Source organism: Oreochromis niloticus, linkage group LG23 (assembly GCF_001858045.2).
Source record: "Oreochromis niloticus isolate F11D_XX linkage group LG23, O_niloticus_UMD_NMBU, whole genome shotgun sequence".
In the NCBI taxonomy this organism is placed as follows: Eukaryota; Metazoa; Chordata; class Actinopteri; order Cichliformes; family Cichlidae; genus Oreochromis; species Oreochromis niloticus.
Genome location: NC_031986.2, coordinates 28405137 through 28466084, shown reverse-complemented (window position 1 = coordinate 28466084; position 60948 = coordinate 28405137). Strand labels below are relative to the sequence as shown.

General features: G+C 38.8%; 3 protein-coding genes and 1 long non-coding RNA gene across 6 annotated transcripts in view; 1 reads left to right on the top strand and 3 right to left on the bottom strand.

Moving 5' to 3' along the window:
* The first annotated feature begins 6875 nt into the window (after positions 1–6875).
* Positions 6876–12735, top strand: LOC109197079 (uncharacterized). Its single transcript, XR_002058375.2, has 3 exons — positions 6876–7078; positions 7556–7685; positions 7787–12735. It is a non-coding gene; the product is annotated as an uncharacterized LOC109197079 (long non-coding RNA).
* A 1483-nt stretch (positions 12736–14218) lies between these two features.
* Positions 14219–19006, bottom strand: dph3 (diphthamide biosynthesis 3). The gene is made up of 3 exons (XM_003444232.5): positions 18787–19006; positions 15401–15475; positions 14219–14890 (listed from the first exon to the last, which is right to left on the bottom strand). The coding sequence occupies exons 1-3, from the start codon at positions 18892–18894 to the stop codon at positions 14822–14824; spliced, it is 252 nt and encodes an 83-aa protein (XP_003444280.1). The 5' UTR covers positions 18895–19006; the 3' UTR covers positions 14219–14821.
* A 789-nt stretch (positions 19007–19795) lies between these two features.
* On the bottom strand, positions 19796–35367 carry LOC102075602 (adhesion G-protein coupled receptor G7-like). 2 transcript variants are annotated; one of them, XM_013270715.3, is made up of 15 exons: positions 35176–35367; positions 33506–33700; positions 33012–33116; positions 32807–32916; positions 32557–32697; positions 32312–32400; positions 31469–31617; positions 30390–30503; positions 30114–30298; positions 27473–27625; positions 27237–27349; positions 23396–23739; positions 23197–23278; positions 22637–22925; positions 19796–21551 (listed from the first exon to the last, which is right to left on the bottom strand). In XM_013270715.3, the coding sequence occupies exons 1-15, from the start codon at positions 35207–35209 to the stop codon at positions 21432–21434; spliced, it is 2223 nt and encodes a 740-aa protein (XP_013126169.1). In that variant the 5' UTR covers positions 35210–35367; the 3' UTR covers positions 19796–21431. The 2 variants fall into 2 exon arrangements, with proteins under 2 accessions (XP_013126169.1, XP_013126168.1); XM_013270714.3 differs by having other exon boundaries at positions 30114–30304; positions 35176–35362.
* Positions 35368–50576: 15209 nt separating this feature from the next.
* LOC102080577 (adhesion G-protein coupled receptor G7) overlaps positions 50577–60948 on the bottom strand; it is an 11765-nt gene continuing 1393 nt past the window's right edge. Inside the window, exons 2-15 of one of the 2 annotated variants that reach the window (XM_005451095.4) lie at positions 58136–58915; positions 57771–57875; positions 57566–57675; positions 57251–57391; positions 57084–57172; positions 56447–56595; positions 55207–55320; positions 54931–55121; positions 54277–54429; positions 54041–54153; positions 52516–52850; positions 52341–52422; positions 51764–52052; positions 50577–51386 (exon numbers count right to left, since the gene is read on the bottom strand). In XM_005451095.4, coding sequence (XP_005451152.3) covers positions 51222–51386; positions 51764–52052; positions 52341–52422; positions 52516–52850; positions 54041–54153; positions 54277–54429; positions 54931–55121; positions 55207–55320; positions 56447–56595; positions 57084–57172; positions 57251–57391; positions 57566–57675; positions 57771–57875; positions 58136–58915 — 2816 coding nt within the window. In that variant the 3' untranslated portion in view covers positions 50577–51221. Of the gene's footprint in view, positions 51387–51763; positions 52053–52336; positions 52423–52515; positions 52851–54040; positions 54154–54276; positions 54430–54930; positions 55122–55206; positions 55321–56446; positions 56596–57083; positions 57173–57250; positions 57392–57565; positions 57676–57770; positions 57876–58135; positions 58916–60948 lie in introns of those variants that run through there. The other variant, XM_025902889.1, reaches the window with a different exon arrangement.

The following is a 60948-nucleotide window of genomic DNA, read 5'->3' as shown; positions in this document are numbered from 1 at the left end:
TAGTAACCAAAAAGTAAAATACAAATCCTCAGCAGTCTCAGCACTGCCAAAAGCTTTTTCAACAGCTTCTAGACATTGTTCTGGGCTAACATCAGGGTCAGCTGTCCTCACGGCTTTCACCACAGCTGAGGCTGGACCCTTAAGACTCTCTGTGATTCTGCGCCTCTTTTCTTTAGCTGAACTGTAACTCTTCTCCACCATTAGATGTGCTTGTTCAACCCACTGTTCAAATGTCTCTTCTCCAACCAGACTTGGTACTGTGCCTGAGAACATTCTAAGTCTACGATAACTACTGCTTTTGCTGCAGGGTCTTTCCATTTTTGCCAACGGATTGGTAATCCCAGCAGTGCCTCCATTTATGTAGCGACCCTGGCTTCAACTCTCTGAAATAGCCAGGTACGCCCCAAGTTCATTTTTGCTTTATCTTACCCGTTTGTTATCAGTTCCTGTTCCCCTGGTATTCAGAAAATTCCTTGCAGTTTAACTCTTCACTGGTAACTTCAGTGTCCCACCTTTTCCCACGATTACCACGCAAATAACTATTTACTAGCTGGAAATAGGAAACATTGCAATGCCACAAGCTCTTCAAATTGAACCTAAAGTGTTTACTGAGTGGTGTGAAAAAACCCCAAATGAAATCATTAAATCTGTCACTTGCAGTATCAAAATTCAATAAACTACAGTCCTAAAGTACTTTATGATATGCTTCACTACTTTACCTTAATGAGCCCCACTCAACCGTGGGAACCAACGGTCCTGAAAATAAAGTAAAGTTCTTGTCCACTTTGGGCAAGAACTCGTCCCCAAGGATGCCTACTGGGCGCCTCCTGGGTGAGGTGTTCCTGGCATGTCCCACCGGGAGGAGGCCTCGGGGCAGACCCAGGACACGCTGGAGAGATTATCTCTCGGCTGGCTTGGGAACGCCTTGGTGTTCCCCCGGACAAGCTGGAGGTGGTGGCTGGGAGAGGGAGGTCTGGGCTTCTCTGCTTGGGCTGCTGCCCCCATGACCCATCCCCAGAAAAGCGGAAAAAGATGGATGGATGGTTTTCTGGGCAGAACTACAAGGGTAGTCCGAGCTGCACTAACTCACATTCTTCCTTGCTACGTTCCTTGGCCGTAGACGCTTGATGTGTTATCCTCGCCATCCCTCACAAGTGTCCTAGTTGATGCTAGCTGCATCAAACCACACGTTCTTCCATCTCACTCGGGTCCCTCGTGGCTCCACTCTTCCCTCTCTCTCTCCTTGCGGCCCGCTCTCTCTGCTTCTTCCACTTGACCTCTTACTCCCAAATAAAAGCACCTTAACAAATGTAATTTCCACTAATATGGAAATGCAAAAATGAACAAATAGAACTATTCATATATACATGTACATTAGAAATAAAACTTAGGCCCTCTAAATATATCCGGGATACACTTAAGTGAAGACTCCCTTCTTTATATGAGGCTAAAAATCATAGCACAGTATGACCAAGTTTATATTTCTTAGTTTTTCGATCAATGCATTCTTATCTGTTCTCACTACAGCAAAGAACCCCTAATAGCTACAGCAATAAAGCCAAATATATTTAAGCTCTGATCTCATAAATTTTGTATCCACATAACAGGAATATTCAAGAGCTGCAAAGTTACAGTAATGACCATCTTTAGAACTATGACAAAGGAGAGGAGTCACTTAAATGTAAACATTCACTTTCTCTGCACTATTTGTGGAGTGTAGAAAATCATATCCCAATTAAAATTGACTTTTTTCCGTAAATTCTTGAGAATAGTCAAAATCATTTTTTGCTACCTCCTTGTTCTCAGCTGTCCATGACTCAGGTGTTTATAGTTCCACTCTGTCTTTAACTTGTGCCTCGTTTTTGAACAAGTTGCTCAAACATTGAGCTTCAGCACAGTTGCCAGAGGGCCATCCCTGATTTTCAGTTGTTTCCAAGGAAAACAAAGTGGCACATGACTTATGAGGAGGCGTTTCTTTTCCATCCATGACACTAAATGCTCGACACTTCACGTTTCCTGGTAGTCTAATGGTTCGATCAGTTTTCTTGTCATGGCTTTTCTTTTTGTTTGGTAAATGTGTCATTACTGCACCAGCTACATATTCATCCCATTCATGACCGCATGAGACAGCAGCCATGATTCTCCCAGCATCCTTATTAGAAGTGGACATGGAGATTCCATAGTGCTTGACTGAGCCCTGACCTGCCTGAGAGATGCAGATTGCAGAGGAGAATAAACTTTTGGTAGGATTTGGCATCGTCCCTCAGGTACAAGATGAGTTGTTGTAGTGTGGATTTTATGTCCTCTTCATCGTCATGTCCAGTTAGATGAACAATCTACAGGCAAGAAAAGATTAAGTTGTTATTATCCCCACAAATCCAAATATTTACTGAGTCATAAATGTCATTCTCACAAACCATTACTGTTGAATAGATACATTTTTCCCGAAAACTTTTTTTTTTTTTTTCTTTTTTTTCTTAAAAATATAGTCAGGGGACAGGAATCTGCTTTGGATGTTATCACTCCATAAATGTTGGACTTTTAACTGTATTTTCATAAGTTTTACAGCTTTGCCTACTGATAAAAAACCTCCCTTATGGCTATTTATACTACGCAAAGTAATTAAGCAATAAAGAATTAAATTAAGGAAAAGTTTGTTTTTCATGTATTTGTGAGTGTGTAGTTCTGTGTTTATGTCTATCTGTAAATATGTATATTTCTTTTCTTCACTTCATCTGCCTGAAGAAATTACAAATAAAACGACACCTAAGAAAATTACACATCTCAGTGACAACAAACGGTAATGTAGAAATTCAATATGAAGATATACATTTAAAAACAAAATGAAAAGGGAAACTGCTCAAATGCTGCTACTCACCATTTTTAATGGTGAAACTTACTACCAACTAAAGGCCCTCCTCTTTAGTCAAAGCACTCTAACTGGCTTCTTTGTCGTGAAAGCACTCTTTCATTCAAAGAGATTATTTCAGGGCATAATAAAAATCTAGTCCTGTTAAAAATAGTTCATTACAACCTCAAATGAACCACAACACAACGTAGTATACTGTTATTATTTGATCAACAAAAACAAAACCAAATGCAAAAGCAGTGTGCAGAAAACTAACCACACTAAACAGCTTGTAGATCAGCTAGCACAAATAACTTGAAGTAATGTTTTCTGTATGACTTTAAGTCTCTCACATTGTTGGGGAGGAATTATGGCCCAGATGTCTTTACAGCATCATCAACTGGATTGACACCTGGACTTTAACTGGGCCATTGCAGGATGATTGTCTTGTTGTTGCCATGTCCTATGTAAAAGAAAGAGGCTTTCAGAATCAGAATCGTGTTTATTGGCCAAGTATATGTGCAGACAAATACAAGGAATTTGGTTCCGGTAGATGGTGGCTCTCAAGCACAGCAATGTAAAAAACACACACACACACACACACACACACACACACACACACACACACACACACACACACACACACACACACACACACACACACACACACACACACACACACACACACGTACGTCTATATGTACATTACACATGCATACACATACATACACAAAGCTGTGTAAACCAACTATAAATAACTAAACTTATGTACATAAAATACAGAAATGAAATGAGGTGGAATGAATACTACAGAATGTACATAAGGTGCAGTTGCAGTCTGGCAGTGGGAGCAGTGTGACAGGTCAACTGTTTAGGAGAGAGATGGCGAGGGGAAAGAAACTGTTCCTGTGTCGGGTGGTCTTGGTTTGCAGGCTTCTGTACTGTCTGCCAGAGGGCAGCAGGTCAAAAAGTCTGTGTCCAGGGTGTGAGGGGTCTGTGATGATTTTCCCTGCCCGTTTCCTGGTTCTTGAGAGGTACAGATCCTGGATGGAGGGCAGGGGGGCGCCGATGATCCTTTCTGCTGCCCGTACAGTCCGCTGCAGTCTGCTCCTGTCCTGTTTAGTGGCTGCACCATACCAGACTGTGATGGAGGAGCACAGGACAGACTCAATGACTGCAGTGTAGAACTGGGTCAGCAGCTCCTGTGGAAGACTGTACTTCCCCAGTTGTCTCAGGAAGTACATCCTCTGCTGGGTCTTTTTGAGGATGGAGTTGATGTTGGTCTCCCACTTCAGGTCCTGGGAGATGGTGGTACCCAGGAACTTGAAGATCTTCACAGTCGACACAGGGCTGTCTGACATGATGAGGGGGGGGCAGAGTTGGGGGATGTCTCCTGAAGTCCACTGTCATCTCTACAGTTTTAAGAGTGTTCAGCTCCAGATTGTGCTGACTGCACCAGAGTACCAGCCGCTCAACTTCCTGCCGGTATGCAGACTCGTCACCATCCTGAATGAGGCCAATGACGGTGGTGTCATCTGCAAACTTTAGGAGTTTAACAGCCGAGTTCTTGGAGGTGCAGTCATTAGTGTAGAGGGAGAACAGTAGTGGTGAGAGGACACATCCTTGAGGGGCACCAGTACTGAGGGACCGAGTTTCAGAGGTGATCTCCCCCCAGCCTCACTTGTTGCTTTCTGTCTGTCAGGAAGCTGGTGATCCACTGACAGGTAGCTTTCTCTTGTTGACTCATGTGTGCCAGATTGCTGGTACCCCCTGCCCCATTGTGTCCTATTCCTGTAGTGGATCAGCTATTTGACCACTACCGAGAACAAAGCCAGGAAATCAATATTTGCTCAATGTCATGTGTGCTGCTACACGTTTCTGAGGCCATTCCTTTACATAAGATTACAGCAAGGTTGGTTGTTACGGCACTGACGACATATTATTTTTTTTATTTTTTTTTTCCCTGTTTGGCCTGTCGAAGGTCATACAAACTGATCAAAGTTCAAACTTCTAGTCAAAGCTGTTTAAACAGGTAACCTAATTCCTTAATATTAAGGATGTTGTGTCCTCTGCTTACCATCGAGAGTCCCAAGGTGCAGTGGAACGATGGCATCAGACCCTAAAGGCAATGCTACGCAAGTACTGCCTAGAGGATGAAAGGAGTTGGGATGAGAGGATCCCATTTGTGCGGTTTGCTGCTCATCAAGCTGTTCAGGAGTCACTTGCTTTTAGTCCAGCTGAACTAGTATTTGGCCACACGCCTCGGGGGGCCACTTAAAGTTCAGAAAGAGAAATTTTTGATTCCTGAAGAGAGCACCAAAACAAATGTGACAAAGTATGTGCAAAGCTTTCGTGAAAGTTTAAGTCAGGCCAACACTCTGGTAAAAAGCAACTCGCAACTCCACAGCGGAATATGAAACACAATTATGATAAAACTTCTGTTAAGAGAGATTTTTCAAGTAGATGACCAAGTGCTTGCTCTCTTACCTGTTTCAGGCTCAGCCTTGTCTGCAAAGTATGATGGGCCTTTTGAGGTCCGTGATAAAATAGGAGAAAATGATTATGTAATCTGTACCCCTAATCGTAGACGCAAGTTGCGTGTCTGCCATATAAACATGCTAAAGTTGTACCACTGTCGACCTGCACTAGAACTGAATGGTATGTGTTCTACTATTGCAGCATTGAGTCAACTAGAGGTGGAGTGTGTGGACAATGCTGATTGTTTCAAGATAATTTAACCCATCTGTTCTAGCCTGCATCTTGCAAACTCAGAGAACTGAAAAATAATAGTGGCATTTACTACAAACGACTAATAGAAAAAACAACTTAGAACAAATCAAAATTAGCCTCACGGGCTGTAGCACAACTAATATTACTTCAGAATATCACAGTTTAGACAAGGTTTTGCAAAAAGCTCACAGACAGAAGCATACAGGGTAATCTGCACAGTCAGTCCAAAACAGCAGCCCCTGAATGAATGTTCTTCAGCCTTTTAAAGACGCAGGTGTGCCCAATCAGTCGCTGGTCCAATAGACTTTCACTGGAGGTAACCATAGGTTCAAACAGCCAGTTGTTTGTCTGGGTTGCCACGCTCGAATCTGCTTGAAAGAAGGGAATTGCAAACATGTCCACTCAGCTGGACCCCATGAATTTGAATTTTGTGTGAAAACTGCAAAATAAAATAAACTGGACTTTCTAGGACGAAGACCTGCCATTGCTGTAAGAGCCAAAGTCAATGTCTATGTTTTGTTTATTTGTTATGGTGGCACAGGTGTTTAGATTTTCCTACACCTCAGGTGATTGCATGGGGGTGTGGTCGCATGTTATTTACCTAACGCTGGCGTTCTCAACAGAGGGTTGGGTGACTGCTTTTTGGCAAACGTTTCTGTTGACCGTCGCCTTTCAGTACTCTCAAACGATATAAGTTAATACATGCGTTATTTGTCTTGATTGAAACTTATTCTAATACCCTTCAGAAAAATGAACCAGCTCCTGACCTGTGACCTGTGGACTTTCTAGGATGAAGACCTGCCTGTGATGACCAGCACATTCTTGATCATGGATGTCTGACATGTGACATGACCATATCCCAGGAAAATTTTAAGTTCTTCTGTTTTCTGGTTTAGTTTTTCTTTTCCATTTTGGAACGTATACAGGTTTCTGGCAGTCCTTCATCAGCACTGACTCACTTGACTTAGATTGTAAATGCTCCACTATCCTGAAGGCCATCACATTCTAAAGCAGAGTTGCTGTTCTGTGTAGGAACCCCTAATCATGACAGGGTTAAATAAAACAAAATCAACAGCCTTTAAGTATCTGATTGCGTTTCAATGAGGTCCAGTAATCTGGGCTTTCTTGTTGCCAGGGCTCTTCCACACTTGTTCCCAGTCCTCCTCCTTCTAAACACAGACAAAAAAACAAAGAAACCAAAGACAAGAAAGTTTAAAGAGTAATGCGGATAATCAACCATGAAAGCTTGTTTATTGCCAGCAAACAAATGTAATTTCTGACCATATTTTTAAAAGCCTCCCCCTTGTAGTAGGTTTTGGATGCTGGATACTCCATTCCCTCATCGAATAGCTGTTTGAAGCTTGAAGCCACCAGATGAAGCTCCTCTTCATCACAGGCGTACACCTGTTGGTCCTCAAAGGTCATCAGAACGAGCTGGTCACATGGACATGAGATGCCCTCCACCACGCCAACAACTTGCATGGTTACAGTCTTTGGAAGGTAAAAGTTATCCCAGCCATTCACATCAGCAGTGTAATCTTTGTAAATGGTGTCCTCAAGCCCTGCTTTCCTCAAATTGCACCAGCTGGCTTCTTTAAGCGGAAATGCTTGCCTTTATTTGCAGATTCAAAATGTGAAACATCTCCCAGGGAGTCCTCATCCCCAAAACAAGGCAGACATTTGAAAGGTGTTTGAAAGATGGAAAATGCATTATGACTTGTTTTTAATGAAACAAAGATGATTGTAGCATACCTTTCCTTCTTTTGGGTGGAGGGAAATGAGACACATTAGACTGGCCCAAACTAAGACAGAAAAGATAATGATTTTAACAGAGTTTATGACAACAGCTTTCCCTTTACCAAAGTCCTCAGTCAGTCTGTGAGCCTCACTATACAGAGCTTAATGCCAAAGTAATGACATTTCATGTATGTCCTCCTGAAGTCATGGCACGACAGTAATTTGGTATGTGTTAAACAGCTTTGAGCTTGGGTGTAGAAGCTGCTGCCTCTGCACTGAAACATCAACCATCCTGGGTGGGTACATCCTGTGTGGCAGTTTGGTTTAAGGCTTCAGTCTGCAGTCATTCACACATCTGAGAGTGAGTCAGGTGCTTATCCTCGGCCACACCATGTTCATTACTGTGTGTAAATATTATTGCGTTATACAGATGTGATGTTGAGAATTACTCATTTCATTCTACCTCTTCAGCCTACTTCATGTCTGCTTGCTCCTTTGGATTTTCTTCCTGTGGACACACATGTGGGCCGTCTTCAACTCCTTCCAGCTCTTTGTGGTATACAAGAGGGTTTATTGTCCAAATCCAACAAGTCCCTGGCAGCCGCTGAAAACTGCTCAGCATCTTTGATTTATGTCCTTCAAATCCAAAACCTTCACCTCTCTCTAAAACTTTCTTATCATCTTTTCTTTATTTAACCTGTTAGTGCCAAATCTTCTTTTAACAAGTGTTTAAGAAGAGTTTTTCATGACCCTGATCTCTCATTTTACTCAGATTTGAAACCCCAACATTTCTAATCTGTAATTTATCAAAATAAAAGCCTAAAAAATGTTTACACTTTCAGCAGCAGAGACAAATAAAAACTTCCTCTCACTTAAACTGTGCTGAGCGGTGCCGAACTGAGGTGTAAAACTATTTACACGACTCACTAGAACAAAACTTAGTAAGAATACAGCGGGTAAGAAACTGGTTCTTACCCGCTGTCGAGCAATTTGTCTGTTGCCATTCTAATTCTCCGTCACCTACAAAATAAAGTTTGAATCATTAGAATGAACTTTCGATTAATATATCAAACCTTTATTGATTCACTGACACATGAATAAAATACAATAGGATAAAATAATTTTTCACATTTTGCTCACAGCAGTGAAAATAACAGCCACTAAACTGGAGCTCATTACTTTTTTTGTGAGTGTGACTGCACCGCACTGGCACAAAGCCTTCAGATTAAAAAACTAAAACAAACCGTAAACTGAGTTTAACAGTGGAAACAGCAAAATCCTACATTAATAATAATCAAGTCATCTTTTCTGAGAACATTTGCGAAGCATATAAGCCGAAGATAAATCTGGGTGTCGTCAGCATAAGAGTGAAAGCAGCTGTTATGCTTCTTAAAAATTAGGCCTAAGGGTAGCATATAGATTGAAAAGAGAATTGGGCCTAATACGGAACTCTACAGGACACCACAAGTAAATGGAGCTGTGGAGGAAGTAAAATCATCAAGGCTCACGGGAAAAAGTCCTCTCGGAGAGGTAGGACCTAAGCCATTACAAAAGGGATACCTTTGATACCACATTGCTCCAATTGCGAGATCAGAATGCTGTGGTCGACGTTATCAAAGGCTGCAGTTAAGTCTAAAAGCAGGAGCACAGCTGAATCACCTGAATCGGTGATTAATAAAATATTAAGAATTTTTAGGAGGGCAGTTTCTGTACTGTGGTAGGATTTGAAGCCCCACTGGAATTTCTCTAGAATATTATGACAATTTAGAAAGGATTGTAACTGCTCAAATACAATTCTTTCCAAAACTTTTGACAGAAATGGAAGCTTGGAAATAGGTCTGAAATTAGCAAGAACAGAGGAGTCAAGGTTGGGTTTTTAAAGTACTGGCTGTACTACGGCATGTTTGAAACCAGTTGGTACCACTCCAGAGCTAAGACTACTATTAAAAATGGTTACCATTTCGGAGCCGACAACCTAAATCTTTTTTAGAAAATGTGTTGGGACTCCATCTGTGGGGCAGGATGATGTCTTTATACTATTACAAAGATCTTCCATTTGGTTAAAACATACAGACTCAAACTGGTCAAAAGCAGTAGAGAAGGTATATGTTATAAAGACATCATACGGGGACAGAATAGGCACGGGTCGAAGCATTTCTATCCAATTAATAAAAAAACTGCAAGAATCTCTTGCAAGTTTCAGCAGAGCTATACATATGAGAGGCGGGAGAGGTTTTCAGGGCCAAATCAATAATTGAAAAGAGTTTGGGGATTATTAGAGTTGTTCTCAATAGTGTTTGCGAGAAAGTTAGATTTTTCAGCTTTCACAATGTCCTGATATCTATATTGACTCTCTCTCAGCAGCAGAAAATAAACTTGACCTTAAACGTAACCTGTCTTTTTTTTCCATTTTCGTTCGGCCTTCCTGCACTGTCATCTAGCTGATCGGGTCGTCTCGTTTATCTGCGGGTCAAATTTAGTTGTTGGTCGCGCTAGTTTAAACGGGGCAATCTCATCAAGAATAGCCTTGCATTTACTAGTAAAGTTCGATTCGATCTGCTCAGTGCCGTCGCCAAGGGAAGAACCCGACCATTTTTGAAAGGCAATGGAGAAGTGTTCTATAGCCGATGGTTTAAAAACACGATAACGGTGTGTTTGGGATTGATTTAAAATGGCAGTGGGATAAAAGTATGTTAAACACAATGGTCAGAGAAAATCACATCACATATTTCCAAGTTAGAAATTGGTAATCCAGAAGACAACAGAAGGTCCAACGTATGGCCCTGTACATGTGTTGGATCCAGTACATGCTGGGTGAGACTGAAAGAGTCTATCACATTTAAAGTCCTTAGCCCCTACGATTCAGATTTGATCATAACTTAGGATGAGGTTTAGGTTTTGAATTAGTTGTCTTCTTTCTTTCTAATACTGACAGTGTAATATAACATGCTCTACTGTCTCATCATCCCCACAGTGCTCACATTTCCCGTTACAGTGTTTCCCCTAAAATGAACTGTGCTGTTTAGACCAGTGAGCCCAAATCTGAGCCATAAAATGATTGTTTCTTCTCTTTTCTTCTGTCTCCTTCTCATTTCTCCAGTTTTCCTTTGGATTTTATAAAACCATCGCCTTTTTCTTTCTTTCTCCCATTGATTTTGCCATCTTTCCTTCATTTTCTGTTTTAATATTTTATTTCTGTTTTACTAAAGCTGATCCTTGGTTCCACTAATCTTTTTCCAGTGGCCTCCTTTGCAGACTTATCTGCCATTTCATTTCCCTTAACACCGTAATATGCTGGTACCCATAAAAAGTTAACCATTAGTCCTAACCCTAACCTTAACTTCCATCATGTTTAGTTTATGTAGCGTTTGTTGAATTTCTATTAAGATGTCTGATCTACTTTCTGAATGGTTGCATTGTAAACTTACTAATGATGAACTGGAATTTGAACAAATGACTGATCTTAATGGTCTTGTGTCTTTTAACTCTCTGGACGGCTGATAACACCACAAGCACTTCTCCTGTGTATCCATCATTTATCCTTTTCCCTACTTTGTTATTAAACTCTAATATGATCAAAGCTACTCCAACTCTAATAGATACACTCTTAGATGCATCTGTATAATTTTTTAAATAATTGTAAAATTAACTAATATACTTCTATACTGTATGCACATTTAAAATAAATTCCTGTATCCTTTATCCATCTGTACGGTCACCCTGTGATGCCCATCTTCTTCACTTTAATTAATAACCCTCCCTCCACATCATATCATTTTAATATCAACAAACACTGCTACAATACTTTCTTTATTTACTCAGGCTTTCCTAATTTCAAATTCCAAACTTGAAACACGCTGGATGCAGTTTTTACCTCACCTAAAACCACTTTGATATTGTAATATCTACACCTTTTTTCTATATAGTATATCAGTCTTTCATTAATTGTTTTCTCCATTATTTTGCATACATTAGAAGTTAGACCAATTGGTCTGTAATGTTCTGATTTTGTATCATCTTTACCTGGCTTGCATATCGGTAGTATTATTGCTTCTTTCCAGCTTTGTGGTAATTTCGTATCTTCCCAAAGCTTGTAAAGCTCCAATAATATGACTTTAGATGACTCACTAAGATCACTCATCATTATATAACAGATTTCATCTTTCCCTGGTGTTGTTAACCTTTATTTCTGAAGTCTTGATTTAACTGATTTTGAAAAAGGTGCATTTAGTAAATCATTTACATCCTCTTCATGTTTTAATAACTCTCTATTCTCTGACACTATCCTTTCTTTTTCCTTCTACAGAAATATTATCTTAACTATGTCTTTTAACAAATGTTTTAGCTGTCACATCTGCTTTTTCTTCATCTTTTACTGCTGTAACTTCACCATCACCTAAGATTGGATACCCATATTCTGTTTTAATCCCACCCATTCTTCTTATCATTGTCCATACTTGTCCTGTAAAATATCACAACACACAGAGAAATTTAAATGATCAACTTCTGTATTCCAATTAATTTCATCCAATTCCTGGTTTGGGAAGCATTTAGGCTTCTTACAATCTTCACTACCGAAACACCATTTCTGAAAACCACCTGCGTCAGACTTTTCAACACCCACATTTATTTCAGTTATTATATGATAGTGGTCACTTCCTAGTGTTTTATCTTTAAGTACCTGCCATGTTCTCAGTCCTGCTAGTAAATCTTAAAGTATTGTGTGATCAGTTACTGATTTCATACCTGTTCTCATGTTAACTCTTGTACCCCCCTTCCAACATTTAAACAAATAAAATTTCCATTGTCCATTAATTTCTCAATTACTGTTTCATTGTGGTCATTAGTACCCCATAATGAACTGTGTGCATTAAAATCGCCACACCAACATACTTTTCTATTTAAATGGATATCAAAGTTATCCATTCATTCAGGTGAAAGCCTTTTGCATGGGTTTTAAAAATGTACAGTTTTGATGCTGTTCTTATTCCAAACTTCAACTATATATTCTGTGTTCCTTTTGCTATAATAAAGTTGCACAACCTCCTCCATGAACCTCACTTCTGCCTCTGTGTACACCACTATATCGTCTGATTACAAAATCTAAAGTCTGTTTTAGCCAAGTTTCCTGAATACAGATTATGTCTGGTTTCTTATTTAGAGTCTTAAAGTCATTTCAGCCTCATCTTGACTCAATTATTTACATCATCTCCAAGATCCAAATGTGACACATTATCCTTTTAAAGATATAAATAAGTTTCTAGAGGTCATCCACCGTCAACCAGCCCCTTTCTTTACCGTGAAAAGGTACATAAACCAGTACTGGAAATTTTTTAGGATGATCACACTCTTAAAAGTAAAAAAGTAGATTGACTTATAATAGTTAAAATCAACTATGCACTCTGTCAGAGAAAAAACGTTATTTGCAAAATAAAAAACTATCAGAACAATGTAGGCATGTTTCCTGTTAGAAAAGGTAAATACATCGAACTGTCCGAGTCTCTCACGTTTAGTACAGTAACTCCAAAAATAATAGCTAGCGTTTGACCTCCCATACTCCTCAGCAGATGTGGCGTCAGGATTCCCATACTGGACAGACCACAGTAATTCAGACTGGGCCTTAAATTACCGATTTCATTTTTTTAATACTATCGCTTCTATTTCTTAGAAGCAAGGACAGAACATGTATAAAAGAAAATACCCAGTGTCTCGCTGTTATTGTTGCTGTGGATTGTGAAGACCAGTATAGGTTATCCATTTAAACATGGAGATTCAAAGTGCACTTAAATGTTGGCCTACTCTTTCATGATTTCAGACAAGAGAGAAACAGGCTGCTGGGTGAGCTACGCTGACTCATATCAGCAGACAGAGAACAGCCTTGCGCTGTAAAAACACGTCAATAAAAAATAAAATGGGCAGAAAAGTTCAGCTCTACATCCTGTCCCTTCTTTCTTTTTGCTGCTTTCAACAGAAAATATTATTTGCTGTATTAAATGGCTTCATGCTCATTCTAACCTGTGTGAGCTGGTATTTGTATTTCATGTAGCCAGAAACTTCCAAGAAAACTTTGGAGACAAGAATAAAAATGTGAAATAACCTGCATTAATTTTTACAGGTGACCTATTTGTTAACAACTGTCACTACAGATTAGAGTACCGATGGAGATAGCTGTCAAATTATCTCAGAAACCTCAATGCAATTCCAACACAAATGTTTCAAATGATTCAGTGTCTCACACAGTCTCGTTCTGAGCATCACAACCTTCAGGGAACTTCACTGAATGCTGGGTTATGTAAATAAAACAGAGCTTAGATGTATTAGGGGCAGCTGATTGTTAGGGATCCTCTGCTCATGTTAGGGAGCGAGAGCGCTGAAGTGTTGCTGCCCTCTGCTGGACTGTGCATTGTATTCAACTATCTAAAAGCATTTTGATTGTAAAGGGTGTCAAGAGTAAAAACTGTCTACTGATGCTGAAACAGCTTCCTGCTATGAAAAGAACTCAGTCTCCGGACGAGAAGATGTTTGACTCTCTGATCATGCAGTCACACTTTCCATCAGGATCTTTACTAACCAGTAACCGACAATCACCAAGCTTACTGAAATCAAATTAAATTGATGAAATCAATAAAAATAAAACTCAGACCATTCTATCACAGATGTAATAAGAAAAGACCCAAGAATACTTTTCATGACCATTAAAAAAATCTGGAGTTTGAAAATTTGAATGTTGCTTTGAATCACTCTCACCTGACGGAGGGGGGCGGGGCTTTATGGAAGACGCACACATGCTTTTTCTCTGAAAGTTTTCAGAGATGTTGACTGCAGAGTGAAGCTTTTATTGTGTTAACAGAGACTTTTTAACTCTGTGTTCAAAGGTCATATTATCCACAAACAGACAAAAAGTTTAAGTAAAAACTTTATTGACCACACGGAGACGCCATGGAGCCAATCAGTACACGCCAGCTGATCGATCGAAACATTACTGATTCAGTAATTGTGTCATCACACAGTTTGTCCTAGAGAGGGTGCCTGGGCTCTCTGTATGTGGAGGTTTTATATAAATATATATATATATATTAAAATATCTGAAAACTACAAAATAAAAGCTCTAAAGAAACCTGCCAGTCCTAACATGGAGCTTCCTTCGTCCTCCTGAGCTTTAAAGTGGAAGACTGAATGTGCATTAAGAGCGGCGAGGTTGAGGCAGGAACCAACGCTTTGTTTTTTTTAAAGCGCAACCTTCATCTGTTCACAGCAAATGCCTCGGCTAGACGCTCGTCCTCCCACATAATCCGCAGGAAGTCCATCAAACACATGAACGTCGTGACCTTGCGTCTTCTGAAAGATTTCATCTGGATCAAGTGTGATTTCATTCAAGATAAATCTGGAGGAAATACAGGAGGCAGTGAAAGTCTGGCGTTTCCCAGCACCACTTGAACAGAGCGTCGAGATGGGAAACGGGAAATGGTTAAACCGGGGTCTCTGTGAGGTCAAAGGTGAGAAGGTTCAGGATTGAGCGACCTCCAGTTTGGCGTGTGACGGAGCTTCAATGATTTCTCCAACCTGGAAAAGATCCTGAAACACACACACAAAAAAAGCCTGTCATTCATTGACAGGTAGCGACGGCCCGTACTATCCATCTGTCTTAAATTTAAAGTTGTACTTTTTTTAAAAAAAAAAAAAAAAAAAAAAAATCAATAATTTACACGAACAATTCACCAATGATTTGCAGAATAAAAGCATGACGGTTTAATGTCCCCAACACAAAAAAGTAATGTAAAAGTACTTTTCAGAGGTTTTTATGATGCTGCATTGCATCTTTTCTTTTCTATCATCTTTTTTTATTTGAAAGTTTTAACTGATCGATATAAAACTGTCCTGATCAAATAATGAGAAATATTCTGGTGTTATCACAGGAAACATTTTAGATCAAATAAACACTGAAGGTACTTTAAATAAAACAAAGTGATTTCCAGCTTCTCTAAAGTGAGAATTTGCTGCTTTTCGTCACTTTACAAGAAACCTTTTAGATAACTGTTCGTTGAGGCCTTTATGGATGAACTGAAAAGAGGAAGTCACAGATACCTTATCGTAGATGACTTTAACGATGAGCGAGCAGCTCGGACATGTCGCCACCTCCTCCCCGTTCTCCAGGTCCTCCTTCAAAATAAAAACAAATAAAATCTTCAGGTTTCTGTCGAGGTTTGAATGTTTTTGTGGATTATTCCCCTCTCTTCCCCAATCAGTCCACGAGTGACATGGTTAGCCGCATGTTCTCCTTAAATTGCTGGCTATCTGAGTGGTGTCCAAAAAACAATGTGGGCTTCAAAGATAACTGGGAAACTTTCTGAAGGAAACCTGGTCTTGTTAGGAGAGATGACATCCATCCCACTTTGGATGGAGAAGCTCTCATTTTGAGAATTCTGGCCAAATGTATTAATCCCCCCAAAATATGACTATCCAGAGTTGGGACCAGGAAGCAGAGTGGCAGTCTTACACGCCTCTCTGCAGCTTCTCTCCTCCTGTTACCTCCAAAAACCCATCTCCATAGAGACTGTGTCAGCTCCCAAACAAATGAAAAACAAACAAGAAACCAGCAACAAACACCTTAAACATAAAAAGAAATCACAAAGAAAGAACAATACAGTATCCACATCTGAACCAAAGAGTAAAACAGTGAAATGTGGATTATTAAATATTAGGTCGCTCTCCTCCAAGTCTCTGTTAGTACATGACTTAATAATTGATCAACAAATCGATTTACTCTGCCTTACAGAAACATGGTTGCAGCAGGATGAGTATGTTAGTTTAAATGAATCAACACCCCCGAGTCATTCTAACTACCAGAAACCTCGAAGCACAGGCCGAGGGGGCGGTGTGGCAGCAATTTTTCACACCAGCCTATTAATCAACGAAAGACCAAGACAGACTTTTAATTCATTTGAAAGCCTGATGCTTAACATTGTCCATCCCAGCTGTAAAACTCAGAAACCAGTCTTACTTGTTATCATATATCGTCCACCTGGGCCTTACACAGAGTTTCTCTCTGATTTCTCAGACTTTTTATCTGATTTAGTGTTCAGCTCAGATAAAATAATTATTGTGGGTGATTTTAACATCCATGTAGATGCTAAAAATGACAGCCTCAACATCGCATTTAATCTGTTATTAGACTCAATTGGCTTCTCTCAAAATGTAAAAGAACCCACCCACCACTTTAATCACACTCTAGATCTTGTTTTAACATATGGCATAGAAACTGAACATTTAACAGTGTTTCCTGAAAACCCTCTGCTGTCTGATCATTTCCTGATAACATTCACATTTACAATAATTGATTACACAGCAGTGGAGAGTAGACTTTATCAAAGTAGATGTCTTTCTGAAAGCGCTGTAACTAAGTTTAAGAATATAATCCACCCACTGTTATCATCTTCAATGCCCTGTACCAACATAGACCAGAGCAGCTACCTGAACGCTACTCCAACAGGGCTCAAATGTCTTGTTAATAATTTTACCTCCTCACTACGTACGACTCTGGATACTGTAGCTCCTGTGAAAACTAAGGTCTCAAACCCGAAGTACCTGACTCTGTGGTATAATTCTCAAACACGTAGCCTAAAGCAGATAACTCATAAGCTGGAGAGGAAATGGCGTGTCACAATTTTAAAAGATCATCATTTAGCCTGGAGAAATAGTTTGTTGCTTTATAAGAAAGTCCTCTATAAAGCTAAACAGCTTACTACTCATCACTGATTGAAGAAAATAAGAACAACCCCAGGTTTCTCTTCAGCACTGTAGCCAGGCTGATCTGAAATCTGTGCACCTGTCACATAAAAGAAATCATCAAGATTGTACGGTCACTCTTCTCCATCTACGACATGTTGCCATTCGTTTTCTGTCTCTTATCTGGGGCTGGGTCATGGGGGCAGCAGCCCTCTCTCAGCTACCTCCAGTAGTTCTGGGTTCTCCCAGTATGTTGTGATCTTAACACCTCAGCTGCCTCCTTTTAATGTGCAGGAGTAACATCTTTACCTGACACCCTCAAACTGACTGGCCTTCTCACCCCATCTCTGAGGGAAAGGCCAGCCACCCTTTGGAGAAAACGCATTACCTGATCAAACAATTGCAGGATTAAAAGTACCACAGGCCACCCGACACAAATGCTGCCTGTAAGAATAAACTCTCCCCTCAGAGCACTGCAGCAAAGCCACCAAGTCTGAGGAACAGAGTTCAGACAGACAAAGTGTAGGGACAGTGTAAAAACTGCAAGACACTGACTGCAGTCGCAAGTTTGGGATGCTTCGTGAATTACAAATAAAGAACTCGTCATGAAGTCGGACTTTCCTGGATGAATCTTTGGATGGTGCTGAGCAGGCAAACACTATTAAAACTGATAAAGTCTGAGTTTCTTCTTGCTTATTCTGAGTATCTGTTTCAGTTTTAGAGTGTTCAGGTATGCCAGATGCATCCATGCGTGCATTTCTTCCAAACTGTTTCTTTGTTTTATTGTTTCAAAAAGAAAAGAAAAAGAAACAGAGATCATCTCCATCAGTATACGACATACCACTAAAAACACCCAAACTCCATTAGAAAAAGTCTAAATTTCCCTCCTGTACATCCGTGTATTCTACCTGCAAAGAAATTAGATATCCTTCAAATGTCAGATTTCAGCACAGAAGAGCCAACTCTTAGTCACTGAAGGCAGAGACCCACAAATAAGCTGCAACTCACTGCAGTTTTAGGATTTCTTCAGCCTGCTAACATGAAGGAAGTCTTGATATGGTGAACTGTCATCTTGTTCCTGAATTTAAGAGAGCTAAAGTTCACTTCAGCTACAAGTTTCTACTATTTCAGAAAAAAAAACTACTTAAAATATCGTCTTTTCTACCTTAAACCATGTAAAATAAAGTTTCATGATGTCACAAGAAATGACTGATAATTACTCAGTAGGCTTTGATTTGTTTAAACGTTTTTACTCTCTTAAATTTGAAGACTTTTAAATGGAGTTTGGTTCCGTTCACTGATGTCGAGTTTCACTGCTGAGAATAAAGTATGGTGCTGGTTTATTATTTTCTATTCTTGTGTTTTTTTTTTTTATTTTTGCTGCTCTTAACTTTGTACTGTCCACTTTTTTGTCGTGACCAAACAAATTTCCCACGTGTGGGACTAATAAAAGTTTATCTTAGCTTAACACCAAACCAAACTTCAGTCAAATAATGAGAGATTTTACGTCCCACCTCTGCGGCAACTCCGAAAGGAAGGTTGAAATACTTTTTTTTTTTTAAACGGACATATATCAACCTGCCATCAAAAAATCCCTGCCGAAACCAGAACAAGACTATATCAATGAAGGGAGTGGGGAACTCTGTTATGTCCTCCGTGTAAATCACCCACTGTATGAACATGTAAAAACGGGAGATTTCAAACTGAAGTTTGGTTTGTAGCTGTTAGCCGTGAGCTGAACTTACTTTGGTGATGGCGAAGCGATCTCCGCAGGGACACGGGAAGTAATACGTCTCCGTATCCTCGTCGTATTCAAAGTCCTCGATCTCCACTTCGTCGTGAAACACCGACATTTTCCCCTAAACACACGCAAAGTCCACACAGAACAGCGCCAGATCCGCACCGGCAAAGCGTGCCTGCAGCGCGGTGTGATGACGTACACAACCTCTGACTCAGCGCTGTGACGCAACTCTCAAAACAATAACACAAACGCGGTCAATGTAAAATAAGGAAAAGTGAAAAATAAGAGCAGTAAAAGAACAATAGAATAAGTTATAGTGAAAATATTGAGTTTTAAAGAGCTACAAAATTTTTTTATTGTGTTTTTGCCCTTTTTTAACTACGACTGTAGCTTGTAGTTCCCACTCATGTCCACTACAAGGAGCCAATTTATCAGAGAACCCAGCTAATATAATTTCAACCATTGTACCTTTATATTCATAATAAATACTAAAAAAATACATATGTAAAGGATTAATAGATACAACAAGTCAACCAGACATTTGATAATAATAAGAATAAGAATAATAATAAGAAGAAGACATTTAGATGATGTTGAGGATCAGTTTTAAAGGGCAAACTCCGGAAGCCTTTAGACTGTTTTTCAGTGGCGTTTGTTGTTGTGTGTGCTGGTGAGGCTCACCATTCAAAAATGTTTAAATTTGAGCCCAACAGAAACTCTGCTGACATGATTTCAGTGTGATTTAAGACCAAGGCTGAGATTGTCGAGGGTAGGCTGTGTGGCAGGCAGGATTCGGGTCCAAACTCAGTTTTCATTGATGGTAATTCGCAACAAACAACAAAAAACGTACACGGAGCAGAGCAGGAGGAAAACAAACACACAACCTGAAAATCAACAGATCACTAAGCAGCGTGACAGTGATGATGGATTGAAATGACCTGAAGATGATTTCATGAAAATGTTTTCATACTTTCTGGTGACACGGCTCGAGGTAGAAACACTGTCGACAAAAATAATTTTAATAAAGATTTCTTTATTAAAAAATGAAAATAAAAGCCAACAAATAAAAATTAAACCTCTCATATCATCACTGAAATCTCCGAACTGCTGCAAAATTAAATACAAAGGAAGATATTTTATATGTTTGGATCAGTGAAAAGTTATTAAAATGACATTTTCCCCCAAAGGCCTCAAACAGACTCAGAATCACCTCTGACTACAACGAAGGCCCAGCCCACAGCCTGTCGGTCCACAGGAAGCTCTCACTTCCTCCAAGCAGAAACAAGCTGAGTGCTGAAACTTTCTCTGCACATGCTCAGTAGAGATGTGGCAGCAGAAGTTTGAACATAGAGCTGATATTACAGGTATGAAAGTTGAAGATATTCAGTATTTTTTCTTCACCTGTTTATAAAGTTTAAAAGACTGAAACCTCAGACTGACATTAATTTAATCTTCAGGTTTGGTTGAAATGATTTTTCTGTGATTTCTTGTTTTTATTTTTGTAATCTTCTGATTTCTGTGTTTATTGAATTGTTGGATTCTTGTTTTGATTTGTTTTGTTTAGCTCTTGTGATGATGACTCTGTGATTGCTGTTCTTGGTTCTTGTAGTGATGACTTTCAGTTTTTTCATCCTGTGTTTCTGGTTTCATGGTCTTGGTCTTCATGGTATTTTTATTATCGGTGGTAGTTTAGTTTCCTCTGTCTCAGTCTTCATGTGACAGGATGTGTTGTTTTGCTACAACATGGTGGTAAAAGCTACCCCGAAGGCCTGTGATGGGAGTTTTGTGATCCTTTATTTGAGATGGCTTTTAATCTCAGCGAATCGTTATGTTTGGAGCAGACGTTAATATCAGATTGAAACTTGCTAAATTGACACTTACATAAAGGCAAGTTGTATTTTTGCTTTTTTCAGAAGCTTTCTTGGATTACATTATATATTTTATATATGATTATTTTCATTGGATTGTCTGCAGTCTGTAAGATGACATAGAATCAAAGCAGCCAACAAAAGATAACAACCCCCCCCCCAATTTTAATTAGAGCACAGACCATAAAAAAACATGTTGTTTTTTTTAAATAATCAACATTTAGTAAGAATAAATTATTCCATTAATTAAAAATGACTGACCATTTGAAACCAGTTTATTCCCTTAAAAGACCAGTTCAGACCAATTAGACCAAATTTAGACCTAAAAAAGACATTAAAATTATGTTTGTTTGTTTGTTTTCCTTTACCATTATACATGTGTGTGTATATGTATATATATCTGCTGAACTCGAGTCTGATGTCAGATCAGAATGATCAGGAAGCAGGAATAGTTACTGCTTTTTCCACCTGGGTCACTGTAGTTCGTTACAAGGCCAGTGTAGACACTTTTACCAACATTAATCGCTTCAGATCAGTAAAACGAGCAGCTTGCAGAATAACACTAATGCTTAAAATGACAATAAAATCTTCATAAAATCTTCAGTCTTCATACCTGCAGTCTGTTCCTGAACACGTGACTGTCCTGGAGGTTTATTGTTGATGTGATCATGACTGTGATTTTCAATTGACTCTGATGCAGTTATTTTGTTTATGTTCACATCAAAAATAATTTAATGCAGACCCTCTTAAAATCATCCCCAGGTCATGGGTCAGCTGCTTGTCATGACCTCATCCTTGTGTTTCTGCGAATCGGCCTGGCTGAAGAAAGGTACTGAACTGATCGGGACATGGCGGCTCTGAAGGTCGGTGTTGTGGCTGTGATGATAAAAATATGAAAACCCTGAAAACACAGAGCAGGAAAATAAAAGTTATTCCTTTCAGTCTGCTTCCTTATTCCTTATTCACCTTAATGTTAGGAGCTTCTTTTATTTTATATGTAGTCATATATATATATATTATACATACACTTCAAATATCTGCTCGGTTTATCAACACATCACATATTTGTAAAAGTGCCTCCAACGTTTTCGGAGACATCTGTTACCCACGAGTTCGATAGCTAGCTGGGGTTCAAGGCTCACTAGAGCCGGCAAGAACATCGAACTCCCGGCACATCGTTTTCAAACCCACCGCGGTCTTTTGCTACTCAGGTTAAACATGATGTATAAGCCACTTAGATAAATTGAAAATGTTATTGTTTGGCTTTTTTCAGTGTTTTATTTGTTCCTTAGTTTGATTTTTCATTGACATTTCAATCCTGACAATGATGGATCAGATGAAAAATCAACATCAGTTCAATGTCTCCTTGCTATCTGGGATTTGTCGGCTGCATTCAGAGGAGTCTACCTTCGTCGCGTCGCTGTGACGTAATCGGCCTACAAATGCGGCCTCAGGAGGATGCAGCCCATGAATTTGGACACCCCTATGGTAGAGAATATACTCCAGTGTCCTGTTATATTTTAGATAGCAAGAAGCAGACGGCTGAGTTTATTAAACTCCACCGAGACAATCTGGAAATTTCATTAAAAATTTAATAAACTATCATCTGCTCTTATTATGCATTATCTGATTAGTCGACTAATCGCAAAAATAATCGGTGACTAGTTGACTATCAAAATAATCGTTTGTGGTGTGTGTGTGTGTGTGTGTGTGTGTGTGTGTGTGTGTCATATCAAAAATAATTATTTTTTGTTTGGTTTTTTTTATGTAAAGTTGCCCTGTCAATTATCATTAATATTTGATAAGTATTCATTTAAAGAGATGTTTATCAAAGTGTCTCACATATCATAACCCTCCATCCATCTCTTAGCCATCTCACATTGGTTTGTAGGTTATATTTCTACTTTGTACATGAAATTAGAGATTCAGTGAGATTTAACCAAAAACTCTGAGTTGAAGTTTTAAACTCAGAAGGTAGAGTCTTACCTGTGTGGTTGTGCAGAGGCAGAACAAAATGCTGAAGACCAGGTTCATTGTTCCTGAAGTGACAAGGACCAGATACCCAAAAACCCAGGACACACCCAGTAACACAGCCAGAGTGAAGCATTCAAGGAAACTCTTCCTGAAGCAGGACTTCCTGGTTGCTTTAATGGACACATAAACCAGCAGGACGATGTTGTAGATCAAGATCAGGCCGACTGGAAGGAGGAAACCCCAAAACAAAGGTTTCTCAAAGCTGAAGTGTTTGTTCTTATCCAGCGCTGCCAGCCAGCAACTTCAGTAACATGAAAAAGAATTATACAAATAATATGAATAAATAACTTTGTCTAACCTTTGGTAAAAACGAAGAAGAACCATTGTAAAGTTTGTAAAGATAAAAAAATTAATTAAACAAGTTGTACAGGAGAATGATTGTATCAAATTGAATCTCTGTGAGTAGCGTCATACAACAACAACACTGTAATATTGGTAAAAATGGGACTTTTGTTCATTGTGAAGTACAGGTCAGTCTAAAGTAGCTAAATGTGGTTTGTGTGATTACCCACAATTCCTCCTGTCTGTATCCCAGAGGATTGTTCACCCTGTAGGTCACCCCCAGTGTGATGGCCACGATCAAGGCTGGCACTCCTAACATAATATTTCATTAATTGAGAGAGATTGAAGGGTTTTCAAGAATAAACAGCTTGTCAGATTTAAGTCCAAATCAGTTTAAGATGCGTGAACTGATTTTTCTGAATGTCTTACCCCATCCCAGAGCCATGCTCAGCAGAGTCCAGAGAGGTGGTAGACTGCGGCGCATTTTCTGAATCAGGATCTGAGTACCGTTCACGCTGTTCCACATGAAGGTGGTCATCAGGAGGAAGTGCAGCAGAGCTGCTACAGCCGTACACGAACCACGGTCTGGTTCTACGTGTTCGTCCGAGTCCAAGAGGTTGTTGGTCCGATCGTCAGTCTGCACCTCAATGTCAATTTGTCTGCTGGAGTTTTGGACTCCAGAGACAAAGGTGATGATGAAGGCCAGCAGGCTGAAGTAGATGCACAGCCGAGATTGCACTGATGTCAGGTTGGTCTGCTCTTCTTTCTGAAAACTACAGATGAAAATGAAAAAGTTACACATCATAACATGAAGTCCTAAAGGAAAACAGTAAAAGAAATACTTGTCAATTAAATTTTAAAAATGAGATTAAAAATAAATAAATACAAAAATACACAAATACATAATTAGAAGGCTGAAAACAACATTTCAATGTTGCAAAATTTGATTCCTGTGTTTATTTTACAAATCAAACAGTTTTCATTTTTGTGTATGAGGTGAATTTAAGAGATCCAAGAATGGGTCTATGTGGAGCACCTGTATTTATGGCAATGACACTTCTCCTGCACTCTTTAGACACTGCTGTTTCTACCACATAAGTAGTTTTGAAACCATGTTCAGAAAGTATTTAAACTGGCTTCACTTTGATATTAATGTTGCATTCTGATAATACAGTTTTTTTTAATTATATATTTTTTCTCATTAATCTACACTCAGTTCTCTATTAATGACAAACTGAAAACAACATTTTTTAAGTTCATTAATAAAAAAAAATCTGAAATATTCTCAATACCATAACACTCTTTAATTAGTACTTACTTGAAGCACATTTGGCAGCAATTACAGCCTTGAGTTTGTTTAATTATGATGTCACAAACTTTGCACATGGGATTAGGGAATTTTCTGACACTCTTCTTTAAAATTCCTTTAAACTCAGGTTGAATGAGCCCTGTCAGTGGGCAGCCCTTTTCAGAGACATTTGATAGAGTTCAAGTCTGGGCTCTAGATGAGGCAATAACACTCCCACATTTACAGATTCAGGCCAAAGAGTTTAATGTTTGTTTCATCAGACCAGAGAATTTTGCTTCTCATGTTCTGAGAGTCCTTCAGGTGCTTTGTTTGGACCCAGCAGTGATCTAAAAATTGGCTTTATAAGACTCTCTTCACTCTGCTGCAGGCACGTGCAGAGGCGGGGGCAGAAGGGCTTGAGCACCCGCCCCTTTCCTGATGGGTGCCCAAAGTGCCCTTTTGTTGAGGATTTTTTTTTTAATTTTATGTATATAGATTTTTAAAAATTATTACACATGATATAACACAGACCAGACATGCCTCGTAAGGATGTTTCTACAACATTTTCCGTCATTACTTTATTATGGATTAGGTGCAAGAGTTTTTAAGTGTGGACAATTAAATAATAGATTAATTCGATAGCAAATTGTGTCTTGTTCTCAGATAGACAGCAAGTGGACAGTGATAGCTTAGATGAGGAGATGGAAGGAGGAAGAGAGGCAGAGTAAGTTACAGGGCTTTTGAAACAAATGGAATCATCATAAATACATTATTTCATATTTATTCCTTTTTTTCCCCCTCATTGCTTTATTATTGTAGCTCTAGTAATAAATATTAAGGCAAGGATTCTGGATCAGCACCATGATGCCCACAGTATATACAGTATTCTGAAGAAGGTCTAAAATGTCACTGTGTGCGTGTGTGTGTTTTATGTGAATAGATTTTTTAAATTATTACTCATGATATAACATTGTCCAGACATGGCTGGTAAGGACATGAGGAGGAAACAGTAGGAGCTGTGTGAGGCTACTAAAGGCAGTGGATCCCTCAGCAGCTGGATTACAAAGAGCACAGGTAACATTAACACATGTACCAGTTGTTGGAGAGGTATTCCAGTATAAAAATAATAATAAGCACAACTGAAATGTTTTGCTTCTATAACATTTTTCTGTCATCATTTTATTATAGATTAAGTGCAGGAGTTGTTAAGTATGGATAATTAAATAATAGTTTATTGCAAAAGCAAGTTGTGCCTTGTTCTCAGATAGACAGCAAGTGGAGAGTGATAGATGAGATGAGGGGATGGAAAGAAGAAGAGAAGCAGAGTGATTCACAGGCAGAGCCGAGTTTATTTCTCACAGTTTTTTGTTGCCTTATGGTTCCAAGCGCATTTTGTTATGTTCTTTGCATTTTGTTATTATCTCATGACACTTGTTTAATCAGCTACCATCTCTCCTATGAACTTTTTACTGTCTACAGTCTCAGATCAACACAGCCCTGCCCTCCAGCACTATCAGCAGCAGAAACCCCTCAACAGCAACATTGTACCCATCAGGTAAAACATAGGTTACGTTTGCTTTGCCTTGTCGCCACCTCACAACGGTGACATAGTATGATGCAATCCCATATTAGATTCTTGATGAATGTGTGTTGTTGTTATTCAGCCTGGTTCAATGTGCCCCTTTTTAACTTTGAGCACCCGCCCCTTTAAACAACTCTGAACGGCCCTGCTCTGCTGTGTTGGAGAATTAACGCGGTGGTGGTGAAACTAGGGGAATTTGGATGGAATCACTTGATCTACATTCATCACAGCTGGGGAAGGAACAGTGATGTCAGACAATGCTCCTCACTCCTCTCACTCCAAAAGTTTGGGATATTTATCCAGTAAAAGTTTTTATGGTTATTTTTACTGATATAGAAAGTGACTGATACGAATGATTTCGTTCTTTAATCTGATAGACCTGCAGGCTTTGAAGTAAAGGCTTTAAATAAACACTTAGTGTTCAAATACTGTTAAAATCTAAACTGTATGCATTTTTAAAAAATCTTTGTTTAAGAGTAAAGGTTCAAACTTTTCTTTAATTGTTATATCCTTTTAATAGTTGTTCTAGCAAATAGAGGTAGCAGACTCTGGGGGACTATTTTCTTGACAGCTAAAGCAGAAACAAGCAATACATCTGTCTGTTAAGGTTCTCAGTCATCCAGTTAATAATGATATAAGGAGCTTGAAAAGAAAAGTGACTGGACTCAAAGAAGTCCAGCTCCTTAGCAGGTCATAGATCATTCAGGAGAGCTGCCAATGCTGGGTTTGGGCCAAAGATGAAAGACAGATTTGTTATGACTTTTTAATTTAAGTTAAAGAGGAGATGTAATCCAAGGACATTTGGTCAGACCTTAGGTATCCTCTAGAACCCAGTGGTGATGGAATCATGGTGTTATTTTCAAATTATTTTTCACAGGGCAACAAACTGTGTTGGTTTCACACAGACGAGAACCCAGGAGCAATTTGTCCTCCTGTTTAACTTCAGCATCAAAAGCAGAAATCTAATTTATCTACTTTCAGAAAATAGGATGGCAAGATGCCAATATGGCCATTAGGGTTAGGGTTAGGTACCAGCTAGATCTTAAAACTAATAAACTATTCAATTATATTAAACTATAAAATTTAAATATTACATTGTGAAATATTTTTTAGGTTACAGGGGTTACAGGGATATTGCCATTTTCTAATTTAGAAAAAAGAAAAAAGTCATCAAAAAAAGTACATAAATTTATGGCTCGGTTTTTGTCATATCGTGACCAATTTTGACTCAGGAGATTACACTTCAGTTTCTAACATGTTTGCTGCATGTTAGTTGCAGTCAAATACGTTTTAACCTGTTAAGTACCTTTTTGTCAAATTACACAAAAGAACATACATTTTTAATCCAACAAAATTAAAGCCAGAACCCAATTCTATTCTTTGAGGTGGTCTAGTCTTACATTTCTTTAATGTGATGAATGATCGTCACAATCAAACCCAGAAAAGAAAGAGAGAGTCCCACGATGGAGATCGCACCCAGAGCTTCTGCATACTCATAGTTCTCTCTGAATGACTGAAACACAGACATGATCAAAGGTTTCACTAAATATCTGGGATTTGCAATTGTTTATAACATAAGCGCAAGGATCGACAAGCTGTGGCCTCATCTGTTGGCCTGCAGAGATGTGATACTCACCCAGAGAGCAGCAAAGTTGGTGGTGTGGTTACAGAAACATCTCATGAGTCCATCTGAAGTGTTTCCTTTAGAGCAGCCACTGGTGCTCCAGTCCTTCTGACTGTAGTTCCAGAAAACGCAGGAGAAGTCGTACAGAGACGTCCCATTGATGTTCTGAAACAGCAGCGCACAGACAGCCCTTTAATTTAGATAATTTAGACATAACCAGTGTTGGGCAAGTTACTTTGAAAAAGTAATTAGTTATAGTTACTAGTTACTTCTTCAAAAAAGTAACTGAGTGAGTAACTGAGTTACAAGACTCTAAAAGTAATTAATTACTTGAAAAGTAACTATTGCGTTACTTTTAAAAAAAAAAAGTTTAACCCTCTGGCATCCAGGGTATAATTGGCCATTTTTAACTACTTTTGATTTTCCCTCCACATTTCACCTTTAAAAACTATTTACTTTGTCTTGTTTGGTATCATTCTTTACAGCACAACCTCACGTGTCTGAACTTACAGTTATGTTTTCATTTTGACATATTGTATTTACACAATTGATCTAAAATCAGACAAAAAACATAAAATCCGAGTAGAAAAAGTTATATTTTTACTGTAACAACCATAAACATGTTTAATGAATCATATTTCATAAATTTAATTCAAATATAAATTGTAAATTTTAAAATCCTATGCACAAGTTTTGCAAACAACAAAGTTATTTGCAGCCATTTACCTTTTACCCCTTTTTTAATAACCATTTCAAACTATTTACAGAACAATCAGCTGTTCTGCATTCAATAAGATGCCACACAAATTATTTGTGCCACTCCAAAACTTTCTGTCCACTATAAAGGAGAACATCACAGCCTGATGCCTGCAGGTCTGACAGCAGCAGGTGTATCACTCCTTTTTCTACCTGGAGACAGCAGTCGCCTCATTGTTCTGACACACAACACAAAACTATCCACAACACTACACACTAACTACACAAGACAACACATTAACTACACACTCCAAACACGCTAAACGTCACAAATCTCTCACATCTCAAAACTCGCTCTCTCTCTTTTTCTGCTCTTTCTTTCTCTCTCTCTCTTTCTCGCCGTCACTCCTAAAACTTCCCCCTCTTCCTAAACAACCAAATGTCATGTTGCCATATCATTTCTTGATTGGTCGACATGGTGCATTTTTCCACCAACACGAATGGGCTGTTTTTTGTTTTGTTTTGGGGTTTCTTGGTCATAAGCAGAGAGCGCTTGCTAGTGCCGTCCTTAGACAGTAAATGTGACGAAACTATTGAGGTAAAAACACACGTATATATTGTTTATCATGACTCTGGTTTTACGTGGTCTATCAACACAATTTAAAAACTGGTAAATATCACCTTGTTGCTTTGTCATCTTGAAGTGGTCATGTGATTGGCTTACCACGACTACTTTGTTCTTCCTCAGTCAAACAGCAGCACTCATGTGGTTGTTTTGCCCCCCTGAGCTCCATGCGTTGTGCCAAAAACTGATCATCGGGCAGAAAGTGATTGCCGTCCGCGGGAGCGCGCAGCTGCTCAAAGCTGTAGCGCCCAGATTACTTACAGCTACTTCCGTGCAACTGATATAAGATGCGGAAAGCTGAAGACAGCTTCAACCGTCTGTTTGTTGAAAAATAGTAACACGACCGTACCGCATTTTCTTGTTAGTAACGGTAACGGCATTGTAACGATAGAAATAGTAATTAGTTAGATTACTCGTTACTGAAAAAAGTAACGCCGTTACTTGTAACGCCGTTATTCCCATCACTAAACATAACACATATTTTTTTCAAGGCTTACTTGCTTTTCTTTTGTTTTGTTAACACTACTGATATTTTACTTACAGTATTTGTATTTACTTTGAATCAATTCGGATATTTTGATTTTAGATATGTTACATTAACCCGAATCACTATATTTTCAGACATGGACTGACATCTGAAACGTATTTTTTATAACAATATCCTGGTCTGATTCTTCCACTTGATAAAGAACTATGACATCAGGAATAAACTCTTTCTGGAATACCTGCAACTTAAATCAGCTTTCAATTTAAATCCATTTCTCACAAAAAACAAGCAAACAAAAACTCATCCATCCATCCACTCTCTTCCGCCTATTCTTGTCAGGGCCGCGGAGTGGCTGGAGCCTATCCCAGCTGTCTTAGGACAAGAAGCGAGAGGTAGGGTACACCCTGGACAGGTTGGCAGTTTGCCGCAGGGCTAACACATAGAGACACACAGACACCGTGGGCTGCACTGTGGCACGGTGATTAGCACTGTTGCCTCACAGCTAGAAGGTCCTGAATTCAATTGCACCATCAGGCCGGCATCTTTTTGTGTCAAGTTTGCATGTTCTCCCCGTGTTTGCATGGATTCTCTCTGGGTACTCCAGCCTTCTCCCACATTCCAAAGACATGCAATTAGTGGGGTTTATTGTTAACTCTAAATTGCCCATATGTGTGAATGTAAGTGCAAACAAGAAAATAAAATATACAGAACAATAGAGTGACTGGACAAGTTAGCTTTTGTGACCAATTTTACCCCATTAGCAGCAGGAGAAACTGCAGCTGCTCTAAAGATATTAAATTATAACCAGTAGACATAAGTCATTATGAAGAAATTGGATTTCTTACTCTTGGTCTGAACATCATCTCCACATGTTGTGGCACCACGTTGGGCTCCTGCCCTCTGACACTGGCTGACAGGACCCTGATGGTGGCCCGTCGCCTAATGTAGAGTTCTGAACGAAAGAAACAATCGTTCTGATAGAGAACGAAACCCAGAGAGACGTTTGAGTCTGTCTGACGACTTCTGACACCTTCAGGTGACATGAGAGAAAGAAATCCACTGCTATGAGTAAGAACTTGTTAAAATTTGAGGATTTTGCAGCTTTAAAAAGACTGACTCACCTGGTGGGAATCGTATGTAAATGAGGGCATCAGCTATGAAGCTGTTTTCCACCACGACCTGTGTTGCATTTGTGTTCAGATGAATTCTGTTGGGCAAAAAATTCCCAGAAAACCCTGTAGTGACAAGATGACTGCATGTCAGTGGACACATCAAAAATGTAGAAACTTACTGACAGATCTTCAGTCTTTAAGTTCCAAAAGTTAAATTTATAAAAATAAAATTGTTTTCTTACAACATCATTTTTTGAGAACAAGGTTGTTTTATTTTACTTCAGCTTACTGAACAAAGTCACAAAAACGTTGTATGAATCTAAATTAATTGGGAGTCAAGGCATGTTGGACTCACTTCCAAAGTAGTTTCAAAGAATCAAACTTAATAATCCTCACATTTAAAATATTTAGCAGTACTTTTTAAATCATTTTATTGCTTTTTTTTTTATTTTTCAGCAGAGCAATAAAGAACCACCAGCCAAGGATTTCAGCAATAAAAATATTTTTATGGGCTGTCCAACAGAAGAATTCAGAAAATATTTATTCTATGGCAAATTAAAAGACTTTTGATCAGTGCAGTACTGGTTGACAAAAGCAGACAGAATTTCAGGCAGGTTCTTAACTGCATCTTTAGTTTCTAACAGTTTGTCAGGTTTTTTAAAAAATGTTCCTTTCTGTGTTTTGAGTCTGGAAAAAAAAACATTATTACATCTAAATTTAGAGAATGAGACCAAGTTATTCACATGATTACGTTGAGTTCCAGTTTATAATCCACCCACAAACTTTACAGTCTTAAAACCATTTTGACTTTCAGTCACAATAAACATGAGAGTCCATCACATGTGCTGAAAAACAGCAATAAAAGACTAAACAGTGAACAGGACCCAGAGCACAACAGCAGCAGCCAATTAAAATGTAAAACCATCAAAAGACACAAACAAAGTTGCTTTATACAGAAGATAAGAAATCATCACAGCTGGACTTTAGAGCCGTCAACTGGGCAAACTTGTTAACCTTCTCTTCTCTTGAGTTCACCTCCTGAAAGCCCACCGGATGATCACTGCTGTTCAAAACAGTTTCTCACTGACCTCTGAGAGACGTGAACTGGACTCCGTGAGTGTCTGCAGCAGGGATCTGTGCCGACTGGACCACCAGGTTCGGCTGAACCACCTGAGATTGAGATGTATTTTGACTGAGGCTGAGGTTCACTGAGAGCTGGTCCAGAGTCACCGTCAGCCTGGACATTTAAAATAAATATAAAAAAGTTAAAAAAATATCCAGATAAGCACAAAAAGACTGTATTAATCAAATTTGTAGTTTCTAATATTCAGTTGTATCAGTCACAGAGGTTGCCACTCTCCCTGAAATATAAGTCTCGGTTTAGAGCTTCAACTTCAAAAGTGAACTCACCTGAAAAATGCAGATATTTAAGGTCTAAGGAGATTATTTATAATTATAGGTCTGTATGGTTTAGATCAGAACAGGCAGGAGTAAGAAAACTGCTGAGAATCTTAAAATTGCTCGTAAATTCCTGAATCAATTATTATTCAATTATATCAATTATTCAATTTGAATAATAATTCAAATTGAATATTTTGTTTCTAAAACAGAACAACTTTGACACCCGCATACTCCTGTTTCAATGCTGAAATGCCCCACACTTCAGAGAAATTACAAAATACCCAATCAAACTAAGATGGTGAACATAACGTCTGCTTAACATCAGCTTTTTGCCAGTGTCACAGTGAGATATTTCTCTGTTTCTCGCCTCTGTATTTGGTCAATTTTTCATATGCTTTTGTGGAAACTCAGATGTTTTCTGTTCCCCAACACTGCCAAACGGCACCCACCCACCTTTACTGCAGTTTTTAAGAGTGTTAGCTTCACTGCTGATGAGATTATTTATTTGTTTATTTACATATTTAGTTTACCCCAGAGTTGCGTTGTTTTCCTTGGTATCATCTGTTACAGTGGCGTTCAGCAGCTGACTGACTGTTGCTACTGCTGACACCCTGACACTCTGCACAAACACAAATATGAACCAGGACACTGCAGTCAATCACAAATATATATATATATATATGTATAGTGAGAGAGAGATCATTGTTGGAACTCAGGTCTTACTTTCTTTTATTTATTTATTTATTTTTTCTTAAGATTTGCTGAATGTTTGTACCTCTGTGGCGTTTGCAGACAGCAGCAGTGTGTTGACTATCTCAGCCGCTGCTGTAACATTTTCAGCCGTCAGCTCTTCTGCTTTGGATGTCAGAATCTGAGTGCTGGTCGCCAGTGTCTCTAAATTAGCTGGACTTGTAAGCTGAGGTAAGAAAGACATGATTTTACTCATCTGGTTCTTTACTGAATCTGGAATCCTCTGCATGTTACCTCATGTTATCTTCAGAAGAAAAAAAAACTGCATGCCTTACATTTTGTTGTATGTCACTGAGCGTCAGGTCACACTGGAAAATCTGTGGAGGGCTGAAACCTGGTGATCCATTCATGGACAAACACCTGGCTGAAGCCTGAGGTTTACCAGCTGAGTGGAAATGGTGATAGAAACAGAAACATCAATACACGAGAGTCTACCTGATGGAGTGATGTTGGACTGAGGGGAAGATGTGGATGACTTACCACCACTCGTTCCTACTTCACATTTTTCCTCAGAATACGCAAACCAGCCGATGGGTGTACGAGGGAACCTGAAGCCTCCAAGCTGCTGCGCTCCGCAGAAGTTTTCTAGGAAAAGTTTGTTAAAAAATAAGCTGTTTCTTTTTTAAGTCTTCTATTTTAAGAAGACTAGGAAAATTTAATTTTAAAAAAATCACAAAAGTAAAAAAGACTTTTAAACAGTCTTTTAAACTGTCTGTGTACACCAAAATACATGAAATATACAACTCGTTGTTACCTGACACTTTTATTTCAACAACAGCAAGAAGCATTTAGACAGTGCAAACCTCTACCAAGGAAGCTGTGCAGCATTTACATTGACGTGAATAGCATTGTATTATGTATATATGATTTTAGTTTTCTTTGTTATTTTTAAGTCTAAAAAAGAACTGTAAAGAACCATTTATAAAAATATTGGAAGTGGCAAAATGTAATTGTCTGTATTTGTTTTCTTTTACCTTCTGAGCATGTCTCTCCAGTCCATTCATCAGGACAGATGCAGACACCGTTCTCTGGTTTCCCTCCATTATCACATATCAGAGCAGTGGTGGTAGGAGGGGTAACCGTAGTCGGAGATTTAGTAGTGGTAGTAATAGTAGTGGTAATTAGCACAGTAGATGAGGTATAGTCAGTAGTGGTAGCAGAACAAATTGCTAGAGGAGTACAAGGTAAAGTATTGTTAGTGTATGGGCTCGTAGCATTAAGATAAGATGGCCTTTATTAGTCCCACAGGTGGGAAATTTGTTTAGTACCAATTGTAGTAGGAGTACTGTAAGTAGTAATATTTGCACCACTAGTTGGGTAGAAAGTAGCAGTAGTGATTGTGTAAGGAGTAGTTGTATTAGTATCACTTGTAATAGTAGTCATAGGAGAATAGTGAGTAGTATTCATTTGATCAGTCATGGAGTAGGAGGTAGTATCAGTTATCTGACTAACAGTCGTATCAGGCCTGGTAAAATCTGTGGTTGTAAGAACAGGACTGGAACTAGTGGGAGGAGTTTCTGGATAATCTGGTGTCTCTGAGTCAGTGGTTGGATCAGTATCTTGTGTTGTGGTACTGAAATTAGAAGTATTAGATAAAGTGGTATTGTTAGGAACTATTGTTATAGTAGTGATATCCTCTGGAGTTACAGTAGTAATGCTTTGTTCAGTAGTTATATTTTATGCAGTAGTATAATTATCAAGTACATCAGTAGGAAGGAGTGCAGTAGTTACAGTATCAGGGATGTCTGTTGTTGTAGGAGGCTAAAGGAACAGCTGTGGGAAACACATCAGCATTGCAATGATCATTAAGTTCATTAACAATGCTAATATTTAGCACGTATAATATTTACTATGCTCACCCTGATCTGTTATCAGCATGATTAAACACAAAGCCCAGCTGTAGCTGATCCAGATACTTTTGGAGGTACTGTTGATCTACACTGGCTACTCCAATTTGTGAAATCACCATGAACATCTGAACCGTGATATCACAATCCATCAACCCAGTCATTTACATTTTCCAGAAAACTATAAACAAGATAATTGATATTGATGCTATTGTGGCTAAAAAATGTACACAGCCCCTGAAACATCTGGATAATATTTGCTTTCTATAACTCATGGAGAAAATTATCAGTGACCCTCAGCTGTGTCTTTAGTTCAAGTGTTTATTTTCAATACTACAAAAACAGGATAGTAGGAGTAGGACAAGATGGGGACCAAAAGAGCAAAACACACAAACAAAAAAAAACAATGTAAGTAACCATCTATAATTGAATGTATGTCATGTGTAGCATGTGACAGGAGGTGCTGCATGTGTGGATAAATTCTTACTTATTCCCATCTCACACGAGAGAGACACACAGAGAGAGAGAGAGAGAGAGAGAGAGAGAGAGCAGGAAGAAAGAAAAATACATTGAAAGATGAAAATATATATAATCAAAATACTGGCAGCCACCAGATCCACCTATTTTATCAATTTGAAAATCCTAGGTGACATATTTCTCAAGTTGTAATGTTCACAAACTTGCCTGCCGGCCAACCCAGTGGGATGATGACAATACCTCATCAGCCATAACAACTATTACAAAATATTAATAGTTATAATAAATGTCAGAAACCGAGAAGCTCAGTTTTTTGTTACCCAGAGTGAAAACACGCCAAACCCAGCCGTCCATGATGATGAGCAGCTGCAGATCAGGTTTCCTGAGTCGTCACAGTCCAATTTGTTAAAAGTTTTAAAGATCCTGTTGCAGTTGGAGTCTGTGTGAAAACACCCAGTTCCAGTGCTTCAACAGGAGCCACCGATAAAATAATAATGAACATCAAAGCAGCTCAAAGGTTCATTTTAACTGCTGCAGGCATCTTTCCAATGCCAAAGTTTATGGTTTCTTTGTTTTATCTGATATTTATTTTATTTTATATTTCCTGTTGATTGCATTGTCTGTTTATTAATGATTCACTTCAGCAGAAGAATGCAGAGTTTTAACTGAGTGCTGAAACCACTGATGTGGTCTTATCAGCAGGACAATAGGATTTTTCTTTTAGTGCCTGGTGGAGCCCACAGTTGTCAGGTCTGATACTTAAAGTTGTAAAGTGCATTCAAACAGGTTTTATGACCAACTTTAACTTTCATTCTTTGGATGCATGTGGCAACTCCACTAGAAAGTGGTAGTTCACTAAAGTAATCTTCAGGGCCTTGATCTCAGCTATCTGGATCAAAATGTTGCACATGTTTAGCTACGAGCTCAAGCATTTAAGAGTGTGGACACTATAACTCCTTTCTGGAACAGGCAAGAATAAGCTGGTACTACTGGTATGTGAATCATGTGGCACTGTTCTCTGTGCTGAGAGCTTTCATAGATAAATAAAGTAGACAGAGAGTCAGAATCTGAGAGTCTGTGATTGACTGGGCAGTGGCAGCCTAAGTAACATTTAGTCTTTCCACAAGAAGGGCTTCTTCCAGAAACTAGGATCAGCAAGCTGTAGCAGTGGATGAATGTAAGCAGATGGAAAAACAAACAAACAAAAAATACAAAGCAGGTATGAAATTATTTCACAAAAAGTAATCAACTGAACTAGACTTGTTACCACAGTATCAGTTGTAACAGTTTGGCAAAAGGTGAGTGGAGAACTGGCTCTTGTGCTCCAGGAGGTGATGAGTGGATGTGAAACAGATGTGTCCACCTGCCACTTGACACACGTGAGGAAGACATACCTCCAGGCTAACCCACTAGGAAGTTTGACTGTCATTTAAACTCACATGTACACAAAGAAAGGGAAAGAGGAGGCTTTAACTATCACATTCATAGTGGTGTAGAGAGGAGGCTGAACAGTTCTGGAATTTTTTAAGTCCCCCTTTAGCGTCTGGCTTGCAGGTGTAAATAGACCGCGGAGTGCTGGCCTGATGAGTTAACTCTTCTGTGTTGTGCTAACTCATCAGGGCTCCACAGTCTATTTACGCCTACAGGCCAGTGGACATTGTTTCAATGATGAGGATGTGCACATCCTGGACAGGGAGGAACACTGGTTTGAGCGTGGAGTCAAGGAGACCATTTACGTGAAAAGGGAAAAATCATCTCTGAATCAAGGAGGGGGCCTAACGGTACATCTTTCACCATCTTACAATGCTGTGATTGCAGCCATTCCCCAACTCTCTGTGAATGGTACTCATAGCCACTGATTAATGGTCATGACAGTTTGCATATTCATAATTAAGCAAGTGACCTCATAGCCCATTTTTCGTCAGCTGTGCTAGTTTCAGTCATTGTGCAAATGTACTGTTTGGGGAAACCTACAGTCAGCTGAGACTGAAGAAGTCACTTGGATGAGTGACAAAACGTTTCTTGCACTGAAAACACCACGTCCAGATGAGCAGAATCAACCTTTTGGAATTTCCTTACCTGGATTATTGAGTATGGCACGATCTGATATCGTCGTGTTGGTGTTGTTCCCAGATCATCATGAAAATGTTGTTCCAGGATCAACATTGCAAGTGACCAATCAGAATGTTGTGACGTCATAGTTTTGCGACTTCGGGAAAAACCGCCGAAAAACCAAAAACTGTACTTAAGCTGCGAGAAACCGCCTCTGTCCGCCGATCAACGGATCCTGACCCTAATCCTAACCCTTTAATAAACGGTAAGCAGAATTGATATTGTCCTTGCAACATTGGAATTTCATAAATGCACGAATGGCTTGGCGCGCAAAAGAATAACGTCACAACATTCTGATTGGTCACTTGCAATGTTGACCCTGGAACAACATTTTCATGATGATCTGGGAACAACACCAACACGACGATATCAGATCATCCATTGAGTATGCTCGATATTACAGAGTTATAATATTATAGAGTAATGATATACCAATACGAAAATTATCCAATAGTATTTAATCCATCCATCCATCCATTTTCTTCCGCTTATCCGGGGCGGGGTTGCGGGGGCAGCAGCCCAAGCAGAGAAGCCCAGACCTCCCTCTCCCCAGCCACCTCCTCCAGCTTGTCAGGGGGAGCACCAAGGCGTTTCCAGGCCAGCCGAGAGATATAATCTCTCCAGTGTGTCCTGGGTGTACCCTGGGCTCTACTCTGAGCCCCTCCCGAATGGTCGAACTTCTCACCCTAAATCTAAGGGAGACGCCAGCCACCCTTCGGAGGAAGCCCATTTTCCGCTGCTTGCATGCGCAATCTCGTTCTTTCCGTCACTACCCACACCTCGTGACCATAGGTGAGGGTAGGGACGTAGATCGACCGGTAAATTGAGAGCTTCGCTAGAGTGTAGAGAGCTGAGTTTAAAAAAAAAAAAGAAAATTTAATCTCAGACCAAAAAAGTTTTACAGCTCTGCTGTTCTGCTTTTTCATTGGTGTTAATTTTTGTCTGCTGTATTGTACAACATGATCCAACACATACTGTGGATGCTCTTTATGTTCCTCCAAACTTTGCCAGAACTGCTTTTAGCTCCACTGCACTGCAATTACAAGCTTTTCTCAAACTGGAAGCCATCAGTAACCAATGTGTGAATGTTGGCACCCTCTGCTGTTCAGAGCAGAGACTATAACACCATCTCTCTCCATGTGATGAAGACAAAACATGATCTTCAGACCTCTTCTTCACTAAGAGTTTTGTACCAAGCTGCTCACTCTTTAACAAAGTTGTTGCAGTTTTTGATGTTCAAACAGGCCTTCTGTTGAGTTTTTTTTTTTTATCTTAAACTTTTATTTACATTTAACCTTTTCTTTTTCTATATTGTCTGTTTTGGTACCTAACATTAGTTTATTTTAGCCTTTTTGGGTACAGCACTTTGTGACTGCCTGTCTATGAAAAGCACTAAAATAAACTTTACTTACATCATAGAGAGTTAAAGATCAACTTCAGATTAAGATGTTAGAACTCTCATTGCAAAACATAATCCAGTAATATGTTTTTGTTAGGGCTAACTACATAACTCCAATGAAAATGTTAGGGGCTGTTAGACAACCTCTTCAAAAATGCAGAAGACCTGGTTTCGGAAGTGGACCGTTGCGTGAAAAATGACAGAAAAAAGAGCGTTTCTCTAACAGAAGAACAGTCTTTAGACTTGGGACGCAAACACTAAAGAACTGGACCCTAAAAAAAACCCAGGATAAAGAGGTTCAGTGAATGTTATGTTGAGGGGGAGGTGGATCAGAGTGTCAGAGACTCTGTAGAAGGACAGAGTGCCAGCAGGACAGTCCACATACACTGCTACTCTGTTAGAGACAGAGAAGGAGGAGGAGGAGTGTTCTTCAAATATTGTGCCAGACAGAACGAAGGCCATGATCAGAGTAGCTCAGATGCTATGAATGTACATTAAAACCAGGGGGGTCAGACCAGCACAGTCTCTTTCAGCATGCACACATGGACATTACATCGCTCTCATACACTGATAAAGGAACAGTCCAACATTTGAACTGATTCAAACTGTGATCTCATCTTAATATTTTCATTTTTCTCACATTTTAGTTCTTTGTATCAACCCCTGGTAACACAAAGAAATAAAAACAGTAATCAACTAACCTCAGTAGCATCTGACACACACCCCTTCTGTAAATCACTGTTAAAGAGGTGCCTGTTGTACATGATAATGTGTGTAATTTTGCATGGCAGCTTAAAGACTTGTGGTTATTTGCCTTTAACCTGCAGTATGATCTCAGCTGGACTTACTAAATAACTTATTCTGCATGCTTGCGATCTATATATCCACAGTCAGAAACAGCCAGGCATGCTGACAGACTGATAGAAAAATAGTTAAAAAGGGTTTTTTAACTATTAAAGTTAAACTTTCTGCTGGCTCCATGTTGTGTGGTCGATGTGTTTCCCTAAAATGTGAAAATCCCAGTTTTGAGACCACGAGGAAAAATAGATCCCTGTAAGAGTTGTGTCAGAAAGGGCATCTAGTGCCTATATTTGCCAAATCAAATATGAATATCAGTCTGCGGTGGTGAGGCAAATGTCTCTGAAATGGGTTTGGGAATACTCACTCCTCTCATAAAATCCAATCCCAAAGGAAAAGTTTTAAGTCTACTTTGAAAGTAGAGAGTGTCTGTCTCTGGAATCATGAACAATTAGCTTGGACTACCAGTATATCCATCCACACAAAGACAAACACCAGTTTAAGGTCACATTAGATGCTTCCAATGTACATTTCATCTCTTGTTTGAAACTGAGAAGCTCATTTGGGTTTTGAGAGGTCTTGTTCTTTGCATAATAAACGTTGCTCAGCCAACAATCAGTGACTGATAATGGTTGTAAATGCTCTCTCTGTACATGTATTCATGTTTGTGCTTTATACAATTTGTGACACACTCAAAAAAGTGAAACTGGGTGATTATTACATTTACAAGAGTCTAACTTGTCATTTGAACAAAATAATTTTTTGAGCATAATTAAATTATGTACAATCTGCACAAAATTTTAAAACTTGTTAAATTTATTCTTGTTGAGACATTATACAATCTAGCAAGAGTGGTTAGTTGCTTTGAGTCATGATATCACAAGATATCAAACCACAGGAAAATCACTGGGGTTATAAGAGGAAGAAAAGCATACCCACATCACGTGTATGCTGTTGGTGGCGCGGTGGTTAGCAGTGTTGCTACACAAAAATGAGGTTCTGAGTTCAAATCCTCCATCTGGCTGACTTTTCTGTGTGGAGTTTGCATGTTCTCCCTGTGTTTGCTTGGGGTTCTCCAGGTACTCTCACTTTCTCTCAAAGATCAAAGCATTTAACTGATGAGTGTAAATATGAGTGCAAATGGTTGTTTGTCTCTCTGCGATAGACTTGTGACCTCCCTGCCTCTCGCCCTATGACGGCTGGGACAGGCTCACCTGGCCCATTTTGGGGTGGAGGAGTAGCATTTTTACCCTACACACTCCCAAAAACTGAACTGTAGCACCGCAGCAAAGCTGATAACTTGATTTGGACCAAATGCTGAATGCAGGGACAGCTCTGAGGAACAGACTTCATGTTGTTTTACAAGATAAAGTCCTCTGTGTAGTACCACCAATGCACTGACTGTAGTCGCAGGTTTGGGATGCTGCACGCAGACTTTCAGATGTGGAGATGAATCACGAGTTAAGAACTGAAGTCAGGACTTCAAATTTCTGGATTAATCTTTGGTCAGTGCTGAGTAAACACTGTTAAAACTGAAAAGTCTGAGTTGGGTTTTTCTTCCTTATTCTGAGTATCTGTTTCCGTTTTAGAGTGTTCAGGTATGCCAAATGCATCGAGACAGTTCTTCAAAAATGTGTTTTTCTGTTTAAAAAAAGAAACAAATATCATCTCTATCAGTATATGAAACATCACTATAAATACCGAAACTTTATTAGAAAAAGTCTACATTTCCCTCCCGTACACCAGTGTATTTTCATTGCAAAGAAATGGGATATCCTTCAAATGTCAGTTCTTAACACAGTACAACCTACTTTTCGTCACTGAAGGCAGAGACCCACAAACAATCTGCAACTCACTGCAGTTTTAGGATTTCTTCAGCCCGCTAACACAAAGCAGTTACCGCAGTGAAGTGAGCTGTCATTTGTGAGCCACGATGAAGCAAGCCACCTCATTTCCGCCACATAAATTTTCCACACATTTCTGCACTAAGCTTTACGGTGGCACTTCTTCTTTGTTGTTGATCGCAAAACAAATGCACGAGCACACCAATGCATGCATGGACATCTCACACACACGCAAGCATGCATGCACGCACGCATGCAAGCGCGCACACGCAAACAATTTGGAGGTTTTTTCTGCATGAAGCTCAAGGATAACTGTTTTTCCTAGTGTTAATTCATTATTCTTTTCAGTTTGGTTAGCAATGTGAATCTTCATTCATCTCAATCCGCAGCAAAATTCCTGACAAGTTTAAGGTCAGTTATGCTCAAATTCAATACAGTCAATGCAATATAATCACCTTATATTAAAAAATTGATTAAAAATCATCCTGATAGTTGATGTGAAACTTTCAACACATTCTTCCTCTCTTCCACCTACTTTACGTGCTGTAATATTCCTCAGAAATTATAGGATAGTTATACTCAAATTCAATACAGTTCCTCAGTATGGCATCATATTAAAAAAAAAAATCATCAAGCACCATGAATAAAATCATCATTTTCCATTCAATGGACAAAGGGCAAAAAAAGCTGAGTGCTGAAACTTTCTCTGCACATGCTCAGTAGAGGTGTGGCAGCAGAGGTTTGAACATAGAGCTGATATTATGGGTATGAAAGTTGAAGGTATTCATTTTTTTTTTTCCAGTTTTTTGGATCAATTTAATCTTCAGGTTTTGGTTGAAATGATTTTTCTTTGATTTCTTGTTTTTATTTTTGTAATCTTCTGATTTCTGTTTTGTTGAATTTTTGGATTCTTGTTTTGATTTGTTTTCTTTAGCTTTTGCGATTGCTGTTGATGGTTCTTCTAATGATAGCTTTCAGGTTTTCCATCCTGTGTTTCTGGTTTCATGGTCTTGGATATTTTTATTATCGGTGAGAGTTTTAGTTGCCTCTGTCTCTGTCTTCATGTGACAGTATGTGTTGATAAAAGCTAACCTGAAGGCCTGTGATGGGAGTTTTGTGATCCTTTGTTTGAGATGTGTCAAGAGATGTATTCTAAAGCACTTCTTCAGTTAAGAATCAGAGAGGAGAAACACAGTTTTACTTGTATACAAGGGCAGCACAGAGCACCCGCAGTGAGAGTGAGGGCTCTGTGACACGCACTCTGAGACTGCCCTGGTCTTTATTTATACATCAGTGGGTGTTTGTTCCTTACATTGGAATGTGGATGTTTAGGCGTCTCTGTGTGTGTGTGTGTGTGTGTGTGTGTGTGTGTGTAAACGACTCCCCTAAACCTGCTGGTCTGGAAGTCCAACAGTTCATCTACAGGGAGTGCAGAATTATTAGGCAAGTTGTATTTTTGAGGAATAATTTTATTATTGAACAACAACCATGTTCTCAATGAACCCAAAAAACTCATTAATATCAAAGCTGAATGTTTTTGGAAGTAGTTTTTAGTTTGTTTTTAGTTTTAGCTATTTTAGGGGGATATCTGTGTGTGCAGGTGACTATTACTGTGCATAATTATTAGGCAACTTAACAAAAAACAAATATATACCCATTTCAATTATTTATTTTTACCAGTGAAACCAATATAACATCTCCACATTCACAAATATACATTTCTGACATTCAAAAACAAAACAAAAACAAATCAGCGACCAATATAGCCACCTTTCTTTGCAAGGACACTCAAAAGCCTGCCATCCATGGATTCTGTCAGTGTTTTGATCTGTTCACCATCAACATTGCGTGCAGCAGCAACCACAGCCTCCCAGACACTGTTCAGAGAGGTGTACTGTTTTCCCTCCTTGTAAATCTCACATTTGATGATGGACCTGTGGAATTACAGGGATTATTTTATATAACCATCATCTTTGTCATTGCATTAATTATCATTTCATCCAAGCATTTATTGAAGTTGCTGGCATTATGTTATAATTGATATTATAGGGGTTATCCTAATCAAATATTAACATGTTTATTACAGGTGCAGTTATAACTACTTTAAAATGATTGAGTTAAATATATATGTATCATAACTCATAGGCTGAGTATATGGGTACAGTAAAATAGTAGCTGAGCAAAGGCCTGAATGTATTCAGCTTCTTGTGGTATTTGAGTTTGCTTAGTTACAGGTGACGGAAGGATGTCCAGTCCATGGTGACCTCAAAGGCCTTAGATCATCACCATATTCTTAAGAGGATGCCAGAAAGAGGAACCTCTATGTTGCAGTTAATTCTTAAAATACATGAATGTTCTGTACATGCAAATTATTTGCTTGTAAACGCAAGAAGGGGCGTTACAATACCCTGATGTTATAAAAGCAATCTAGAGTGTATTTTGGGTAGAGATGTACAACTGCTTTGCAGTTTGCACCTCTCCACGCTGCGTGCATTCATTAAAATCAATTGTTTGAACGGCCTTTTCTGGACCATCATTGTTTTACTCTTATCCTCAATTTCGGACCCGTAACATTTGGTGCATTGGCCGAGGGTTGAGGGAGAAAAGTTGGAGCTTGAGACTGAGAGGGTCCAAGGTGCTCAAACAGGCAGACACGAGTCAGTGGTCGAAGTGAGTGGACATAAGCCGGCTTATTCAAAGGTAAGGCACTACCTGTTGAATTATTTCCAAACAGTGCTGAATTGGTTCTGACAAAATTGAAAGTCTACTCACTGAAAATTACTGGTAAAGGTCTGTTTTGGTTTTGGTGAAAATCTCATGAGAAGTTGAAGTTGAAGTAATGATAAGAAAAAGAGTAAAAGTGAGTTAGAGTCTCACTAAAGGTACCGGGTTAAAGTCCCAAAGGAATAAGAATAAAGAGGATTTAGGATAAAGAGAATTTAGAATAATAGGTAATTGGTGAAGTTTGTGACATTAAAGTCTCAATTGAATATAAAGCCGGGCTTGGACACCGATATGGTGGGTTTGTGATTTTGGGGTGTCTTCAAAAAATTAAATTGTATAGAACGGGACTCTGGGAGTCTAACAAGTGCATTTGTCGGAAGGTGACGCTTCCAATTTGTCGGTGACGATCGACATCTTCCTCGGGAGGGATAGTTCACTTGGCAAGTGTGGAGAACTACGACACTCCAAAATAGCCACTGACTGGGTCAGTTTGCCGTCCGGGGCGGTGGTTTGCACTTTTTTGGTCAGTAGAAACCGGGTTTCGGGCGTGTAACTTTTAACTTAAAACTTCGGGGAAGCCTGGGATGTGAAATGTCCCCAAAACAGAGCTTTTCGGCAGGGGTTGAGTTGGTTGACGCTTTTAAATTGTGTAGGGTCTTAGATATTTGACCACGGTCCGGGGCCGAGACTGGTTAAATTGATCACAAAAAACTCAGGGAGTTTGTCCCTTGGAGGGTTAATTTAAAAATTGTCTAAATTGTGTAGGTTTTGGAATGAGAAGCCTAAAATCTGTGCAGTTGTAATCATAGGACGTCTGTGTAAATATATTAAGAGACTTGTCTGAGTCTGTGAGTCAGGCTGGTATTATTTTTAGACTGTGTGTGTGTGTGTGAGAATGCAAATAAGGCAGCTGAGAGGTCAATAGAGTATGAGGAAGTTAATAGGGACTGCTAGACATTGCTGGTGCATGTACTTAAGATGCTGGTTTTGTTTATTACAATATGTAAGTAAAGTTTTATTTCTTGCCATGACTGTATGACTTTTTGAGGGGTTTTGAGATAGGATACATAAATTGTTGATACTTAAGACCGTTACCTGGGTTCTGAGAACTGAAATTGAATTTGAGATAATTTAATTAATAAAGATGTCTGTAAGCGATGTGTGTTTTGGGGTGTCGAAGTAAGATGTTTTAGGATTTTTAGATGGGTTTTGTTTCAGTTTGAGATAATATATACAGTTACATTTTCTGTGTGTGTGTTGTTGAGTGACAACATGCGCACTTTAAATTGGGCGCTGTCCCTTCCTCTTTTTAGTTTCAAAACACAAAGGCTGTGAGATTAAAATTACTGTGAGTAACGGTTTGACTTTTGACCATGGAAATAATATGCTTACTTTTGGGTCTATGAAGATATTTGACCTTCAGTGATGTTATGAGAGGTTTCAGTTTTCTTTTTCTTTTTTCTTTTGACTTGCTCTTTCTGATCATGGAAGGCATGTCCAAGATACTCGTATGAAAGCATATTTTGTGTGATTTTAACTGTGTGAATGCTGTCAGTATTTGATTTGGGTGACTGGGTGATTTGTCTGAGTAAGTGAAAAGGGGGTGAAGCAAGTAGATTTAGGGCAGTTCACAGCCTGGCGTAAACGCAAGGTGCTGTCACACAGCTTAAGTTATTTGGTTGATTTATTTTATGACAAAATAATAAGGAAATATTAAAATATATAACACGTTGAGAAGATCTCTTATGTTATATTTTAGTGTTTAACATGGAAGATGCCTCTCTGGAGCTTCTCTCCTGATGCTACTCCACCAAAAGAAGCTTATTTATAGAGACTATGTCAGCTCCCAAACAGACAACAACAAACCAAGACTAGCAAAAACAATCTGAATATAAATAATAATAAATAAAGAACAATACAGAATCCAAATCTGAACCAAAGAACAAAATAGTGAAATGTGGATTATTGGGTTTTTCTCTGTATATATGAAGTATTTGTAATGTGTATCTGCTAATGAAGGCTTGTAGAGGCCAGTTTATACTCACAAACAAGTGCTCAGCCAGACTGAAAAACAGGAAGCTTTAGTGCACAAGGCATATTAATAAATATAGACACAAAAAGAGGAACTCCCCATATAAACGACGTTCAAAATGTGTGAAGTATAAAGTACCGAAATAACACTATATAAGTCACAGCTGATGATTCTAATGTTAGAGAGCTCTTGCAACTGGCGTCTGAGCTGTGCAGAGGTCTCTCTTAAGACAGGTACTTATGTAGGTTAGCATGAGGTTGAGTTAATTTTATACACAATGCATAACTGTGCTTGTTTAGAGTTGATGTTCTATCCAAGAGGGTTTTAAGCTTCACTGGTGAGAGTGTCCAGGTGATACATGTTGAGGGAAGATGAGAACATAGCAGGTGAATTGCATGCGCGCTTACAAACACACATGATTTAAATATAGGCCAGGCCAGAGGCCTGGACTTGATGCAGCTTTCAACTTTACAGCTCCTAACTTGCAGGAATGGCGGGGAGTGTAATGAATGAATGCAAAACATGCTTACAGACACAAACATGATATGAGTTTATTTTACAGGGTAAAGGTGGACCACAGGTTGCTTTGTTTCTGCTTAGCAACTACTGAGGTAAAAGGTGTTAAAGATAAATATGCAATAAGTGAACAGGAAATGTGTGAGGGTGAGCCGGGTGAAACAAAATGTTGCAGATAATGGAAACTTGTCTAACGGGCATTAACAGTAACCTTGGCATGTTATGTATATGCTTGAGGCCAAAAGAGGCGTAAATCCAGATAGAAAACTTTGAAGTGTGCTTTTTAGCGGAGATTTAGGCTGACATGGGGATGGTGTGCATTTTACTTGGGTTGTGTTTAATAAGACTAAAAGCGTTGCTCACACACATAAAGAGTATTGAGATTAAATAAAGTTAATATAATGGATAGAGCCCAGAACAGGATAATACATAAGGAAAATCAAATGTAATGTTTGATTTCACTTTTATTGGGAAAATAATTAGCCAAGAAATGTGTATTGAATTCTCCACATACTTTGAAACTGCGCAACTCTGAGTGGGCAATGTAATGAAGCAACTGTTACATATTTGCATTAAACTAGCCAACATAGACTCACCACCACATGATGTTGCCCTGCAGCGGGGGCAGAAAATCATTTGCAAACCAGGGATCTTATGTTGATTATCATATTCTTACTTATGTACACACACACACACAGAAGGGAAAAATTTCAAAACAAAACAAAAAACAACTTCGCTTAACCTGTCAAGCACAGGAGCAAAATAAAAATCTTTTTGGGCTTTGTTAAAATTTCTTTAGTAAAAGTGTAAAAGGCCAAACCTAGGAAGTTCGGCAAACAGGAAAGTTTCTTGAGTATCAGGAGTTAATAGTCAGGAAACATTTCTCACATTAACGCCTTATATCTGACAAATCATTGACTCATAGATGCAGATAGACATACAAGTGCACATACATCCAGATGTGCATTTAGACATTAAAAGTGTAGAGACATGTACACACAGATTGGCAAACCGGTACAGAGTCTAGCTGAAGAGCTTAACAAAGTAGACGTGGCAGTAGGGTTTGTGATTTTGCCTGATATGATATTGTGAACCAACTTTGAATAATGACAGGAACCTTAGATGAACAAAGTAGGTTAGTAAGGTGTAGCAGAGAAAGGTTGTTTGTTTTCTATCCCTTACAGGAGAAGATTTCCACTAGAGAAGGACCCAGAAAAGGAGCGGAGATTACCTAAGCATGAAGTGTTTTCAAGTGGGGGCTGGTGTTTTATTGCTGGACCACCTAGAGGACATGAGGTTGTTGTCGGATTTGCTGAGTCAGGGGGCGGCTAGAGAGGGTCAGAGCGAAGGTAGTGGACCTGGGAATAGTGTAGTGACGTCTTTGGAAGACGTCAAAAGGGGGAATTGTGGAATTACAGGGATTATTTTATATAACCATCATCTTTGTCATTGCATTAATTATCATTTCATCCAAGCATTTATTGAAGTTGCTGGCATTATGTTATAATTGATATTATAGGGGTTATCCTAATCAAATATTAACATGTTTATTACAGGTGCAGTTATAACTACTTTAAAATGATTGAGTTAAATATATATGTATCATAACTCATAGGCTGAGTATATGGGTACAGTAAAATAGTAGCTGAGCAAAGGCCTGAATGTATTCAGCTTCTTGTGGTATTTGAGTTTGCTTAGTTACAGGTGACGGAAGGATGTCCAGTCCATGGTGACCTCAAAGGCCTTAGATCATCACCATATTCTTAAGAGGATGCCAGAAAGAGGAACCTCTATGTTGCAGTTAATTCTTAAAATACATGAATGTTCTGTACATGCAAATTATTTGCTTGTAAACGCAAGAAGGGGCGTTACAATACCCTGATGTTATAAAAGCAATCTAGAGTGTATTTTGGGTAGAGATGTACAACTGCTTTGCAGTTTGCACCTCTCCACGCTGCGTGCATTCATTAAAATCAATTGTTTGAACGGCCTTTTCTGGACCATCATTGTTTTACTCTTATCCTCAATTTCGGACCCGTAACAGACCACAGGTTCTCAATGGGGTTCAGATCAGGTGAACAAGGAGGCCATGTCATTAGTTTTTCTTCTTTTATACCCTTTCTTGCCAGCCACGCTGTGGAGTACTTGGACGCGTGTGATGGAGCATTGTCCTGCATGAAAATCATGTTTTTCTTGAAGGATGCAGACTTCTTCCTGTACCACTGCTTGAAGAAGGTGTCTTCCAGAAACTGGCAGTAGGACTGGGAGTTGAGCTTGACTCCATCCTCAACCCGAAAAGGCCCCACAAGCTCATCTTTGATGATACCAGCCCAAACCAGTACTCCACCTCCACCTTGCTGGCGTCTGAGTCGGACTGGAGCTCTCTGCCCTTTACCAATCCAGCCACGGGCCCATCCATCTGGCCCATCAAGACTCACTCTCATTTCATCAGTCCATAAAACCTTAGAAAAATCAGTCTTGAGATATTTCTTGGCCCAGTCTTGACGTTTCAGCTTGTGTGTCTTGTTCAGTGGTGGTCGTCTTTCAGCCTTTCTTACCTTGGCCATGTCTCTGAGTATTGCACACCTTGTGCTTTTGGGCACTCCAGTGATGTTGCAGCTCTGAAATATGGCCAAACTGGTGGCAAGTGGCATCTTGGCAGCTGCACGCTTGACTTTTCTCAGTTCATGGGCAGTTATTTTGCACCTTGGTTTTTCCACACGCTTCTTGCGACCCTGTTGACTATTTTGAATGAAACGCTTGATTGTTCGATGATCACGCTTCAGAAGCTTTGCAATTTTAAGACTGCTGCATCCCTCTGCAAGATATCTCACTATTTTTGACTTTTCTGAGCCTGTCAAGTCCTTCTTTTGACCCATTTTGCCAAAGGAAAGGAAGTTGCCTAATAATTATGCACACCTGATATAGGGTGTTGATGTCATTAGACCACACCCCTTCTCATTACAGAGATGCACATCACCTAATATGCTTAATTGGTAGTAGGCTTTCGAGCCTATACAGCTTGGAGTAAGACAACATGCATGAAGAGGATGATGTGGACAAAATACTTATTTGCCTAATAATTCTGCACTCCCTGTAAACAAAATGCACTTAGCCTAAAACAGACATAGATACGTTTATCCTATCATAAAACAATAAGACAAGGTATGACCTCTCCCATGCTCCCAGGATGTGGGTTTAAATGCCAGAACACCCTGGAATGCACACAAAGCCTACTAAAGATCACACATCCTATCACTACACAATCGATTATACACCTCTAAGCATATATGGAAACTTATATCATTAAAAGATTATACTGACTACTAAGTACAATTTTCCATTGACAAGATGGTTTTTAATCTAAGCAAATCATTATGTTTGGAGCAGACAACCTACAAGTATGCAGCCAGAGTCAATACATTAAAAATTATTATAATATAAAAGGTAACATTCATGTTTGTTCATATAAATAAAGGCTGTTTTGAGCCAGACATTATTGCGGCTGTGTCTGAGGAAGGTGACGTAGAGCACAACAAAAGCCTGTTCTAAGAAAAAAAAACCAACCTTAAAAATGCATAATGTCAAATTAAACACATTTTGAATGAAAACAGGTATTGAATTTAATGAGTTAATATCACATTGAAACTTGCTCAGTTGACACTCATATAAACAAAAGTTGCATTTTTGCATTAGCTTTCTTAGATTACACAGTGTAAGACCTCATTTAATGCACTAAATCCGCCATCTGTAAGATGACATCAATCAAAGCAGCCGACAAAAGATTAAAAACAACAACTTGTCAGATAATTAACAATTATTCAAGACACAGATGATAAAATTTGTGTTTTTTGTAAATAATCATCATTTATTAAGAGTGAATTACTCCATTAAGCAATTTAATATTACTGACCATTTAAAACCAGTTTTTGCCTTTAAAAGACCAGTTCAGACCAGATAGATGCAATTTAGACATCAAATTCTGTTTTGCTTTTTGTTTTTTCCTTTTTCTTTACATTATTGATACTTAAGACTATTAAAAACAATTTAGACGACACAGATAGGCATTAAAATACCAGTTCACAGTGTTATAAACATTTGATCTAAAGTGACACAGCTGTCATCCTAAACTGACAACTTTTGCAACCATTATATCGAATCTGTTTGGAGTTCTTATCAGGCTCGGAAAAGCATTATTTTTAATGTTTTTACACATTTATTTACACACACAGGCACACACACACACACACACACACACACACACAGACACACACACACAGACACACACACACACACACACACACACACACACACACACAGACACACACACACACACACATATAAATAACGGACCTGCTGAACTCGAGTCTGATCTCAGACCAGAATGTTCAGGAAGCAGGAATAGCCACTGTTTTTTTCCACCTGGGTCACTTTAGTTTTTTACAAGGCTAGTGTAGACACTTTTACCAACATGAATCACTTCAGACTGATACAAGGCGCTACTTGGAGAGCAATGCTGATGCTTAAAATAACAATAAAAACCAGTCTTCATACCTGCAGTCTGTTCCTGAACACGTGACTGTGCTAGTGTTTGGTTTCTGTCCGGTCAAAGAAAGTCTGCCTGCAGCAAAGCAGCCCAAACATCCTGGAGCATCCTGGGAAATTGAGTTCCTTTAGCAGATCTGCTTTTTGTCCCTACCCAGAAAAATTTCAGGGAAAACTTGTTCATCAACAAAACAAACAAAATAGTCTAATTCTGCTTGTTCCACAGATTTAAATGAGTTTGAGGAGATTTCTGGAGGTTTATTGTTGATGTGATCATGACTCTGATTTTTGATTGACTGTGATGCAGTTATTTAGTTTATGTTCACGTTAAAAATAATTGAATATAGATGCTTTTAAAATCATCCCCAAGTCATGGGTCAGCTGTTTGTTATGACCTCATCTTTCCCTGTATTTCTCCGAGTGGTTGTTGTGCCAGTTCTTCCACAGACGGTACTTCACATTGTTAAACGAGATGCTGACTGAGGAAAGGTACTGCACTGATCGGGACATGGCGGCTCTGAAGGTCGGCGTAGTGGCTGTGATGATAAAAATCTGAAGACCCTGAAAACATAGAGCAGGAAAATAAAAGTTATTCACTTCATTTTGCTTCCTTTGCTGAATATGTAGCCACACACACACACACACACACACACACACACACATATATATATATATATGTAAAAGATAATTAAAATCAAAATCAAAAATTTTCCTTGAAGCAAAACACAAAACACAAACACATTCAGTGGACATAAAAAGTGCACACACCCCTGTTAAAATGCCGTGCTTTTGTGTTGTTAAAAATAAATCACTCCCAAACTTTTAATGTGATAAATAACAATAATAAAATAATACGATAAGCTGATTGTATAACCCTTGAAGAACCTTTTGATTTAATCTCTGAGTTGAAGTTTTAAACTCAGAAGGTAGAGTCTTACCTGTGTGGTTGTGCAGAGGCAGAACAAAATGCTGAAGACCAGGTTCATTGTTCCTGAAGTGACGAGGACCAGATACCCAAAAACCCAGGACACACCCAGTAACACAGCCAGAGTGAAGCATTCAAGGAAACTCTTCCTGAAGCAGCATTTCCTGGTTGCTTTAATGGACACATAAACCAGCAGGACGATGTTGTAGATCAGGATCAGGCCGACTGGAAGGAGGAAACCCCAAAACAAAGGTTTCTCAAAGCTGAAGTGTTTGTTCTTATCCAGCGCTGCCAGCCAGCAACTTCAGTGACATGAAAAAGAATTATACAAATAATATGAATAAATAACTTTGTCTAAACTTTGATCAAAACTAAGAGGAATTATAATAAAGTTTGTAAAGATAAAAAAAATAAATTACAAATGCTGTATAGGCGCATCGAAAAGAATGATTGTATCAAACTGAATCTCTGTGAGTAGCATCATACAACAACAACAACAACACTGTAATATTGGTAAAAATGTGACTTTTGTTCATTGTGAAGTACAGGTCGGTCTAAAGTAGATAAATGTGGTTTGTGTGATTACCCACAATTCCTCCTGTCTGTATCTCAGAGGATTGTCCACCCTGTAGGTCACCCCCAGTGTGATGGTCATGAACAAGGCTGGCACTCCTAACATAATATTTCATTAATTGAGACAGATTGAAGGGTTTTCAAGCATAAACAGCTTGTCAGATTTAAGTCCCGATTTTTTAAATGTCTTACCCCATCCCAGAGCCATGCTCAGCAGAGTCCAGTGAGGTGGTAGACTGCGGCGCATTTTCTGAATCAGGATCTGAGTACCGTTCACGCTGTTCCACATGAAGGTGGCCATCAGGAGGAAGTGCAGCAGAGCCGCTACAGCCGTACACGAACCGCGGTCTGGTTCTACGTGTTCGTCCGAGTCCAAGAGGTTGTTGGTCCGATCGTCAGTCTGCACCTCAATGTCAATTTGTCTGCTGGAGTTTTGGACTCCAGAGACAAAGGTGATGATGAAGGCCAGCAGGCTGAAGTAGATGCACAGCCGAGATATCAGGTTTTTCTTCTGTTCATTCTGAAAACTACAGATGAAAATGAAAAAGTGACACATGATAATATGAAGTCTTACAGGAAAACTGTAAAAGAATAGAAATACACGTGAGTGTAATTTTAAATATGAGATAAAAAAATTAATCAATTAATAAAAGGCTGAAAACAAGATTGTGATGTTGCAAAAATTAATTGCTATTTTTGTCATACAAAGCAAAAACCTCTTTAAAATTTTTTACTTTTCTCAAAACAATAAATTGCATTCATGTTATTTCTTTAAATGTTGCTGTTATTATTATCATTATTATTATTATTACTATTATTATCTTTTTTCTCTGTTTTCTTTCATTCCAAAATATCAAAATATTAATAAATATCTTTTTTTTAAATTTGTTTTTATTTTATATATAATTCAGACCTCCTTCGTTTTGTTTGTTCGCACTTTTGGCGGCAGTTACAGTCTTGAGTTTGTTTGTTTAATTATGATTCCACAAGCTTTTCTCACCCGATTGAGAGATTTTCTGACATTCTTCTTTGCAAATACTCTCAAACTCACTCTGGGTTTTTTTTCCTTCTTAGATTTAAGTTAAAGAGGAGATATAACCCAAAGACATTTGGTCAGACCTTGGGTATCCTCTGGAACCTAGTGGTGATTGAATGATGGTGTTATTTTCAAATTATTTTTCACAGGGCAACAAACTGTGTTGGTTTCACATCAAGGAGAACCCAGGAGCAATTTGTCCTCCTGTTTAACTTCAGCATCCAGACCAGAAATCTAATTTATCTACTTTCAGAAGGTAAGATTGGAAGATGCCCACACGACTATTAGGGTAGTAGTAGAAGGATCTTAAAACTATTAAAATATTACATTGTAAAAATGTGGAGAAAAGTTCTAGAAATAATTTAAAAATATTAAGAACTAAAGGATTCATTTTCTGGATAAAAGCAAGAGGGTAATTACAATTTTCTCAATTACAATAAAATTAAATAAAGTAAACAAAGCACTGAGAGAAGAGTAGGGAAGTCATTGAAATATCTAGATTTATGGCTCAGTTTTTGTCATACCAACTTTTTTGACCAATTTTGACTCTGTAGATAACACTTCTGTTTCTAACATGTTTGCTGCATGTTAGTTGCAGTCAAATACGTTTTAACCTGTTAGATAACTACACCTTTTTGTCAAATGACACATAAAAACGGAGGTGGGGTGGTCTAGTCTTACATTTCTTTAACGTTATAAATGATCGTCACAATCAAACCCAGAAAAGAAAGAGAGAGTCCCACGATGGAGATCGCACCCAGAGCTTCTGCATACTCGTAGTTCTCACTGAATGACTGAAACACAGACATATTCAAAAGTCTCACTAAATACCTGTGATTTGCAATTGTTGATGACACAAGCCAAAGAATCAACAAGCTGTGGCTTCATCTTTCAGTCTGCAGAGTTGTGATACTCACCCAGAGAGCAGCAAAGTTGGTGGTGTGGTTACAGAAACATCTCATGAGTCCATCTGAAGTGTTTCCTTTAGAGCAGCCGCTGGTGCTCCAGTCCTTCTGACTGTAGTTCCAGAAAACGCAGGAGAAGTCGTACAGAGACGTCCCATTGATCACCTGAAACAGCAGCGCACAGACAGCCCTTTAATTTAGATAATTTAGACATAACACATATTTTTTGCGTGGTTTACTTGCTTCTCTTTTGTTTTGTTAACACTACTGATATCAATTCTGATATTGTATATTTGATATTAACATGACATCATTGTATTTTAACATACAGATTGTAAAAGGCGACCCATCTACAACATGTTTTTTTATAATAATATCCTGGCAAAGATTCTTCCACTTGATACAGAGCTACGACATAACATACAACCTTTTTCTGCAGTACCTACAACTTAAAGCATTTAAATCCATTCCTCACACGAAACAAGAAAACAAAACCCATTCTCAAAAATATACAGAACAATAGTGTGACTGGACAAGTTAGCTTTTGTGACCAATTTTACCCCATTAGCAGCAGGAGGAACTGCAGCTGTGCTAAAGATATTAAATTATAACCAGCAGACATCAATCATTAGATTTATATATGAATGAAGATACTGGATTTCTTACTCTTGGTCTGAACATCATCTCCACATGTTGTGGCACCACGTTGGGTTCCTGCCCTCTGACACTGGCTGACAGGACCCTGACGGTAGCCCGTCGCCTCATATAGAGTTTTGAACGAAAGAAACAATCGTTCTGATAGAGAACGAAACCCAGAGAGACGTTTGAGTCTGTCTGACGACTTCTGGCATCTTCGCCTAACATGAGAGAAAAGAATCCACTGCTATGAGTAAGAACTTGTTAAAATTTGAGGATTTTGCAGCTTTAAAAAGACTGACTCACCTGGCGGGAATCGTATGTAAATGAGGGCATCAGCTATGAAGCTGTTTTCCATCACGACCTGTGTTGCATTTGTGTTCAGATGAATTCTGTTGGGCAAAAAATTCCCAGAAATCCCTGTAGTGACAAGATGACTGCATGTCAGTGAACACATCAAAAATGTAGAAATTTACTATCAGTTCTTCAATTTTAAAGTTAAAGTTCAGATTAAAATTAAAGTTAAGAACAAATTTAAGATAATTTCTTTACAACACCATTTTTTGAAAACAAGTTCATTTCATTTTATTTTATCTGACTGGAGAAAGTAACTTGCTTCTAGTACCTCTTTTTAACTTTGAAATAGTCTCAAAGAATTGAACTTCTAATCCTGACATTTGAAATGTTGAGCACTACTTTTAAATCTTGATGAATTTGACAATTTTATTGCTTTTTTTTTTTATTTTTCAGCAGAGCAATAAAGAACCACCAGCCAAGGACTTCAGCCATAAAAATATTCTTGGGAGCTGTCCCACGGAAGAGTTCAGATCATATTTATTCAATGGCAAATTAACTGGATCAAAGTGATACTAGTTGACAAAAGCAGACAGAATCTCAGGTAGATTCTTAACTTCATCTTTAGTTTCTGAGGACTTTATCAAGTTTTTTTTTTTTATTGTTGTTTTCTGTGTTTTGAGTCTGAAAAAATACATTATTACATGCAAATATAGAGAGTGAGACCAAGTTATTCACATCATTAAGCTGAGTTCAGGTTTATAATCCTCCCACAAGTTTTGAGGTCTCAAAACTATTTTGTGTTTTCAGTCACAATAAACATGAGTCCATCACACGTGTTGAAAATACAGCAGTAAAAAGACTAAACAGTGAACAGGACACAGAGCACAACAGCAGCAGCCAGTTTCAGTGGTAAAACCATCAAAGGACACAAACAAACTTGCTTCATACAGAAGATAAGAAAACACCACAGCTGGACTTTACAGCCGTCAACTGGGCCAACTTGTCAACCTTGAGAGTTCAATCAAGAGTTTAACTGCTGAAAGCTCAAGTGAAGTAGAAATCATAACCTGGTTAATAAACTACAAAGTAGAAGCCAACATGTTCTCTCCTGTGTTCAAATCTTTGCTTTTAGATCTGTCAGTTACAGTATTTGATTAAACCTGCAGGTATTTACTTTAGAATGCTTTATAATTTAATAAAAACCAGTTCACGGGATGATCACTGCTGTTCGACACAGTTTCTTACTGACCTCTGAGAGAGGTGAACTGGACTCCGTGAGTGTCTGCAGCAGGGATCTGTGCCGACTGGACCACCAAGTTCGGCTGAACCACTTGAGATTGAGATGTATTTTGACTGAGGCTGAGGTTCACTGACAGCTGGTCCAGAGTCACCGTCAGCCTGGACATTTAAAAAAAAAGATATTTTGTCTCTAAAACAGAACAACTTTGACAACTGCCAATTCCTGTTTATATGCTAAAATGCACCACACTTCAGAGGAATTACAAAATATCCAATCAAACTAGGATGGTGAACATGGCAAACATTGCTTAAAATCAGCTTTTTGCCAGTGTCACAGTGAGATATTTCTTTATACTGTAGCTGCTTAGACTGGTTGTTCGTCTAATATAGAAAAAAGTGAATTATCACTGAATATGAGTTAAACTTGGTTCACAGAACTTTAGGAGCATAGATACAGCTGATGTTAGCACTTTGGTCAAAGCTCCTTTGTATTTCAGTTTAACCTCATAGCACTGCTAGCATGGCTGTAGTGTCATGATGAATATTTTAATGATCTTTCCCATAGTGCCACCTTTATAGCACTTTTAACAGTCTTAGCTTCACTGCTGATGAGCTTATTTATTTGTTTATTTACGTATTTAGTTTACCCCAGAGTTGCGTTGTTTCCCTTGGTATCATCTGGTACAGTGGCGTTCAGCAGCTGACTGACTGTTGCTACTGCTGACACTCTGACACTCTGCACAGACACAAATATGAACTGAGATTAACATCTTACTTTCTTTTTTTCCCCTTAAGATTTGCTGAATGTTTGTACCTCTGTGGCGTTTGCAGACAGCAGCAGTGTGTTGACAATCTCAGCCGCTGCTGTAACATTTTCAGCCGTCAGCTCTTCTGTTTTGGATGTCAGAATCTGAGTGCTGGTCGCCAGTGTCTCTAAATCAGCTGGACTTGTGAGCTGAGAGAAGAGAGACATGATTCATTCATGTGGTCCTTTACTGAATCTGGAATCCTCTGGATGGGACCTCAGAGCTGCATTTCTACAGGATCACCTCAAAGAGAAATACTCAAACTTCAGCCATATGACACTTTCAATCTTTCTTCAGAAGAAAAAAAAACCTGCTGTTCTTACATTTTTTTGTATGTCACTGAGCGTCAGGTCACACTGGAAGATCTGTGGAGGGCTGAAACCTGGTGATCCATTCATGGACAAACACCTAGCTGAAGATTTAGATTTACCAGCTGAGTGGAAATGGTGACAGAAAGATAAACATCAATACACTAGAGTCTACCTGATGGAGTGATGTTGGACTGAGGGGAAGATGTGGATGACTTACCACCACTCGTTCCTACTTCACATTTTTCCTCAGAATACGCAAACCAGCCGATGGGTGTACGAGGGAAACTGAAGCCTCCTAGCTGCTTCTCTCCGCAGAAGTTTTCTAGGAAAAGTTTGTTAAAAAATAAACGTTTTTTCTGTTTGTTTTTTAGAATACTAGAAATTTTAAAAAAAAATTAATCACAAAAGAAAAAATGACTTTTAAATAATGCATGCTGAACTTGATTTCAGGTTGTAGAAATCCTTACAGCTGGTACATTAGGCGTTTTGAGCAAATGATGGTTTTTGGTCTCTGGCATTCTCTCTTTCGTTCTCATCTGAATGTTTTTGACCCATCAGACTCTAGTCGGTGAACCTTCTTACCTTCTGAGCATGTTACTCCAGTCCATTCATCAGGACAGATGCAGACACCGTTCTCTGGTTTCCCTCCGTTATCACATATCAGAGCAGTGGTGGTAGGAGGGGTAAGCGTAGTTGGGGATATAGTGGTGGTAGTAGTATTAGCAGTAGTAATAGGTATAGTAGTTGAATTATAATGAGTGGTGTTTGCTGAAGGAATTGTTGTAGGATTAGGAGGTAAAGTACTGTTAGTGTATGGGCTCGTAGCATTAGTACCAATTGTAGTAGGAGTACTGTAAGTAGTAATATTTGCACCAGTAGTTGGGTAGAAAGTAGCAGTAGTGTTTGTGTAAGGAGTAGTTGTATTAGTATCACTTGTAATAGTAGTCATAGGAGAATAGTGAGTAGTATTCATTTGATCAGTCATGGGGTTGGAGGTAGTATCAGTTATCTGACTAACAGTCGTATCAGGCCTGGTAAAATCTGTAGTTGTAAGAACAGGACTGGCACTAGTGGGAGGAGTTTCTGGATAATCTGGTGTCTCCGAGTCAGTGGTTGGATCAGTATCTTGTGTTGTGGTACTCAAATTAGAAGTATTAGATGAAGTGGTATTGTTAGGAACTGTTGTTATAGTAGTGATATCCCCTGGAGTTACAGTAGTAATGCTTTGTTCAGTAGTTATATTTTGTGCAGTAGTAGAATCATCAGGAACATCAGTAGGAAGGAGTGCAGTAGCTGCAGTATCAGGGATGTCTGTTGTTGAAGTTAACTCTGCTCCAGCTGTGAAGGAGACTAAAGGAACAGCTGTGGGAGACACATCATCATTACAATGATCAGTTAGGTCATTAAAAGTGCTATGAATGCTGATACTTGGCACGTACGATATTCGCTATACCTGATCTTAGTATGTCATCATTAGTGTTGGGAAGGTTACTTTTAAAATGTATTCCACTACAGATTACAGAATACATGCCCCAAAATGTATTCTGTAACATATTCCGTTACGTTACTCAATGAGAGTAACGTATTCTGAATACTTTGGTATACTTAATATATTATCATGCTTTTTACAACTACATGAATGTACTATTATTGTGTGATTTATTACTAATATTGAAGGTTACTCCACACCAATACCAACTACATTTTTAAATCTTAACCTCCTAGGACCTGGCGTCCACATATGTGGACATCACATTTTCAGTTGTTTCTCTAAACCAAAATACAAAATTTTGCTCTACAAGGCCTGATATCCACTTACAAGGACATTATACTGCCACTGTTCTATCGAAATGTAAAACAAATGTTCTCATATGTGGACCTCATTTTTCTCAGAAACAAAAATCATGTAAAAAAAAAAAAAAAAAAAAAATCTGGAAATTCTTTGTTTTTACATTCATCAGGTCCCAATCAGCCCAAATATCAAAGAGAAATTAAAAATGCATGCCATGAAAGAGTTCGGGTCTTAGGAGGTTAATATAAGGTGGACATTAGGTAAGGCTGCACTTTCTGCGGCGATCTCGTATCGAAAACTATTCCGCGCGTATATAAAACAGGTCTGCGGCTCCGAACCGTAGTAAAGGGACCTCTGGCTAATACGTCGGGTTCCGTGTCGGGCTCGTAGCCGAAAACTAGCTTTACTTTGTTGTCTGGGTCAACTTTGCTAGCGAGAACCAGAGAGAGGCGTTGAAAGGCTGCTCCAACGAACTTATTGTTTCGGAGGAAAACACGAACACGGTGTACAGTCGAGTCTTAATAGCTTATACAACTGGGCTCGTCAGGCACTCTTTTTGGCTGCAGTTCTTATTATTATGTTCACATGCTTCATACATGCTATGCCTGTAACACTCTGCCTATTGCCTTCATATTAAATAATTTTTTGAATAATAATTTTTAAAAATATTTCTTCACATCATTATGCGGCTGAAAGTAGAGGTGACATGGGCCGCGAGATTGAGACACAGGCATTAGAACCTCTTATTGCGTGTTTTGTTTGGGTTTCCACCGGCGTGGAATTACCAGAAATAGAGAGGGCATAGCCTAACATATGAAACAGGAAAAGACCGCCGTGTAATCCTTTTATTTTAACAAACTAACCATATTCTAAATACCACCTTTTTAAAGGGTAACTGTAACGGAATACAGTTACTCATATTTTGTATTTTAAATACGTAACGCCAGTACATGTATTCCGTTACTCCCCAACACTGGTCATCATAAGCATTAAACACAAAGCCCAGATCCAGATAGTATTTAAGGTACTGTTGATAAAGATGGACATCGGAACCCTGTTATCACAATCCATCCACCCAGTTTTGAAAAAAAAAAAAATTCCAACAAACTATGAACAAATGACTGATACTGTGATACTGTGGAAAAATACATTGACATAAGAGAAAAACAATTATTACACAATACTGAAAGCCTCAAGATGCACCTATAGCATCAATTTAAAAATCCTAGGTGACATATTTCTACAGTTGCTATGTTCACAAACTTTCCTGGTCGCCCAGTGGGATTACCACAACATCCCATCAGCCATAACAACCATTATGGCATATTAATGATAATAACAATCAGCAGCAGCAGCTGTGGCTGTCGGGCACAAACCTCCTCACCTGCAGCTGGAATAAAGCCTTCTCACTGAGTTCAGCTGAGACAGACTGTAGAATAGTTATGACTGCAGCCTTGTGAGAATGCAGCTGTGACTCTGACTTTACAGTTACGTCTGTGACAGTAACAGTGACTGTGACACACTGAACACACACAGTATAAGCTGAAGTCCATACACTGACCACAGCTTGAAGAACAGCAGCTGTCAGAGGTCAATATTATTT

Coding starts and splice junctions, on each gene's coding strand:
- LOC102075602 (XM_013270714.3), bottom strand. CDS start 35,209: ATGGACGGCTGGGTTTGGCGTGTTTTCACTCTGG. Junction 33,701..35,175: donor TTGGCGTGTTTTCACTCTGG/GTAACAAAAAAC, acceptor GTACTCCTCTAG/CAATTTGTTCTGCTACCACT. Junction 32,698..32,806: donor TCAGTGACATACAACAAAAT/GTAAGGCATGCA, acceptor TTCTTACCTCAG/CTTACAAGTCCAGCTAATTT.
- dph3 (XM_003444232.5), bottom strand. CDS start 18,894: ATGTCGGTGTTTCACGACGAAGTGGAGATCGAGGACTTTGAATACGAC. Junction 15,476..18,786: donor ATCGCTTCGCCATCACCAAA/GTAAGTTCAGCT, acceptor TTTATTTTGAAG/GAGGACCTGGAGAACGGGGA. Junction 14,891..15,400: donor TTAAAGTCATCTACGATAAG/GTATCTGTGACT, acceptor TGTGTGTTTCAG/GATCTTTTCCAGGTTGGAGA.